Here is a 72,089-nt window from a genome sequence, read left to right on the forward strand (position 1 = left end):
CTTTGATCACATGCCTTATTGTATGCCCTAGCCCCCCGCACTCTTTATACCAGCTTATGCTAACTTTCCATGCTTTTCCATTATGCCATCCATTCATGGCTCTGCTCAACCTAATTTTTCTTTTTATAGACCACAAAATATCATGGTAAATTCAAATTCTGCCAGCTCAGTGAGTTGGAACTCTGGTTATGGTGCCCAAGGTTTGTCTGTTCTTTCAACTTGCTCTATGACATTTAATTCTCATATGAACCTAAAATTTCAATTAATACTAGGTAATATATTGCATGTCCCAATTATTATTAAAAATCTTCTAAGTGTAAGTCAATATGCTATAGATAACCAAGATTTCTTTGAGTTTCACCCTAACTATTGTCTTGTTAAATCCCAAAATTCCTATGAGATCATTCTCAAAGGAGTGCTTGACAAAGATGGTCCCTACAAGTTTCCTAGCATGCTAAGCCAATAAAATTTTGCAACTTCTCTTCCAAATAAAGTGTCCTTTAACACAATAGTTAGTTGTCTTGTTGTAAATACTTCTACAATGAATTCTATTTCCTTTTCAATTTGGCATTTTAGACTTATACATAAAAGTGTCGATGTTTAAATATATGTTCTAAAACCTTGTAATCTTCTATTTCATTATAAAAATATAAAAGTCTTTTATTCTTCATGATGGCTTGGAAAATCTCATAGACTAACCTCTCATACATCTCTTACTAAGTACACTTCACCTTATGGATTAATCTATATTGACTTACGGGGCCCCTGCACCCTTTACATATACTAATGGTTTTCCTTTATTTTTATCTTTGTCGTTATTTAATATTTATTTCGCATGTTTAAGTCTGCTGGTGCATGAAGTGATAAAGATGAACAAAACAAACAAACAAGAGAGAGAAGAGAGAATAATAACAAACTTCCACTACTCTTAAAATGGTTGCACATACATACACACATACACGCACACACTCACTGCAAAAAGGAATGAATAATGCTCACACCACTCACTTGCTTAAATACAAGTGGGGACTTAAAAGGAAATACTAAAATATCCTCTAACAAACTTTGTCAATAAGTTTCTGAAAATGAATCAATTCTAATACCATCCCTTAATTCATATCCATCTTAACCAAAACTAACAAGACCAATTACATCCCTCAAGCGGAGAAATTGATTAGTCTTGATCGCCTTTATTAGAACATCTGCCAACTGCTTCTGGGTGCTACAATGCATAACTTCTAGCACTCCACTCTAAACTCGATTTCTCAGAAAGTGATACTTAATCTTAATATGCTTGCTTCTCCCATGCAACATTGGGTTCTTGACAAGATTGATTGCAATAATCACCAACTTCAGAGGCTTGGTTACTTTGATCTTCAGGTCCTGTAGTAAATTCAGAAGCCACACAGCTTGACATATAGTCACATCACCTGCAATATATTCTGCTTCACAGGTTGACAAAGCAACAACTGGATGCTTCTTGGAACGCCAAGAAATAGGACTTCCCAAAAACTTAAACAAGTACCTAAAAGTACTTCTTTGTCAACTCGGTCTCCACACCAACCAGAATCTGAGTAACTTAGAAGTTCTGAGTTAGTTTCAGCACCAGAAGGGAACAAAACTCCATACTTCAGAGTTCCCTTTATATACCTCATAATTCTGACAACAACTTGGTAATGAGACCACTTCAGTTTACTTATAAACCTACTCACCATTCCAACTAGATAGCAAATATCAGGTCTGGTATTACACAAATACCTCATAGAGCCTACCAACTGCTTGAACGTTATCGCATCTACATCATCACCATCAGAATGCAATTTTTGATTTGTATCTGCAGGTGTGAAATAAACTCTACAATTCATTAGCTCAAATCTCTTCATAAGCTCAAGTTCATATATCAGCTGATATAAACTTATCCCTTTCTTAGAGTACATAATCTCCATCTCTAGAAAATAAATCATATTTCCTAGATCAATCATCTCAAACTCATCCATTAGCTTCTTCTTGAACTTAACTATCTCATGTTCATAACTTCTTGTTAGAAATATATCATCAACATACAGATACACACGAATCATATTGCTTTCAGAATTATGCAGAACATATACACCATACTCAATCTCACATTTTTGAAATCCCTGCTTCTTGAAAAATGAATCAATTTTCAGATTCCAAGCACTAGGGGCTTACTTCAGTCCATACAAAGCTTTGTGTAATCTCTACACCATCCCTTCCTGATTCTTTTTCTTAAATCCAGGAGGTTGTGACACATAAACCTCTTCTTCTAATGGACCATTTAGAAATGCAGATTTCAAGTCTAAATGCATCTGAGGCCAATTCTTATTAGCAGCTATCGCAAATACCAACCTGATTGTTTCATGTCTTGCTACAGGCACAAACACTTCAAAGTAATCTAACCCATGTTTCTACAGAAAACCTCTCATAACTAACATTTCTTTGTGTTTTCCAATTGATCCATCTGGATTCAGCTTCACCTTATAAACCCATCTCACGTTGATGGCTTTCTTGTTCTTTGGAAGTTCTATCAGCTTCCAAGTGTAGCACCTCAAATTTGCACCCCCCATTCATGCATACATTTCATTTTTTAGGTCATTTACCATTACATCTTGCATTGCATCATTGCATTCAGAACTGGCATCAAGAGATTTCCTTAGTGCAAAAGGCCAAGTTGTTCCTTGAGATGAAGGCCATATGGTTATTCTGAAGAGCTTATATGAGCCAAGGTTCATTTTGAAGCAACTTTGCCAAGTGGTAGAGGCTCAAAGTCATCAGTGCATTGCCAGGTCATCTGAGGCCCATAAAAGTCAACTGCAAGTCAACTGAGGGCTAGGAGGTGGAGAAATGGTTTAAGACACTTCATTCATGTCCCAAAGAGGCTTATTCATCATGACAAACATCTACCTTGAAGATTTTGAAGCCAGATCAAAAGTTTCCCAAAATGGAAAGTGACATGTAATTTCAAGTTTCCAAAAATAGCAAGTTTTTGGTTCACATTCAACTTGACTTTCCAACATCAAAGAAGCTTCAAATGAAATTTTGTCCAATATGAAAGTTGAATATCTCTCTCTCCCATTTCCAAAAAGTCCAAGATCATGAGTATCTGATGAATGGTTAAGGAATTATGATCAAATGATTGCCAAGGATGCATGGAACTTCAACAAGCCATAACTTTTGAACCAAACCTTCAAAATGAGTCCCTCTTTTTGCATTGTGCTCCTTATGACTCATATTTTCCAAATCCAACATTGCATTGCATGAAATTTAATCATATAATCATTTGCCCATGCATGTGATTTTTGGAGGGAAAATCATGAATTTAAAATTGGTTGATGCTACAAGTTTTTTAGCCATTCCATCATGTTCATAAGCTCATTTTAAGTGAAAATACACCATGCATGCTACTGTTCACGTTCATAATGGCCATGCATAGGGTGAAATTTCCAATTGTGCATAACACCTCCTTTTTCATTAAAATTTCATTAGCCAAGTTAAGTGTGATTAGCATAGTAATTAACATAGCATATAAAAGGTTAATTGTAACAGAATTTCTCATTCTAACACATTCTAGATCTAGATTTGAGTTTCCTTCCATTTTTTCTCCCAATCCAAATTCAAAAATTCTTCACATAAGCCATTGATTTTATTGAATATTCTGTTTCTCTGATCATCATTTGGTAGAATTCAAGCTTCGATTTGAAGAAATTGGTGAAGAATCAAGCAAATCCATACATGAACGTGAACATGGAGTTTTTGAAGATTAAGCTAGATCCAAGCCTATCCAAGAGTTGATTCATACTTCAAGCTTCATATCCAGGTTGATAGAGGAGATTTGGACATTGCTAGGCACCTGAATCCACTGCTGCCATTGATTGTTCTTCAAGAGGTCAGAATTTCGCATCTCTTAATTCTTTGTTTCATTGCCATAATCTTGTAGTGCGTACTCTCCTGATGATTCTGATATAAAGATCTTGAAAAATGGTGCAATATTCATGGAGATATGTTAGTTTAAAGTTTGTGTGTGAAATATGTCTTTGATCGATTTGCATGATTTATGGAGTGTTAGCTGAAAATGATGTTAGATTTGGAATGTACGTGTGATAAGCTTTCCATTGATATAAATTTCGCACGTTTCTGCAAAAAAAAATCATGTGGAGCTACTGTAGCGCCACCGTCTTCATGAAGAAGACGGTGGTTTCCTCCGTGCGTGAACAGTCCCGCCGCCTTCTGCAAACCCTAGGCCTCGCATCCAAAACGACGTCGTTTTGACGTACCAGGCACTCCCTTCGATTCCCAGCGAGTGCAAAATATTTTCCTATTATTTCCTTAATCCAAAACGCAGTCGTTTTGGAGCGTACCTGGTTCGATCCTGCGTGAATGCATTTCCAAATTTCTTATTTCATTTTCATTTTATTTCATGATTTGCATTTTATTTCATTATATTCTCCAACTTTGAAAAATCATAATAAATTGAAAATGATTCCAAATAATTCCAAATTTTTTCTACATGATCGTATGGATGTCTATTATTTTATGATGTGATTTTCCTGATTTTATCATTTCTGGATTTTGGATGGTGAATTGTTATTTGAACATGTATGCAAATGTGACATGCTTCATTCATTCTATTGTGAAATGCTCAATAATTGTCCAAATGCCATGAAATTTTATGTGCTGATTCCCAACATGTTGCATGATTTTTGAGGCTTGGTTGTGCATTTTTCTCATTTTTCATCTCTATTTTAGACACATGATTGTATGGTGTGACAATGTGTGTCACACAATTTGATGTCCTACTTGTTCATTTTCATTTCTAGGTCAATTGAATTCTGTTGATTCTAATTTTTGGCATGATGATTGTGTTGGACATGTCGTATGCTCATAAAAATTTCCAGGATTGTTTGATTCATTTCTATTTTAATATGGAATTTTGATTCTTGATATCCAATTGTGTGCTTTGAAATTGCATTTTCCATATCTTGCTCATGAGATGACTTTGCCATTTGATTTGAGTTTGGTCCTTTTTAGGACATGTTCATGATTGAATAAATATGCTTCATGTTGAATATTGGTTTCTGTTTTGACTTTTTACTTTGCCTTTGACCCTAGCCTTGGTGCTAGTGGTTTGTACTCACAATTTGAGCTTTGCCTTTCAGGTTCAAGCAATTAGTGCTAATGGTTTATGTTGATCTCATGAATTGAGATGCAAAATTCTTTGTCCACTGACCTTTTTTGTGTTGTAGGTTCCTTGGTATTGAACTCACTTGAGTTGTGGACTTACATTGTGTATATTGGAAACCACTGGTGTTTGTCTGTTGATTGTTTGTCTGAATGTGAATATTGACTTGTTTGATTTTCTTACAGGTACTTTAGTAGCTTTAACTCATTGCTTGAGTTGCTTTGCTTTGCTTGTGGTTGGAATACCACCCAGGTAATCATCCTCTAGCTCCATGTAGTCTGGAAGCCCTGTCGTTTCTTTTGGCAGGCATTTGGCTGAAGTCCTCCTTAAGAGGCAATGACTGTGTTTGTTTATATTTGTGCCATGTACTTCAAGACCTCCTAAGTGAAGAGGCAATTAGCAGATAGAAGGGATGTGTAATCCATCCCCTACTATTCAGTTGAGTCTTTCATATTGCTCGCACTACGTGTTGATGCATTTAAATAAACACCCCAAGATCTTGTATATAGAGTCAGTCATTGTGTAATAGAGTTCCTCATTCTGGACTCCCACATTTTCATTGATTGAAGCTCACCCAGGCCCGGGTTAAGAGCTATGAGGACCAATCCTCATCACCTTTCATCTGCTCACCCTGACGGTCAATGTCAGTGGTTAAGAGCCCTCAGATACCCTTCCAGTTGGCTTGTTTGTCGAGGTTGATATGACCCCTTGACTAAAGCCCGACTTGTTTGTCGAGGTTGATATGACCCCTTGACTAAAGCCTCACCCTTGATGTTTGAGCCCCCTTGTTGGTGTGTTTACTTCATGCTGTATGTGTTTGTGTGGTGTGATTGTATCCCCTAGGTTTGCTAGACTTCGCATAGTCTCGTTTGCATGTCAATTAAGGTAGCACGGTTCCTTCGTCTAGGACTTCCTTTCTTGCGTGAGCTTTCCTAAAACACAAACAAACATTATGCCCTCTTAAGAACACGTTGACTCCTTCTACTACAGGTGAGTAAGTCTCCAAAGGTCGAGCATCCGGTAGATTGCGTAGTAACGTTGTCCACTTAAAAAACACAAAACAAACAGAAATAGTTTAGCCGAACTACGGCAACTCTGATTCTCATGTCCAGATGAGATACGTAGGCACGAGATGCGATGTCTTGTCGAGTTTGACTAACAACTAACTTTGATCCTTTTCTCTCGCCCTCATTGCGATCGAGACCTTCCTTTTCTCTTGCCCTGGTTGCAATCGAGACCCTTCTTCTTTTCGTGTGCGTTTGCCTGGAGTCTGATGTAAGTCCAGCGATTGGCATTCGGTTTCCTGTTTGCGTTTCTTTGTCTGGAGTCTGATGTAAGTCCAGCGATTGGCATTCGGTTTCCTATTTGCGTTTCTTTGTTCGGAGTCGGATGTAAGCCCAATGATTGGCATTCCGTTTCCTCGTTTGCGTTTGGTTGTCCGGAGTCAGATGTAAGACCAGCCATTGGTAGTCTGTTTCCGTTGGCGTGTTTTCGTTTGACGTCTCCGCGTCTTTGCTTTAGCGTTTTGTTTCAGCGTGCGTTAGCCGAGCTACGAGTGCTCTGATTCTTACTCTGGTTAGAGAAGATACGTATGCATAGGATGCGATATCCTAGCGAGCACGTTTCCCATTCCCCCTAACTACGTCGACTCTGATGTTTGTGTCTGACAAACTACGTAGGCCCAGGATGCAACATCCTGCCGAGTCCACCTTCTCCGTCTTCTCTCGCCTGTGTTTTATTCCAGTTTTGTGCAGTTTTTGAGCAGTTATTATAGCAACCTCTTTCTATTCTTCTGAGCGTGGATCCCGTCGAGTACGATGGACGTGAGGGGGTGCTAATACCTTCCCCTTGCGTAACCGACTCCTGATCCTTGCAATCTCTGGTCGTAAGACCATTTCCTTTCCAGGTTTACTTCGAGCGTTTCCTTTCCCTCTTTTGGGATAAATAACGCACGGTGGCGGCTCTGTGTCTTTTCCCGCCGGTTTTTCGTGTAATGCGGCACCAAGTCTTGTTTCTCTTTATGGTATAGAGTTCTTCTTTCATGGCCTTCAGCCAGACTTTCTGCTTGAAATCTTCTTTTGTACTCACGAGTTTAGAGTCTACTAACATGGCACACTGAATAACTTCCCCTTTAGAATCTACTTTAGTATCTTGCAGCATGTCAAACTCTACAAACCTTCTCGGAATGTTTCTGATTCTTTGTGGCCTCTGAACTTGTTCAGAACCTTCTGATTCTTGAACAATATCAGATGTTGGAACCCTAGAAGTACCGACTTCAGAAGCATGACCACCTTTAGAATCTGGAACATTCTCAGAATTTGGACTACCACCAGAATCCGAATCACCATTAGAATCTGAATCACCATCAAAATCCGAATCACCATCAGAATCAGATTCTTCCTTAGAATCAATATCTCCTTATGATTCTGACTCACTCTCATAATCATTTTCAGGCTCTGACTCATCTTCAGAATCAGAATCAATATCTTCAGAAGTTAACTTTACACCAGAGTTAGATTGAGACTTGCTCCAATCCCATACTTCTGACTCTTTCACAACAACATCTTTAGTGACTTCAACCTTATTAGTGAATGGAAAATAAATATTATAAGCACCTGTATTGTGATACCTCACCAGTAACATCACATTGCTTATATCATCTAGCTTCTTTCTAGTAGCATCTGGAACATATTTATAACAGACAAAACCAAATACTCGAAATGACTTACACTTTACTTATCTCTAGTCCACCTCTCAAAAGGAACAATTTCCTCCAGCTTCTTGGTTGGACACCTGTTGAGCACATATGTTGTAGTGACAACAACTTCTCCCCAAAAAGTGTTAGGAAGCTTCTTCTCCTTCAGCGTGCTCCTTGTCATATCAAGCAAAGTTTGGTTTCTCCTTTCAGCAAGACTGTTGTGTTGAGAAGTATATGGAGTGGTCACTTCATGCTCAATTCCATTCTCCTCACAGAACTTCTTGAACTCTATAGAGTTATACTCACCTCCACCATCAGTTCTGAGAATCTTCAGAGTCTGGCCACTATGTTTCTCAACCTTGATTCTGAATTTCTTAAATTCATCAAACACCTCGTGTTTGAACTTTATAAGGGATACCCATTTAATCCTTGTGAACTCATCCATAAATGACACAAAGTATTTATTCCTCCTAGTGAAGGTTCTGGAAATGGTTCACACACATCAGAATGCGCTACTCCCAAGGCATGTTTTGCTCTTGGAGCTACTTCTGATATGTAAATGGAAATCTTGGTTGCTTCCCTCTCATGCACACATTGCATGATTTTTTTGGTTTCTTAATTGTAAGAATTCCACTACCAGTTTCTTTGAATTCAGATCCCCTAAGCTTCTGAAGTTCAAAAATCTTTTGTGCCACAACTCACTTTCCTTCACAACACTTGTTGCACTAAGGCATTCAAAATTTGTAATTTTAACACTCACCTTAAATGTTCTATTCCTTCCCTATTCTGAATCCATAATCAACTTATGATTATAGTCATACAACTTCAAAAGTTTATCTTTCATGGTAACTGAGAACCCCTTTTCAATTAATTGACCTACACTCATCAGATTACTCTTCATGTCAGGAACATACCAAACATTCTGAATTAACGCAGATTTTCCATTATTCATAATCACTCTAAAATTCCCCATTCCTTTAGCATTCAGATACTTATCATCATTACATCTGATCTTGGTCCTCTTCCCAAAGTAAAAATCAACCATCCATTTCTTATTTACAGTAAGATGGTTTGAACAACCAGTGTCCATATACCACCATTATTCTAAAGACACACTATTAGAATTAGAATCCATTAATAGCACATGTTCATCTTCAGAACTTCTGACTATATTCACTTCTTTTGATTTCCTCTCCTTGTTTAACCAACAATCTGCAACGAAGTGGCCAAACATCTTACAACAGTAACATTGAACTTTTCTCTTGTCATACTTCTCCTTTCCCTTCTGACTCGTAGAAGTTGAGGTTTCTTACTTCTGAGACCTACCATGTCTTTTCTTGGCTTCTGACCAAAACTGCTTCTGGTCTTTCTTGACAAAAGAAGCTTTCAGAGCCTACTTTACCTCTCTCTCTCAAAGGTTCTTTCAGCCCGACACAATTCTTGCGCCTTTAGACTACTTTAAAGCTATTTTATTCTCATGGTGCTCAGATCCTTAGAATATTCAATTGCTACAATGATGTAATCAAACTGAGGAGTAAGAGATCTAAGTACCTTCTCAATGATATTTTCTTCATAAAGAGTTTATCCACACAACTTCATTTCATTTGCAATAAGAATTACTCTGAAGATGTAGTCAGGTACCTTCTCATTGTTCTTCATTTTGAGATTCTCATACTGTTTACATAGAGACTCGAGCTTCACCTTCTTCATTGATGCATCACCACCATAGCACCGCACCAGTATGTCCCACACAACTTTCATCGTCGTCGAATCAACGATATTCTCAAACACGTTCACATCTACACACCTATGGAAGTAGAACAAAGCCATCTGATCCTTCTTTCTCATATCCCATTGAGCATTTCTCTGTGCATCTGTTGCATTTTCTGGAAGTGCATCCTTAATGTAACCGTCGTTGATGAGTTCAAGAACATATTGAGCTCCAAACAACACACGCATCTGAATCATCCAACGATTCCAGTTCTTGCCATCGAACACTGGAAGCTTGGTAATCGTATTGTTTCTGTTCACCTTCAACCTTGTGCAATACACTAAGATCTCACTTAAACACGATGTTTCCTAATCCCACAGAATCAAGATATGTGATTATGTTACGATTTTGAACAAAAATTCAACACGAATTCTCTGAAAAGAAATAAATCACACAATGCCTCATTGTTTAACTCTTGTTTCTCGCGGTGTTTCTATGTGAATCTGAACCAGAGCTCTAGATACCAATTGTTGGTGCACAAGGTGATAAAGATGAATGAAACTAACAAGAGAGAGAAGAGAGAATAATAAAAAACTTCCACTACTTTTAAAATGGTTGCACACAAACACACACACACACACACACACACACACACATACACACACACCCACACTACAAAAAGGAATGAATAATGCTCACACCACTCACTTGCTTAAATACAAGTGGGACTTAAAAGGAAATACTAAAATAACCTCTAACAAACTTTGTCAACAAATTTTTCAAAATGAATTAATTCTAATAAGATCAATATTTTTCTTTTATTTAAGCCATATTAGGTTCCCTCTGCCACTGTAGCAGCTTTATGCTACGATCAAACTTCTTTTCTTTATGATATAGTTAATATTATTTTAAGTTTGTGTCACACCCTTACTTTACTTTGTAATTAGATCTACTTGATTCAAGCGAATTAAGTTGTGCAATAGGTGTTAACATTTCTACTTAATTTGTACTTTTTATGTTGAATTAATACTATTTTTTTCTCTAATTGATTCCTTTTAACTATTTAATCATTAAGTTTTGTTATTTGATACAACTCCAACCAGATTTATAAGCAAAAAAGACAGATTTTACACTTATTGAGAAATATAGTTAATTGCATTTAATTTTCTTGATTTCATGTGAAAGAGATAACACAATTACTAGTATACCCTCAATTAAATTATCTTCCACTAACAATATTAAGTAATTAATGCATGGATACTTTTGGAATAAAGACATTAAATGCACATAGATTTGTTGACATTTTCTTATATTTAAGGTCAATAAAATTAGAAGACTTTTGCTTATAAATAATGTCGGAGGGAGTATATTTGATGGCAACATCAGTTGCATTGCTTTTCTTGATGGAATCGCATTCCATAGACGGCTGTGACTTTTGCATAGAAACCTAGTTGATTGTGACATCAACACTGTTGATTGCGAGTTACTTTGCCAGTATGTTTTATCTTATCACTGAAACATTAAATGAAGAAATACGAAATAAATGTAAGTCTTTTTGTCTTAATAAAGTTACAAGTAGTTTGTTCAATGTGTTGAAGAATTATGTTTTGTAACAAACAAATATCCACTCCTTTAGAGGATTATATTAGAGAATAAATCATTTCCTTTGGAAGCTGTACACTTACAACTGCAGTAGGTTTCTTTGATATAAATTATTTTTCAAAATGGGAAAGTCGAGCCATTGATACTGAACCGTTATATGCAAACTAGGCTAAAACATTATAATAAACACATCACTAATTACTATTAGTGCATGAAACACTTTGAGTGAGAGAAGGAATGAGAGAGAGATAATGAAAAGTAATTGATGAATTGTTATTATTGAAAGTTATATGACTGAATTACAATTATGTGTATATATACAACTATGTTGCTTGTATACTAAGTAACTAACATAACAAACCATAACCCTAACTAACTTGGGCTTGGGCTACAACTTGGATTATATCACAACCTAGTCGATCTGAACTATTCCTAATTTCTTTCTCAAAGTTAAGAATCTGTCGATCTTTAGTCCTTTGATGAAAATGTCAGGAAACTATGATTCACTAGAGCAATGCCTCACTTCAAGTTCACCCTGGTTTACCTTCTCCCTTAGGAAATGAACCTAGCCTCAATGTGCTTACTCCTTGCATGTAGAGCTGGATTCTTTGCAAGATTAATGACTCACTTGTTTTCGATCTACATCACTAGAGGTTTCTTCACTTCGACCTCCATCCCTTCCAACATAGACATGATCCAAATTACTTTACAAGCAACATGTGATCCTGCTATATATTCAACCTCACATGATAATAATGACACCACATGTTGATTTCTCGAGCACCATGAGATTAGGGCTCCAAATACTTGAAAGAAGTAACAAGTTGTGCTTCTTCGATCTTCCTTGCCTCCACATTAATCAACATCTGAATAACAATTAATCATAACTTTCTTTGCTTTCCCAATCTCTTCAAAACAGGATTCCATGGTTCATTTATTCTTTTAAGTATCTCATAATTCTTCTTGCAGCCTTCATGTGTTACACCTTTGGTTCCTCCATGTATCTGCTCACTAATCCGATTGAGAAACGTATATCAGGTCTGCTGTTGCACATATACCTCATAGATCCTATAGTTTATTTGAACAAAGTAGCGTCGACCTTGTCTTCCTCTCCATGTTTCTCCAATTTCAAATTTGGTTATGCAAGTGAGGATACAAGATTCGAGTTTTCATTCATGAATCTCTTGATTATTTTTTTGACTTACTTTCTTTAATGTAGCACCATACCTTGCTTTGACATTTGAAATTTCATGTCTATGAAATAAGACAATTTTCCCAGATCCGACATTTCAAATTCCCTCCTCATCAACTCTTTGAAATTTGACAAGTTCTTCATGTTATTTCAAGTTACTAGCAAGTCATCGACATATAAGCAGATGATTGTTATATCTTGTGCCACAACCTGAACATAGACATCATACTCAGATTTTCATTTGATGGATCCCAATTCGACCAAGTATGAGTCAATCTTCTTGTTCCATGCTCTAGGTGCTTGATTGAGACCATAGAGGGCTTTGTGTAACTTGTACACTTTCCTCACTTCCTTCTGTATCAAAAATCCAGGTGGTTATATGACATATGCGGCTTAATCTAGGGGGCCATTCAAAAATTATGATTTCACATCTAAGTGAATTGTCGGCCAACCTTGCTTGCATATCAAGGCTACCACCAATTAGAAAATCTCAAATCTTACTACTTGTGCATATACTTCAAAGTAGTCGAGCCATTCCCTCTAAAGAAATCCTTGAGCTTATAATCTTGCCTCATTTCTTGCAATCGACCTATTAGGATTATGCTTTAGTTTGAACACCTATTTCACTTTGATATATTTTATGTGTGTTAGCAATTTGACTAGATCCCATGTATTGTTTCTTTCGACCGCTTGTAACTCTTCGACTATATATTCCTTCCATTGTTTATCTTTGAAGGCTTCACTATAGTTTATTGGTTCAACACTTGCAAGTAAAGAAAAATGAACCAAAACTCCATTTGGTGTGACTTCATCAACAACAACCACTTTACAGTCTTGAAGCCTTGCTGGGAGTACTCTGGTTCTTTGAGGTCTTTGGCTCGTGCTATCCACACCCTCTTCAACTTCGAATGTGTCTGCAATATCAACAACTGCTTCGACTTCGACTTCATCAGTTTCTTCTTCGACACCATATCTCATTAAAGGCTTGTTAATTGCATCACCAGAATTCCGATCCTAGTCAAAATTTTCATCAATCACGATATATCGACTCATTATGATCTTCTTATTGATTGGATTAAATAGTATGTATGCTCTAGTTTTATGATATCCAATCAAAATCACATGTTCACTTTTATCATCAATCTTCATTCTTCTTGCATCAGGAACATGCTTGTAGAAAATAGAGACAAACACCTTCAGATGACTCATGATGGTCGTTTGCCATTCCACACTTCTTTAGGAACCTTGTTTTTCAGCTTCTTGGTAGGGCACATGTTCAAAATATAAACAACAATTATGACAACTTCACCCCATAAGGATTTTTGCAAATTCTTCTGCTTAAGCATGCATCTTGCCATATCTAATATGGTCTTGTTCCTTCTTTCTACTATTACATTATGTTGAGGCGTGTAAGGAGAAGTTACCTCATGAGATACCATGTTCTGCATAAAACTATTCAAACATCTTGGACATGTACTTGTCACCTCCATTTGTTCCCAGAACTTTGATCGTCTTTTCACTATGGTTTTTGACAAGTATATTGAATCTCTTAAAGATTTAAAATATTTTGTCTTTACGCTTGATCACATAGATCCAAAGATTTTAACTATACTCATTGAAAAATGAGACAGAATACATGTTTCTTCTAATGGTATGATCTTCAAACGGGTCACATACATCTGGATGTACTACTTCTAGTATGCAAGAGGACCTCATTGTCATAGTCGAAATGAATGAATTTATGGATTGCTTCCATACTAAGAAATCTTCATAGAGTTTGTAGGGCATCTCAAGACTTGGTATACCAGTTACCATATCTTGAGTAATCAGTTCATCGAGTGACCTAAAATTCAAGTGGCCAAACCTCAAATGCCATAACCAACTACTTTTATGGTTGACAACTTTTTTGAGGTAATGTACCTCATTCGAACTGATTATGGTATTAAATATCCTGTTCTTTGGCAAAGGATATTTTAAGACCAAACTATATTGGGTGTCGAACAGTTCCAAGGCTCCGCCTTTCATAACCACTGAGAAACCTTTTTTGACAAGCTGTCAAACACTTAGCAGGTTGCACTTCATTCCAAGTACATAAAGTACATCTTTGATCATAGCTTTTGTGCCATTGCTCTTTTGAATAACTATGTTACCAGTACCTTCTGCTTGCAATTAGTTATTATCGGCAAGTTTGACCTTGGTCTTCTTTGACTCTTCGAAATTTTCCAACCATACTTTCCTACCAGTCATGTGATTCGAGCAACCTGTGTCGAGGAACCAGATTTTATAGTCGGCATGATCATCTACATCCGCAACCAAAACCACCATATCTTCAGAATCATCTGAATCTTGGCGTGCAAGGTTTGATCTTTCCTCCTTGCCTTATGTCGCTCCCCTGTCTTTCCTATACCAATAATTCTTGCCAAATGACTCCATTTTTCATAGTTTTAGCATTACACACCTTTTTTTAATCTTCTTTGTCTTTATGATAAGAGTTTACTTCTCCTCTTTTGGAGGATTCATAAGCCCTATCGTCGACCTTATGCTTTTGAGGTTTCAACCAAGACTTCTTACTCTGAGTTTTGTCTCCTTTGCTCTAGAACTAGTTGGAACCACCATGTTTCTTCCATGTTTGAGCCTGTAGTTCTTGTATCAAATCTTGAACACCTTTTCTTTCGAAAATCCTCATTCATGTGCTTCCAACGAACTAATCAAATATTCTAGTTTCATGGTTTCAAGATTGTTGGATTCTTGAATGGCTAGGATAACTATCGCGCTGTAAAAATTACTCGAGCGTATCACACACTCGAAATACAACATATTCGCCACTGAATTTTATTTATTCTAAGAGAAAGGGAAAATATCAATTAAACCCAAGGGAAAGAGAAAAAGGGTAACGAATTCGGTTATGCAAGGGGAAGGTATTAGCATCCCTAACATCCGTTGTACTCAACGGAAACCATTTTGATTGTTCTTTGCACGGATGAGTGTTGTTATCTAAAGGTTACTTGTGATTGATTTTAATTAAATGGAAAAATAAGTTTATTAATTAATGTGCTCGCCAAGGATTCAAACTCTCATGCCTACGTGTTCTCATAGTGCAATGAGAAAATTAGAGTTCCGTAATTCATGGAAGAAAACTACGTATTTGTTGGTTGTTTTCAGGGAACAATGTTCTAATCGTATCCTTGAAGTGCTTTGACGTTAGCTGATTTTGATCCTCGTTCGGATGCTCTAAGTTTTTAGCCTAACTGCCAAGGAATATATTATAACAGTTCTTTTATGAAAAAAAGTTGATTGTTGTTTGGACAAAGAATTGAAAAGGTGGTGTCTGAATCAAGGACAGGAAAATACAAGTGGTGTCATAACCAAGAGCAGGAATAAAAGTGGTGTTTAAACTAAAGAAGTGGTGTTTAAACCAAAGAAATGGTGTTTAAACCAAGAGAGTGGTGTTTGAACCAAAAGAGTGGTGTTTAAACCAAAGAAGTAGTGTTTAAACCAAGAAAGTGGTGCTTAAACCAAATGAGTGGTGTTTATACCAAAGAAGTGGTGTTTAAATCAAAGAAGTGGTGTTTAAACCTAGATAGTGGTGTTTAAACAAAAGGAATGATGTTTAAACCAAAGAATTGGTGTTTAAACCAAGGAAGTCGTGTTTAAACAAAAGGAATTATGTTTAAACCAAAGAAGTGGTGTTTAAACCAAAGAAGTGGTGTTTAAATCAAAAGAGTGGTGTTTAAACCAAGAGAGTGGTGTTTAAACCAAAGAGAAATAAAAGTGGTGTTTAAACCAAAACATGGTGATTAAACCATGAAGGAGGTGATTAACCAAGATAAGGTGATTATCCTCAAGAGTTGTATGAGTATTTAAAGGGTGTTGTGTCTGGTCCAAAAAGTGAGGTATTGTTAATGAGGATTGTTGAAGTGGAATGAATAAAAGTTGAAAGTTGTGTGATTTTAATTGCGCTAAAGTCTATGAACGCAAGCAAATACTTTGAATGACTAGGGCCTACGTCCCGTATTCAAAGGTATTAAGAACAAGGGTAGGGATGCTCCTTCTCATTATTCTCCGTTTCTTAAGGCTCATGGCGCACAATTTGCATCATAATTAATAGGTGTTTGAAGTTAAAAAGAGTTTTTATTTTGAAAGGGATAAAATAATGTGCTTGAAGGAAAGGAATGAACCTCAACATGATAAAGTCTTGATGTCCTCCTATCTCCAAGATGTTGAATGTGTAGTCTTGAATTTGACTTGATGAATCAAGTGTAAGTGCAAACATAAAGATCTAATTTAATCAAGTGATCAAGAGACTTATGATCACTTAATTCAATGTGAATCCTAAGAGAGCATCCAAGTTGATTATAGGTCATGCCATTAAAAGAATTAGGAAAGCAATCATGAATTGTGAATTAATAGATAAAAAAGAAGATCAAGATTAATGTTATGAATAAAATAAAATAACTAAGATTAAAGGTCATGATCAAAACTCATATTCTAATTAGCATTCTAAATGCTACCATAATCAAGATTAATTTCTAAAATTCAATTCAATAACCATTCAACAATTGACATCTGTTAGACTAATTGAGTAAAATAAAACTTTAGCATTAATTAACTAATAACATGTGGCAAATGAATTATATTAAATTAAGTAAAAATATTCTGGACTAATCACAAATAGATATATGAATTTTTTTTCAAAATAACTAATTTTTTCAAAAAAAATAATCGAAAATAACCAAATTTTCAAAAAAAAAAAACAAAATAACCAAGTTTGGTAGAGGATGCGCCAGATGAATTGGCACACCCCCATACCAATAAGAGTAGGCGCCAGTAGCATTGGCGCACATGCATTGGGCCTCATGAGGAGGTGTCAATGCTTGTGGTGCCTGCATTGGCCCTCATCAGGAGGCGCCAATGCCTCTGGCACCTGAGTGCATTTTGCATGGTGGGCGTATGCGCCAATTCATCTGGCGCATACACCCCCTCCTATTATTTTTTCAATTTTTTTATATTTATTTTGTTTTTTAAATTTTTTTATTTTTAACATTTAATATTTATTATTTAATACATAAGAAATAATAATGAAAAAAAATAAATTCATTAAATATGTAATAATTGGTTACATTTGATAGACAAAAAACTAATGACCCGCCCGATTATAACGTCCCCCGGTTCCACATCCTGGTACGTTAGTTTGTCTCCGAGGTCTCCCACGATTTTCTTGAGGTGTTTGTGGTCTTTGGGTACTGACCTGATCGAGCGATGGTTGGTTGGAAGGTCCGGCGCATGTTCCGGCGGTATTTGACAGATGTGTCATCATTTGCTCCCAATATCCAGAGGGGCTCTGACCAACGACGCTTCCGTAATGGAGTTTGGTGCCCATGTCATCGTAGTTAGGGCGTTGGGGTTGGGTGAATTAGGGACGGTATAGTTGCCCAAATTGGGCCATTGAGTCGTTTTGAAAATGAAGCAATGGTTCCTGGGGCGTACTTGAAGGAGAAGAGCGATCCAAAATGCAGCGGAATTTAAAATTTCTCCTTTAGTGATCCTTACGAATGGGCATGATCAGTGATAAAATTGTTACCTCTTGTGGTGATTGTAACCTTTGATGCAGATCTACGGAGCAATCACGAACATTAAATGATGACAATGCCTCTACTCAGTCCACAAGAACGGATTCCTTCAATCTCAGTGCTAGTTGCTACGAATGAAGGCTTTGAGAGAGAGAGAGAGAGAAATAAAATTGCAACTGCACAAATGCTTCCATACTAGGGTTCTATTTATAGAACCACTTGTGTGGGCTGCAAGCTAAAAAATAGCCCACTCAAGTGTATGTGGCCCATATCTTATAATATGCCAAAATCACTTAAGTGCGTGGTACCTTACCATATTTCGTATTCTACTTAAGTACACCGTACCTTACAATGTTCTACAATTCACTTAAGTGCACCGTACATTACGGTATTCCTTAGTTACTCTATCTCTCATCAATTTGTCCTTTTGTGTGTGACCCTGTAGGTTTTCGCGGCATTGGCAATTATATTAAATCACGTATTTAACATAATAAACAGTGAGTGGTATCTAGTAACACATCACTGCTACCTAAGATACGAAAATGTCATGTGATCTGACAAATCCTTTTGTGATAATACTTATGTGTACAATTACCCTTTTGCCCTTATGTCTATATTAAACACAAGGCATAAACCGTGTCATCCTTGTCCAGTTCAATATTGGGCCCATAGACATTTATCCTGTTACGCAGGATGGGAAAATTCCATCTAGGTCACTCATGTCCCTTAGCATGCTTCGCGGAGTACCCATCAACTGTCTTTATGGTCATCCAGTTATGGACAATGTTTGATCAGCAATAAGGCACTCGACTCTACATCTAGGGTCCATAGTGGTTTCAGGTCGAAGGGTGGTATACACCATTATCACCATGAGAATAACTTATGACACTTTACATAACATTCTATATAGTATTCTCATAGCGGGTCAATCCAGTATAAATATTACTCTTAATATTCATACCTATGTTTAAGACTTGATAACTCCTTATCCATGATCCATGAGATGTGATCATCAGTCTATATACATAATAGCCTTAATGCTTTAATATTATCCCGCTTCATAATAAAGCTCGACTATGGATACTTTAAGAATAATGTCCTTATGTTTAATGTGATCTCATGATTAAGTCACACTTGATACATTAAACGGACTATCTATTCTAGGGACTTTATTAGACAAACATAATAAAGAAAAAGCCTTTTATTATTAATAAATAATTCGATAAAAGTACCAAAAATATTGGCCTCTAGGGCTTACACCAACAATACTATAGTTAAATAGTGGTTGGGTGTTCATTGGTGGGGGGCTACGATGAAGTGACCCATATGAATTATATGGGTTGTAGACGGTTGTGGATGCGAGATTTGATTCTTGGTTTTGTGTTTGGGTGGGTGGTATGAACGGGGTGCGACGTTGGATGGTTGGTTGTTGGGTGGTTGGCATGAACGGGTTGCGATGTTGGGTGTTTGGTTGTTGTGTGTATGTGGTCGATTGATGTTGTGTGGTTAGTTATTGGGTTTAGGCGGGTTCACATTGGTGTTAGGTGGTGAATTTATGTGGGGCATACGATGATGAAGCAAGTTGGCGTGGATCCATCAAATACCGTGGCTCAGATACAAATTGTTGAGTTGTTACAGACCTAAACCACGCCATATATTGTTGAGTGGGTCTTGCACATTGGATGATTGGTTCGTTCAAGATGTGTTTTCGTCGATTCCTCCATTGACGACACATGTCTTTTGCAAAGTCTCTTAAGTCAGAATAATCCCACTGTGCATCGACCCTTTTTTTATGCCAATTCCCCAAACACGTGGGAGATTCAGGAGTCTGTTGTAGCATTCTAAACTGTAGTTTGACCCGATCACTTTGGTGCATTTCCACCATAGTGAATCGAATAATCGATGTCTTCGCTGTCCAAACTACAACATCGTCATGGTTCACATCATGATTCAGACCCACATATGGCCTCCAAACAAACTGTAAAACAAAACCAAATGGTTAGATGGAAAATAATTTGAGAAGTAATTTTAACTTAAAATATAGTTCGGTAGGATTATTACATCATCATGTCCAATGTGGTCCAATAGATTTCGATAGACTACAATAGCGTGTTTCGGACACCTATTGTAGTTCATTCCCCTTACTGACCACCTAAGATAATAAAAAGAAGTGAAAAATATTATTTACTATTAATTATAATAATAAATATAATTAACTAAATGGTGAATGGTAAAGTGTTAAACTGACTTGGTTGCAAACGGGAACACGAATGGGCGCTCATTTATCGGGGCGAGCGACGGCATTCTCGACCACCCCCAAGCTTGAAGCAAATAAGCACATGAAAAAAAGTACATGTATTCTATTTTGAAGTTCTACACATTGCACTATGTAGATGGGCCAACACAGCTGAACCCCAACTATAAGTGTTTACCTTATTAATGTTGTGTAATAAAGGTAAATACATTATATTCACAGAATTACCTGTACTTTCTGGAAACAAAAAGTTACCAAATAAAATCATAATGTAACACCGAGCTTTTATTATTTTCTCATACTCGGTTGAATCGTCAGACAATACTATACTGGCATAATATTATTTTAGGTATTTTAAATTTATACATTGCCCCCTTGCTTGACCGGATGTGTCTCCCTCAGTTTCGTCGTCTAACAAAGGGGTACCCAATAATTCATTGCATATATTGTTGTCTTGGTTAACTCGCCCATTCACTGCCTTTCCGTCTATACGGAGAGCCAACAACATGTACACATCCTTAAATGTGACGGTACACTCACCAATCGGAAGGTGAAATGTGTGGGTCTCGGGTCTCCACCTCTCCAACAAAGCCAGAATGAACTTGTAGTCCACCGAGTATGAAAAAATGTTTAGTAGATTTCCAAATCCACATCCTCTAATATATGATTCTATTAAAGGATCGTGGGGTACATATTCATGTACACGACATCTAAACCGCTTCGGATCCTAATAACAAAAAAGTAAGAAAATACAAATAGAAGAAGAAATACAAACTCAACAAACACACATCTATAAGAAGTATTCCAAAAATAGAAACTAAAAAGAGAGAGATTGCAAAGGTATAACACAAAGAAGATATCTATTAGAAGTAATCCAAAAATAGAAACTAAAAAGAGAGAGACAACAAAGGTATAACACAAAAAAGATATCTATTAGAAGTAATCCAAAAATAGAAACTCAAAAGAGAGACATAACAAAAGTATAACACAAAAAAGATATCTATAAGTAGTAATCCAAAAATAGAAACTAAAAGAGAGAGATAACATACAAATGCTGAGATATTCTCGATTATGCCTCTGTGTTCATCGCCCATAGTCAACAAAGACATGATTTAAATTTGCAAAGCTTGAGTTTGGTAGATTAAAGAAGTGTAGTAGAAGAAAATACTTGAGTATTGATGAAGATGATTTGATATTGTTGATATGAGAGACTATTTATAGATGAATGAGTGAGTAGGTTTGGAACCTAAAAAGAGTGTGATTGGTTGCATGGAAAGGCAAGAGGAGACAAGAGAATGACAAAATTCAGAATGGAAGAGAAATTTAGCATGTGAGGAATCTTCTTGGCGCATGTGAAGAAAGCACATGCAAGGGAAGATGAGCCCTTCCTCTTGGCGCCTACATGTGATTTCTCACATGCAAGGAAGAGGTGCCCTTCCTCTTGGCGCCTTAGTGTAGGGAAATTGAAAGGGGCGCCCTTCCTAGTGGCGCCTAAGTGTTGTTTTGTGAAGAGGCGCCCAACCCTTTGGCGCCTCAGTTACTTTATGGCGCTTAGGGAATGGGCGCATAGGTTGGAATCTTAGGGCACAGAGCTCAGAGATTCTTTGATTCCCTGGTGCATGTGTATTATTTTCAATCTTTTCTCTGCGTGCTGGATTCCTTCTACTGCATGCATGGTCAAGTATGTAAAGACAATGACCAAGTTATCAATGCAACGACCAACTTACCAATGACCAAGCTATTTATGATGTGCAGATGAACAACTTAGCAATGCATTCAATTCCAATTCCATTCAAACTATCTACATATTTAACATTTCAACATAATATATTCCACACAACATTACATGATCAATTCCCATGTTGAAGGTGAAATATTTGATCATCAGTTGTTCGGTTTTTGTTTTCGAAACACAGAGGTGACTCGGTTTACAATAAATCGACGATCAAATTTTTCACATCTGAAACAAAGAATAGAAAAGAAATTGCAGTACAATAATATGGGTCAGATCATCTATAAAAATCCTGTTTGGTTTGTAGAAAACCAGGTCAAATTTTATCAGAAGAAGATTCGAGATGATGATGATGTTCAACATATGTTTGGAAGTCACGAACAATCCGGTTACAACGATATAGAGTTGTATATATTACCACATCAACAACTGGAGTCTCAGTATATTGATCAGTCACAAGTGTTTTGTGAGACTGTTGACGAACAAGCTGAGGTGAATGTTCCAGACGACGAAGAAAAGGAACCTGAGATCATGGTTGATTCGATGGTGAACGCTGAAGAGGAAGAGGAGCCAATACCAGTAAGTCATGTATATTGCCCACCCAAACACATGACAAGGTTAAATTTGGGTTCAAATGAACCTTCGACAGATGTATGGTACAATCCTTACGTGCAAATGCAAGGATCTCTGAAACAAGGAGACACATTTCGCACAAAAGAGGAATGTGTAAAAGCCATTAAGAAATTCCACATGCAACTATCAGCTGATTTCAGAGTTGACAAAACTGACGCATCGAGGTTTAAAGTTTATTATCCGAATGAGCAATGCCTTTTTAGGTTGTCAGCTTCGTACCAAAAGAGGAGCGAGTCTTGGGAGATTGGATCAATGGGTCCAGATCACACATGCATGCTGACAAACCCAATGCAGGATCATCGTAAACAAAGCTCTCAGCTAATATGTGATGAAATATTATTTGTCATTGGCGACAATCCGTCGTTAAAGGTGAGTACAATAATCTCGCATATTAGGGCAGAGTACGAGTACACTCCATCATATAAGAAGGCATGGATAGCTAGAACAAAAGATGTTGAAAAAGTGTTTGGAAATTGGGAGGAGTCTTACAAACAACTTCTAAAATACCTGTTGGCTCTTAAACACTATGCTCTCGGGACAATTGTCAAGATGGAAACATTGCCCGCATATACACCAGATGGTACGTCTGCTGTTGGAAATAGAATATTTCACCGTCTATTATAGGCGTACCAACCGCACATCATAGGTTTTTCTTTCTGTAAACCAATTATACAAACTAATGGTACATGGTTGTATGGAAAATACAAAGGAACGTTACTGATGGCAGTGGCACAAGATGGGAACAATAATATTTTTCCAATCGCCTTTGCCCTAGTTGAAGGGGAGACTGCTGAGGGATGGAGTTTTTTCCTAAGAAATCTCCGATTGCACGTTGCACATCAGCCTAACTTGTGTTTGATGACACCCCTCAATCATTAGTGCGTATAATAACATTAACAATGGCTGGCAAAATCCTCCTTCGACGCATGTGTTTTGTATTAGACATATTGCTCAGAATTTCATGCGGGAAATCAAAGATAAGATGTTGCATAAGAAGGTTGTAAATGCAGGTTATGCATTATCAGAATCTTCTTTCAAACATTACCGCGAGGAAATAAGATTGGCGAACGAAGATGCGGTACGGTGGATCGATAGTATTCCGTTGGAGAAGTGGACTAGGGCATACGACAACGGTCAGCGTTGGGGCCACATGACAACAAATCTTGTGGAATCAATGAATTATGTCTTCAAAGGCATTTGTAACCTACCAATAACCGCTTTGGTGCAGGCTATATATTTCGAGCTAGGAGCGCTGTTTGAAACCAGACGCTCAAAATGGAGTTCAGTGTTGCAATCTGGACAGTTGTTCAGTGATGCTTCAATGAAATTCATCAAACATGAAGCTGCCAAAGAAAACACACGCGTGGTTACGGTATTAGACCGAACTAAAGGTTGGTTTAGTTTTGTTGAGTCCATGGATCACAATGAGGGCATGTCGATGGGACAGTATAGAGTCGAACTAGATAGAGGTTGGTGCGACTGCGGAAGGTTCCAAGCCTTTCGTACCCCCTGCTCCCATGTCATTGCAGCGTGCTCAAAGGTTCGAAGGGATCCATCCTACTTGCTATCTGAAGTTTACAAAGTCGCCAGCCTTTCAAATGTTTATAAAATTAGTTTTTCGATAGTGGCAAAAGAGGATTATTAGCCAGAATATCAAGGGGACATCGTCTGGCACAACAAAAACTATGCAATTACAACCATCAAAACGATTTTAAACATGTAATGCATCATCCTACGAGCGTCTTGGTCGGTCTTAATATCCACCCATTCGCGCACTTCTCCGTGTTGGTTGAACGTGGACACAAGCCATTGTATTCTTCTAATCCGTTCACCCTCTCCAATTTCTCCCTCTAACCAACTGTACAACGTCCGATTAAGACGTTTAAACGTATCTGTGTTCCAAAGTCGAACTTGTATCGGAGCCGCAATAGCAAAAAATATTACATCAGCATTTCGTTTTTGAATGTATGCAGACATTGTTGAAACAGAGAGAATTGAAATTGATGGTTGAACTAGACAACTTATGGTATTAGGAGATGAATTTGAGTGAAAATAATTGTATACAAGGCGTTGTATTTATAGAAATGGAACATCTATTGGACAAACCACGTGGGCGCCAGATGGATTGACGCCCACATGACCATCACATGCAGGCGCCAGATGAATTGGCGCCCACCATGCAAAATGCACTCAGGCGCCAGAGGCATTGACGCCTCCTCATGAGGGCCAATGCAGGCGCCACAAGCATTGACGTCTCCTCATGAGGCCCAATGCATGTGTGCCAATGCTACTGGCGCCTACTCTTATTTGTATGAGGGTGCGCCAATTCATCTGGCGCATCCTCTATCAAACTTGGTTATTTTGGTTTTTTTATAAAAAAAATTGGTTACTTTTTATTTTTTATTTGAAAAAATTGGTTATTTTGAAAAATAATTCTAAACATGTGACTTATTTAATAAAAAAAGTTGTCTATCGCTATCATATATATGATTCTATATGAGCAGTACACATAGATTAAAAATTAGAAAGAAAAAAGCATATAAGTCTTGTTATTTTGCTTGTTTTATGTATGTGTCTTATTATTTTAGATGTCCTAGAGTTAGTATTAACAAACTTGCTCGTAATAAGTCTTGTCTGCGATATGGCCAAGAAAGAACTCTGGTATTAAAAAATAACATGCTCTATGTGGCTTTTACTATATCATGCAACACTTGATTTTCAAAGTCTGCATTGGAGTCAGTTTAGTTATGTAAACAAGTAATCAAGCACAAATCTAAAGTAGAACTAAAACCATTGCTTGAGTCAATTGATTTCATTAAATCCTATCTGCGATATGGCCATTGAAAACTTGGAGAGAATTGAAGTGAACATGGACCACAATTAATGCTAATTTTGTAATTTTATTGGTTCATTAATGAAATGGACTTGAACTCAGCTTATGTTTCCTATGCATTTCGCGGTTTCGATATAATTACAGTTTGCTCTACGGTTTGACTATAACTCAGATTCGGTACAAGTTTTAACTTAAATTAGAACTACAACAAACATATCCCCTCAATGAATAGAAATAAATGAGAAATTACCGATAAAAATGAAGAAAAATATGGAACTCGCTATTGCATGCAAGGTGTTCATTAAAAGTCTTCAACCAAATTTATCTACTTGTTTTTGCTTTGCTACTTGAGATGTTGAATTGTTGTGAGGTGAATTCTTGGAGGTTAAGTTGTTGTTTGTTGTTTTGAAAATTCAAGGAGAGAGATTTTTGTGTTCTATGTCCAAGTTGGATTTTGGGTTTAAAAAAGTGATTATTCTAATAAGCTATTTTATACTCTATGTATAATAAACTCTACACCAATGCAATGCCTACTTCAATTCTATGCTAAACTATGTTAGAAATTATGTTGATTTTTATGCTACTTGAATTTTTATGCTACTTGGAATTGGATTTTTTCGGTTTGTTTAGGATATGGATAACTATAAGGCTGTTTTAGATCATGAATGATTTGATATCAAAATTCACTAATTCTCTCTATGATGCATGATTAAATTAGAAGAAGAGAGAAGAAAGAAAGAACCACATTTATCGCATTCATCACAAGCAAGACAAAGAAAGATCAAGAACAATAAATATGCAACAAATCAGGAAGGAGTTCAAGACTTACCAACAGAGGAGAGGATTCCTCCGGTTATTGTTGGAAAGAATCGTCGATGAATTTCTGAAGAGAAATCCGAAAAACTTCAAAGTAAACTTTTTTAATCTAATTAATCGCTTGATAATTATGGTTGAATATAGATGATGAATGTAGAAGATGAATATTGAATTTAGAATAATAGTGAACATGCTTGAATCTTGATGAACTTTGAATTGTTGGAAATCTACCAAAATCTATGGAGAATTTCAATCAATCTTGACGAACAAGATTGTTATCACCCACATAATAGCAATGAAAAGAAAAGAACAATGGATAAAGAAAGAGTGTATAGAACGATGAAGGAGAAGAAGAATTAAATTCTACAAAGTTTCTCTCTGCCCACAAACTGTGGAAAACCTGTTATTCACTTTGCAACTGCAAAATACTGTGAATACAATGTTATGCATACTCTATTCACTTCATTACAAGAATAAGGGTTGCTCCTTCTATTTATAAATTTAAGTTAACTTGGACCTCAAGTCAAAACCCAAAACTATAAAAGCCCAAAATAGCTAACACTGCAAAAATAGGCCTAAGTCAAAATCTTGTGTGAAGTAACATGTTTCGTCGACACACTAGCACAACTTAACACTCTAGGTGGTTCGACACTTCCTTGCTCTGTTGAGCAACCTCCTTCGAAACAAGGAATTACAATTCAACACACCACCTAATTCATTGTGTCTAAGCTATCTACATTCATCATAACTCTTAGTCTTCTGAACACTTCGACATGCAAAACTTCTTTTATGCATCATCAAACCTCTACCACTCTTGTAGAATTCGATGCCAAGAAAATATGAAATGTCACCCAAATCTGACATTTCAAATTCCTTGTTAAGATCACCTTTGAAGTCTTTGATCTCCTTCTTGCAACTACCTGTTATCAACATGTCATCGACATAGAGGCATAGTATAAGTAATTCATTCTTGCTCCTTCTTACATACACTCTATGTTCAGATTTACACTTCACAAATTCCTTATCCCTTAGAAATCCATCTATCTTCTTGTTCCAAGATCTTAGAGCTTGTTTAAGTTCGTACATGGCTTTATACAGCCTGTACACTTTTCTTTCTTCGCCATGTTTCACAAACCCAACTGGTTGTGCAACATAAACGTCTTCTTCTAAGGGGCCATTAAGGAATGCACATTTCACATCCATATGACACATCTCTCAGTTATTCATGTTTGCTAGACCAATAACCAACCTGATTGTTTCGATCCTAACAACAGGTGAAAAACATCATCAAAATTGATTCCTTCTTTATGAAGAAATCCTTTCGCCACAAGCCTCGCCTTGTGTCGAGTTACTTATCCTTTGGGATTCAACTTCACCTTGTATACCCACTTCACATTGATTGCCTTCTTGTCTTGAGGCAATTCGACAAGTGACCAAGTGTTGTTGACTTCGATTGACTTCAACTCTTCGTCCATTACTTTCATCCACTTCGAATCTTTCAATGCCTCAGCTGCATTGACAGGTTCGACATCTGCGTAGAAAGCATAATGTACCAGCTTACCTTCTTCATCAACCACACCATCTGAGGTAATCACACATTCTTGCAACCTTACAGGCATGTGTCTTGTTCTTTGAGGTCTGATTTTACTTGCTTCACCTCTGACTTCTTCCTGTCAAACTTCTCTTTCGAATTCACTAGCTAGTTCATCACAAAAGATTCTCATTGAATCTTTCTTGACATTCTCAGTCCAATCCCACTCCTTAAGCTCATCTATGATCACGTCCCTGATGATGACCACTTGCTTATTCACTGGGTCGAACAACTTGTATCCTTCAGTCGAATGATATTCTATCAGGATCATCTGACTGGACTTGTCATTAAGTTTTCTTCTCAACTGATCTGGCACATGCCTATGTGCTATAGATACAAACACCCTCAGATGACTCAATCTAGGCTTAACACCAGACCAACATTCTTCTGGCGTGATTCCTTCCAGCTTCTTCGTCGGACATCTGTTCAGGATATATGTCGCAGTCAACACAGCTTCTCCCCATAATTCTTTGGGTAAATGCTTTCCTTTCAACATACTTCTAACCATATTCATAATGGTTCTATTCTTCCTCTCCGCGACTCCATTCTGTTGTGGAGTGTAGGGTGGCACCACCTCATGTGCAATCCCTTCTTTCATACATAATGCATCGAAGTCTTTCGACACATATTCTCCACCACCATCAGTTCTCAAAATCTTGATCTTTCGACCGCTCTGTCTTTCGACCATAGATTTAAACTTGGAAAATACCTCGATCACTTCACTTTTCTTCTGGATCAGGTAAGACCATTGTTTTCGACTGAAATCATCTATGAATGTAACAAAGTATTTGTAACCTCCAATTGAATCCACCTGGAGAGGACCACATACATCAGAGTATATGACTTCAAGAATTGCCTTCGACCTGCTTCCTGCATCTTTACTGAAGTTGTTCCTATGTTGCTTCGCCTACACGCATTCTTCACACATTTCGTTTGGAATGTCAATTTCTGGTAATCCTAAAACCATATTTCTTCTCTTCAAATCTCTGATGTCTTTGAAATTGAGATGACCAAGTCTGTAATGCCATATCCATTCATCTCTATTGGCTGCTGTTACAAGGCACTTATGCTCCATAACATTTAGTTCCATCTTGAAGGTTCTATTCCGAGACATTGGAGCCTTCAAGGTCAACCTTCCATTTGAGTCGAGAACTCTCATCATCTTATCTTTGATCGACACCTTGTAGTTCTTTTCGACTAACTGCCATATGCTGAGCAAATTGCTCTTCATGCCTGGTATGTACGACACATTTGAAATTACTGACCTCTTGCCATCTTTCCTCATAATCAGAACATCACCAACACCTTCAGCTGCTAGAGTGTTGTCATTTGCAAATTTCACCATGTTCTTCATTGAGGGCTTTATGTTGACAAACCAATCTTTTCTTCTAGACATGTGTGATGAGCATCCTGAGTCCAAGTACCACTGGTCCTTGAATCTCTCTTCTTCTCTTGTTGTAACCATCATCAACATCTCTTCTTCTTCATGTTTCGCCAGCTTTGCATAAGTTTCTTGATTCTTCTACTTTTATGGACAATCACTAGAATAGTAATCATACCTTTGACAATTGTAACACTGAATGTGACTCTTGTTTAGCTTTTGAACACCATATCTTCCTCTACCTGCAATACCACCTCTTTGGTTGCCTTGGTTCCAGGGTTTTCTCTGATTCGACCAATTTCCTTCTTGCTGATTTCGACCAACCAAATTGTTGTAACCTCCTTTTCCTTTGTTGCCATTCCAACTACCTTTGCCTTTCCTTTCTTTTGTTGATTGAGCCTGCAAATCCATATCACTCTTCGAATTTTCTGCAGCTCTTTCAACCATTCTTTGTTCATGAGATTAAAGTGTCCCTTGAAGATCTTCCTTTGTCAGTTTTGACAAATCTTTTGACTCTTCTATGGCTACTACCACGTGGTTGAACTTTAGAGCCAACGACCTCAAGATATTTCCAACAACAGATCTTGATGTTAACACTTCTCCACATACCTTAATTTGATTCATCAGTTTCGTATCCTTGGTGAATAAATCAGTTATGCTTTCATTGTCTTCCATCTGAAGCAATTCATACGTTCTTTTGTGAGTTTGCAACTCACTTATTTCACCTTCTTCGCGCCTCCAAACGTTTTCTCCAAAATTTCCCATGCTTCTTTCGCTGACTCTACATCACTAACCTTTTCAAAGTTATCTGCATCAACATATTGATGGATTATAAAGAGAGTTTTATAATCTTTCTTCTTTAATTTTTTATGTGCAGCCTTTTCTTGATCTGTCGTGACTTCTGCAAGCGTTGCTACTCCTTCCTTCACAAGATCCCAAAGATCTTGATAACAAAACACAACCTTTATCTGCTTGCACCAATTCTCATAATTGTTATTTTTGAGAATCGGAAGATTTGCTAGAAAATGCCCGTTTGGATGATTCGTTGCCATGGTGATTTTCTTCCCACGAGTCGATTAAACCAGAGCTCTTGATACCAGATGTTGGAAATCCACCAAAATCTATGGAGAGTTTCAATCAATCTTGATGAACAAGATTGTTATCACCCACATAATAGTAATGAAAAGAAAAGAACAATGGAGAAAGAAAGAGTGTATAAAACGATGAAGGAGAAGAAGAATTAAATTCTGTAGAGTTTCTCTCTGCCCACAAACTGTGGAAAACTTATTATTCACTTTGCAACTGCAAAATACTGTGAATACAATGTTATGAATACTCTATTCACTTCATTACAAGAATAAGGGTTACTCCCTTTATTTATAGATTTAGGTTAACTTTGACCTCAAGTCAAAGCCCAAAACTATAAAATCCCAAAATAGCTAACACTATAAAAATAGGCCTAAGTCGAAATCATGTGTGAAGTAACATGCTTCGACACTTCGACACACTAACACAACTTAACACTCTAGGTGGTTCGACACTTCCTTGCTCTGTCGAGCAACCTGCTTCGATACAAGGAATTATAATTCAACATGAATGAGGATTGTTTTTTTATAATGCATGAATTGTTGAAACTTGATTGATGATTTGTTAAAATTGGATTGTAGCTAAGTTCCACCAATTTTAGAACTTCAATGTGAAGTTGTAGATGGTAATGGTGAGGGAGTGAAGAAAATATAGAATCATGAGAGAACTTGATAAAAAAATGGTGGGAGAATAATGGTTAAAGGGGTTAATATGAGTTATGTTAGCTCTTCTAGTTAGGTTAGTTAACACCAAAATTGTGAGAAATGACATATTTATATAGCTTTTGTAAATGAATGAGCACCACTGGATTGTGATTAAAGTAACAAGTTTATCAATGGTTGAAAAATTTAACTTAGAAGTGTTTGGTTACTTATCAGACCATTGGTACTTTGTGCTAACTTAATTTGGTTACTTATTCAAGAAAGCTAAAGATGTTCTTAAAGCTATAAAAAAGAGATTAGATAACAAAAACCCTAACACCTAACTTTATGCTGTCATGGTGAGTATAATTACCTTATTATGATTAGATACAGAGAAGATTGGATACACATATTTTTCATTATACCCGAAATAGAGAAGATTGAATACATGACTTTTACAAAATCTCACATAAGCAAACATAAAATAAACCTAAATTTACTGTTATTATGCAAATTTCCAGCTCATTGCATTTCTCTAACTCCTTGCATTTGTCCATAAAAAGAATATAAATGGAGTTATTAAAACATAATCTAAAAGATTAGAACTCTTAAAACAGAAACAAAACTCTAACCTTCAATTAACTCAAATAACTCTTAAAATAAAAATAAAAAAAACTAAATATACAAATTCCATTCAAAAGATTAGAAAACAAATTTTAAAAAATCAAGAATAAAGAAGAATTTAATGTTTTAGTAAGCAAAACATGAACAGAGAAGAACATATCAAAACACAAACCATATCGAGGGTGAGAGATGGCCTAGACTTGTCGTGTTTGAATGTGGAAGCTTGTTGTTTATGACGTAAGCTTGTGGTTGATAGGATAAGAATACAAATGGTTGACACTTAGTAAGGATGAAGAAGGAAAGGACGGTGATGACGGCGAGGGAGAAACACTGAGTTGGTTAGGGATTAGGGTTTCACTTTTGGGGATGAACTGATGAAGGAGGGTGACTGATGGGTTAGGGTTAGGAGGAGAATTATGATTGTGTGTTAATGTTAGGTTGGAATAATTGGGTTTGGGTAGCTACTGGATTTAGGTTAGGCATAAGTAATAAGAATATAGAATCGGTTGAGTTCAAATTTTGCTAGGCCTAATAAACTGAACCGAACCCGACCATAGACACCCCTTTGAACATGTTTGAACCATCTGCCCAACCTGTGAACTCGAAATAAACTGACCCGAAAATAAATAATATAACCAGTTCGATCAGTTATTTTCGAGGACGTAACCTTGTCCATCCCTAATCGGAATGTTAAAATATATCTCTATTAATTTGACAGGTTCTTCCTTTTTTTATCTTTTTCATATGCTACTTCAATTTTATAATGAGTGACTCATTTAAAATAATAAATTGTTCCAAAATAAATGATTTATTTTAATTTACAAGGTAAATTACTCAATTTGTCCCAAAATAATTATCATACTTGAACTTTCACACAAATTAAGAAAATATAATAAATAAAAGAGAAAAAATATTAATTTTACTAAATTATCCTTATTATTTATTGATTTATTTGAATTAATATTAATATAAAATTAAAAATATTAATTAGAAGATGCAATTGAAAGATAAAAATTAAAATTACATTGATAAATTAAAGTGATAAATATTTTGAATTAAATAATTTTTCTAAATCCCACTATCATTTTAAAATGAAAGAATAATTTTTTTTTAAGTGTGACATCTAATTATTACTTCCTCCTCTCATAATAAATGTTTTATTTGAATTATGTGTTGTTTTTAAGAAAATGATTAAATATATTAATTTTAATAATAAAATTAATATCATTTACTAAAATATTATTATTTATTATAATTAGTGAAGTGATTGAAAAAAGGAAAAATTAATAAATATTAAAAAAATATTATATTAATATATTTTAAATAAACATTTATTTTGATATATAAAAGAATTAAAAAAAGGTTTTATGAAAGGGAGGGAGTAATATCTGAAAAATTTAAGGATTAAGATTATCACTAACATTTCTCACTTGCAACTCCCCCCACCATCGGCATTGTTTCCTCACTTGCTGACGTGGCAGATCATGTTCCGGATCGGTGGGGACTTGACTGCGACGGAGGATGGATCGGATCCGGTGGTTTGTCTTGATGTTGTTGAAGAGGATGTTGCTAGATCCAGATCTGTGTTCTGCGATCAGTGCCGAGTTGTTGGTGAGTTGACTCGCCTGTAGTTTGCCGATATATATTAAACTTTTCTTAAATTTTTCTATATATATTAAACTTTTCTTTCAATCACTAACATTTAACCAAAATCAATACATTTAACCAAAAACAGTTTTATAAAATCACCACTACAAACAAGTGTGTGAGTAGCAATAACCGGAGAAACCTTAACCAGAAAAGAAAAGATGAACAGCATAACCATTCTATCATTGAAACCCTGTATTCCTCCTAACAAACTTCTTTTCCCCAAAACTTTCTCCACAAAATCAACAACAATACTTCGTGCAAATCTTCAGCCACCCAATTCCACCAACACAACATCCCAACAACAACAACAACAACAGCTCAATCTATCCGTTCTTCGCTTCACATTAGGAATACCTGGGTTTGATGAATCTTACTTGCCTAGATGGATTGGTTACGCTTTTGGTTCTCTTCTCATCTTAAATCACTTCCTTGGTTCTGATTCTTCCACCATTACACCACCTCAGCTTGTAAGATTTCATTTTATATAGATATAGATATAGAAATAAATAAATATATTTTCCTTTTTATTATTCAGTTTTATTAATTTAATTGGTTGAATATGCTTTGGTTATGCAAATGTAAATACAAAAATATTTGTGCTATAAATTACCTGATATTTTTATTTCTTACAAGGTCTCATCTTAGTAGTTTTTGTGGGAGACTAATTTGGATATTACTTTAAAGTTTAATTTTGAGATGAAAATAAAACTGTTTTTAAACTTTATTTGTTTCTGTGAGGTGATTTTCAATTGATGTGTTTTTTTTAATATGTAGAGAACAGAGGTTTTGGGTCTGTCTTTGGCTTCCTTCTCAATTCTGCTGCCTTACCTTGGTAAATTTCTCAAGGTAACTAACTTTATCCATGTATATAATTTCTTTCAGCATGAAGAATTTGAATAAAGTCAATTAAATTTGGTAGATATGGGCTATATAATTCAACCTAAGGTGTAAACTTTATTTGACCATGTTTGGATGTTGTGCAGTAGAATAGAATGTACTTTGCCTTTAGAATTTGAAGCTTTGCATCTACAATTGATTTTTAAATTCATTCAAAATCAACATGTTTAGAGATAAGTTCAAATAAGTTTTTTATAAGTCAATCTAAGCATAACCTAATCTTTTGCTTTTACTATAAGGAGCTCAAATTTGAAGTCTTTCACATATGATGCTGATCCTCAAACATGTCTGGAAAATTGTTAGGGTGCTCAACAAGTGGATCAAACAACTCTACCAGATGGAACACAACAAATATTTGTCATGTCAGCCGATATAGCGGATGGTCTGAAGGAAGACCTAGCTTGGACGTCATATATTTTGCTGCGTAATACAAATGCCATAGCTGCGGTACGTCACATAGATTATCATTATGTTCATCCCTTGGCTCAATTAGGTGCTACCATTTATTCTCTCAATCAACTAAGCACTTTTTTTCTGCTCTTATGTTTTTAGTCATTTACCTTATTCTCTCGAGCAATTCCAATGTGTTCAGCTCATTTTGATTCAAGGAGAAATATGTGCAAGGGGCTACTGGAACGAAATCGATGATTCATCAAAAGAAATTCTTCTTGGACAGTTTAGAAACAAAATTGAAAATGCTGGCCTCAACAATTTGAAGGAGACCCTATATTTTCCACAAGATGCAGGTATCAAATTGTATGAAGTTTTGTTTCTTTTCCCTTGAAAGATATTTGACAAGTTCTTGAAAGTTATGTTGCATTTTTATAGAATTAAACGAATGCACTCCTTATTAGCATAATTTGCGCTTCACTTCGAACATTGTCTTGTACCTTAGTTCAAATAATCTGGAATTTTGATGGATGTTTCAGATTCTGAATTTCAGGATCTTCTACCTAAAGGGGCTCGCTCTCTTCTGGTGCAGCCAATATTACAAGTTTCTATGGAGAGTGCTACTGATTCGCAAAAACCGGCGGGATTTATTCTGCTGGTCTCGACCACGAGATATGCATTTAGCATTAAAGACAGAGCCTGGATTGCAGCTGTTGCCAACAAGCTTAGAGGTAATCTATGAAGCACAGACTCCGCCTGACACCAACACTTCGATATCATATCGTAAAAAACATAGGATACCGACACTGTTACGTATAATATTTAAGTTTTATTTTTCCATTTTTCTTTTAAGAGTTAAAAATATTCTAATTTAAATGAATGTTCTTAATATTTTTCATTGACTTGGACATGCAGACAGGAGTAGAAATGAAAATATTAAAAAGAGTGTTGGGTAGCACTTATAGTAGAGAAGAGGGTGAAAAATAGATTTAGGTAGTTTGAGCATATAGAGAGAAGAGTAGATCAAATGGAGAGAAGTCATATAACTAGAGGAAAAGGAAGATCTTGAAAGATTATATGAAAAATTATTTAGAAAGATCTCGAGATTAACAATCTGGATAGAAGTATGGTCCTAGATAGAACATTATGACGAAAGTTGATCATGTAACCGACTCCACTTACTGGGATAAGGCTTTGTTGTTGTATTATTCGTTGATAACATTGTTTCAATACATGTTTAACCCTTTTAGATATGTGTGAGATTTGTTCAAGAAATTTATAAGGTGTGTTGAAGCAAAGAAAAATATATTTTTTATAAAGCACTTGTCTGAATTGACTGATGCGTGTTGTATAAGTGTTTTACGAGTGTCGGATACCGATTCAAACAGCGTGGAATCAAAGAAAAAACCATTTTTGTAAAAACACTTATATGATTTTTCCGACAGATGTTATACATATGTCAGACACTGACACGTATGAGACACGACACACCTACTCATAGAGTTGTCCCTGTGTCGTAGGAGAGATAATAGCACTATCAAGCTGTAGACTAATACACACTTCAATTTTTTATTAGCCAAGTCTGAATTCCGTTGGAGGCCTCTTTATTCCTCCTATCTAGATATGCATTTTCCATGCAGGTTTATGATTTTGTGAATGGTTTTTCATTCTGATGTTTCCATATTTGAAATTCTGTTGTAAATGTTCAAATAATTTTATCACTGTAATCATGGAATTTGGTTGCACACGTTGTATTATCAACCTCTGCCATGTATGTTTACAGGCTGATGTGGACTTCCCTCAAGTTTAAGTCAAACTTTAATTCAATTTTATACAGGTAACTTGAAGTGAAGAGGTAGTATACTTGCTGCAAGGATGGTAATGTGGTAACATAAGGACGGACCAGGTTGTGCATATTATGCTTGCTACAAATGTGTATATCACAAATGAAATACACATTTGTGATATCATCCTTGAAAGTGTAATTATACAGCAAGTTGACCTGATGATCAGAAAGATACTCTTGCAAAATCATGTACAATGAAACTGTCCATATTTAGTATCCGGCCTTTGATCAAATAGAATTACCTCCCATGGAAAAAATTAGGAAAGACCAGGTTGTGGATATTCCATCATCTCTCAGAACTTTGATCCAGTGCTTTGTGGCTCCAATAAGTGTAAAAGTTATCTTTTGAGGTATACCAAGATTAAACATTTGTTCAGTACATTTGTATATTTTAATCAAAACTTTATAACTATAAATTTGGGAAAATTGAATATGTACATGATAAACAAAGTCGTTGAATGAAATGCTAATGTCAAAAAGTGAATGATAAACTAAGTCATTGAATGAAAGGCTAATGTAAAAATATTGAAAGATATGTGCATAATATATACAAAGGTAGAACCTGAAATGTGAATAATGGCATACACTACACTTAATGGCACCTATTAGGCTTTTCTGCTATATACAAACTTCATACTGGCCCAAACAAAACAAAATATTTTATTTACATTATCTAGTGAAGTCTCAATGAACATCAGATGGAACTGGCAATCCCTTTCCAAAGCAACTGCTACTACTACCAGTAATGTTAATCAGAGTTTCATCTTTGCAATTCACAATTGATTTAGGTTTCAAGTCAGAGTTTTGGCATTTTAGACAAATGAAATGGGTAGGAACAGGTTGTGTATCATGAATGTCGGAACATATAGTATGCCGCCACACTCCACATTTATCACAAGCCAACATTCTCTCCCCATCATCATCCTTGGCACCACAGCTGCATTCTACAGTCCACCTCTCAATTCCACGTTCCATTCGGTACTTGCTCAATCCATTCTTCCCAATGCATCTTCCCCGGACACAAACCGTTTCTGTTGATCCTAGCAAGAGCTTGACCTGAGTGGAATCATCTAGACTGCAATAGCCAACTAGCTCATCGACTACAGATCTTCTGAACATGAGATATACATCTTGAAAAACATTTGCTGCTTCGATTTTAAGGTCAGATACTGTTGCATTTATGGGTAGGATAACAAGTTCTGGTGGAATTGTGGGGTTTTCAGATTCGTCCGCGAGTTCCACTTGACATGAGAGGCGTATTTTATACAAATTGGCCGTTGGCAACATATCAGGGCTATAATCTTTTACTAACTGCTTACAGTTAAGAAGTTTCTGGACTGAGCTCATTACAGGAGCCCTTGTTTCCTTGGGAAAATAGCTCTGCATCATCTGAGAGTTAAGCAAATATCCATACAAATATCTCAAGTCATATAGAAGGTTTTCTTTAGATGGACACTTTGAGCCTGAAGAATAATTGTTTGATGTCTTTCCGTCACAAGAAGTGTTTGCAGCCTCAAGTCTGCATCAAATAGAAGCTAACAAATTACAGAAGCACAGAATAAAAATCAACCATATGACAGTCTTCCAAATAGTATTACTCAATGGCATAAAATACTTTAAGAAAAACATCAATGAACAGAATAAAGTCTAACCTGCATTCAAAAGCTGCAGATAATAAACCGATCTATAAGAACAGAATAAAATCTAACCTGCACTCAAAAGCTCCAGTCTCGGGATTGCACCGGGTATTTACAACCATTGAACCCAAGACCACTTTTCCACCCAGTTCTCCAAGGCAGTAATCAAGCAGTTCAGCAGAGGCCACCTTATAGACAGAACCCCTAAGAGCACGCCAGCTCACCCAATTGGACCGAGACACAGCACGCAGCACTCTGAGAATAGCTTCCTCAACACGTACCGTGTCACTCTCCCCCCAGGAACATGAAACTCCTGTGGCATTAAAGCAGCGTTTCTTGCCAGTGATGCTCTCAACCGTTAATGAAGTCTTGATAGAATCACGAATAAAACCCATCAAAAGGCAGAAGAGGTCTCTTATATTTACAAGCTGATGTTCCGACAAAGACTGATAGTGTGAGATGATTCCCTGCATACAAGAGTGGGGCTTCTGGCCCTGAGAGAGGAATATCGACAAAGGCAAGTCGGAAACGCTTTCAACAGCAGTCCTATATGCTTCCTGTGTGAGACCATAGCTACCAGAGCCAAATTGATAGCCCCATTCGCCATACCAGGGATGTCCCCTTGTGATGGAATGGATCAGACGGTACTCGAGTCCATATTTCTTTGAAACATCCATCACACTAACTTTTCTGCCCATAATGAACAGTAAGACACATCAGAGTTAACTAAAAGCTACATCCATATTAAAAAAAAGTATGTTTCCAAATATACCGACCCATGTCAAGAAGGTTTAAGGATTTCCAGATGCCCAAAACATTTAAAATGTATGCATACTGTATGAGATCTGATTATTAAAACATCCTAGCTCTCAACCTAAACAGAATACGTTAATTCATAAGTGCCGCTATGTTACTTTAAAATATGCAATAATCAGTTTTTTCAAAAAAGTTTATTATATTTTTCCTACACACTGCCAAATACATGACAAAAGTTTTATGGATAAGTACATGGTAGTAATTGAAAGAATTGATCCAAAACCAACAACTTAATCATAAACAATCACCTGACTCCAAGTGTCTTGCAGAGCCGATCCCAGAAGTCCATGATATGGGAGCCAGAAAGAAATCTAGAGCCTCCTTCTCTGCCATTAACACGAAGAAGGTGCCCATAACCATTGGCATGAACCACACCGTGTAAAAGATGAGTAGTGCTCTCCAATTGTTGGTACACCCAATCTTCAACATCATCTGTGCTTGTCACATGGTTGCAAGACTTGCACCTAAAGATTGATAGCATTATGCAAACCATTAGATGACTGCACTAGTATGCTATAACCATATCAAGTTACGACTATGAGCTAATACATTTCGAGTCACGACAACTGTTATAATTATACTACATAAATCATCTCAATGACCAGATAGTGTGCTATAGTTTCAAAATATAACTGCACGATTGTAATTACTCAAATAAATCATCTCAATTCCATTCTTATGAAGAATAATCATCTAATTTATCGTTTATGCATTGATGTATTTTTTTTATATATAAACATTTGTAATATATGATCTTTTCCCCAACTAATTGAAATTCCTGAATCTGCCTCTACTCTCTTATACATGAAACAAAAGAATAAGCTTATCGGTGGGTACATGGGATGGTACTAACTTGGATTCTGACAAATGCAAGATATCTCCACAGCACATGCATGGCTTGTGATACCCACCAATAGAGCTCCCATCAGCCTTTATGATAAAATGGTACCGTTTCCCGCACACCGGGTGTCCACTCCAACCTAATGCATCACCATATATTTCAAATTTTCACTTCACTGAATAACAAATTGAAAATTAAAAAGTAATTAAGAACTAATAATGATTGCAAAAACATTCGTCATGCAATCTAATGATGTTCCTCTTCCTGGATCGTGTTTGTGGTTCATAGGAATTAAGTAAGAAATACGTTCAATGTGAAGTGCACATTGTCCACTGATCCAAGCTTGGACCACAAGTAATAGGTGTCTTATTACAGCCCCTAAAGTGGGGCTCATTGAACCTACTTCAAATGGGTCCGTCGACCCTATTTTATTTTCTAGCTGTTATATATGAATAAAAAAAATTAGTACACTCTTATGCTTAATTATTCCTATCTTTAAAAAAAATCATTTTAAATTAATTATTCATGTAATGAATTAGATACATTAATTATTCAATAAATTTAAAAAATCAATTTTATTCAAACGAACTTAGTACTCTCTTATCCTATTTATTAAAAACATTGTTTTTTCAATATATTAAATAAATAATATATCTGAACAAAATATAGATCAAATAAATTTTTTCTTATCTATAAATAAGACTATTACTACTATTTTTTATTTGTGTTATAGAAATAATGCAATAATTATAGTACTAATTAATAGTGTAAAGTATGCATTAATTTTTTTTATTAGAATCTTAATGTTAAATTAAGTTATGATTCTAAGTTCGTTTCATTTTAAGAAACTCGGTTTTCATTTTTATTTCCTCCAACGCTATCGGAGAAAAAAAAGCGATCGGAAGACATGGATCAAACACACCAATGTATAACGTGAACAGAATCGGCAAACTACAGGCGAGTCAACTCACCAACAACTCGGCACTGATCGCAGAACACAGATCTGGATCTAGCAACATCCTCTTCAACAACATCAAGACAAACCACCGGATCCGATCCATCCTCCGTCGCAGTCAAGTCCCCACCGATCCGGAACATGATCTGCCACGTCAGCAAGTGAGGAAACAATGCCGATGGTGGGGGGAGTTGCGCGTGGTTCGTCAGGAAGGAACGTACATTCGTCCGGAAGGATGCGCCGGAGAAGTTGCCTTCCGACGGTGGAAAGTTTTGGAAATCGGCGTTTAATGTCTTCTTCATCCGTTTCAACGGCTTTTCGCCGGTAACACCATGGTGAATGGGAAAATGAGCGCTTAGTGGAGTTATCGTGATGAGTGAAAAGTAAATGGAAGGTTCTACTATATTCGGTGTTAGAAGTTGGAGATCTGACGGTGGAGAATGGATGAGAGATAGAGAGATGGTTTTGATTGGAAAGTGTGATTTGATAGACGGGGTTTAATTAATTTTAGATTAAAATTTTAAGTACGGTGAGCGATGCAGATGATATTTTAAGTACGGGGAGCGATGCAGATGATATTACTCCCTCTCTCGCACAACTTTTTTTAATAAATTTAATTGATATATATTGACAAGGGTAAAGATTTTTTATTTTGTCAATCATAATCATTAATTTATTTAAAATATTTGACTTTTATTTTAATCACTTAAAAAATAATATAAATGGATGATTGTGATTCAATGATAATGTAAAATATTGTGCATAACAATTAATCTTTTTTTTAATTCTTTTATATCTCAAAATAAATGTTTATTTAAAATATTAATATAATGTTTTTTTAATATTTATTAATTTTTCCTTTTTTCAAATACTTTATTAATTATAATAAATAATAATATTTTAATAAATAATATTAATTTTATTATTAAAATTAATATATCTAATCATTTTCTTAAAAACAACGCATAACTCAAATAAAACATTTATTATGAGAGGGAGGGAGTAATAATTAGATGTCACAATTAAAAAAATTATTCTTTCATTTTAAAATAATAGTCGGATTTAGAAAAACTATTTAATTCAAAATATTTATCACTTTAATTTATCAATGTAATTTTAATTTTTATCTTTCAATTGTATTTTCTAATTAATATTTTTAATTTTACATTAATATTAATTCAAATAAACCAATAAATGATAAGGATAATTTAGTAAAATTAATATTTTTTTCTCTTTTATTTATTATATTTTCTTAATTTGTGTGAAAGTTCAAGTATGATAATTATTTTGGGACAAATTGAGTAATTTACCTTGTAAATTAAAATAAATCATTTATTTTGGAACATTTTATTATTTTAAATGAGACACTCGTTATGAAATTGAAGTAGCATATGAAAAAGATAAAAAAGGAAGACCCTGTCAAATTAATAGAGATATATTTTAACATTGCGATTAGGGATGGACAAGGTTACGTCCTCGAAAATAACTGATCAAATTGGTTATATTATTTATTTTCGGGTCGGTTTATTTCGAGTTCACAGGTTTGGCGGATGGTTCAAACATGTTCAAAGGGGTTTCTATGGTCGGGTTCGGTTCAGTTTATTAGGCCCAGCAAAATCTGAACTCAACCGATTCTATATTCTTATTATTTATGCCTAACCCAAATCCAGTAGCTACCCAAACCCAATTATTCCAACCAAACATTAACACACAATCATAATTATCCTCCTAACCCTAACCCATCAGTCACCCTCCTTCATCGGTTCATCCCCAAAAATGAAACCCTAATCCCTAACCAACTCAATATTTCTCCCTCGCCGTCATAACCGCCCTTTCCTTCTTCTTCCTTACTAAGTGTCAACCATTTGTATCCTTATCTTCTCAACCACGAGCTTACGTCATAAACAACAAGCTTCCACATTTAAACACGACAAGTCTAGGCCATCTCTCACCCTCGATATGGTTTGTATTTTGATATGTTCTTCTCTGGTCATGTTTTGCTTACTAAAACATTAAATTCTTCTTTATTCTTGATTTTTTTAAATTTTGTTTTCTAATCTTTTGAATGGAATTTGTATATTCAGTTTTTTTTATTTCAAGAGTTCTTTGAGTTAATTGAAGGTTAGAGTTTTGTTTCTGTTTTAAGAGTTCTAATCTTTTAGATTATGTTTTAATAACTCCATTTGTATTCTTTTTATGGACAAATGCAAAGAGTTGGAGAAATGCAATGAGCTGGAAATTTGTACAATAACAGTAAATTTAGGTTTATTTTATGTTTGCTTATGTGAGATTTTGTAAAAGTCGTGTATTCAATCTTCTCTATTCCGGGTATAATGAAAAATATGTGTATCCAATCTTCTTTGTATCTAATCATAATAAGGTAATTATACTCACCATGACAGCATAAAGTTAGGTGTTAGGGTTCTTGTTATCTAGTCTCTTTTTTTATTGCTTTAACAACATCTTTAGCTTTCTTGAATAAGTAACCAAATTAAGTTAGCACAAAGTACCAATGGTCTGATAAGTAACCAAACACTTCTAAGTTAAATTTTTCAACCATTGATAAACTTGTTACTTGAATCATAATCCAATGGTGCTCATTCATTTACAAAAGCTATATAAATATGTCATTTCTCACAATTTTGGTGTTAACTAACCTAACTAGAAGAGCTAACATAACTCACATTAACCCCTTTAACCATTCATCTCCCACCATTTTTCTCTCAAGTTCTCTCATAATTCTCTATTTTCTTCACTCCCTCACCATCATCGTCTAGAACTTCACATTGAAGTTCTAAAACTGGTGGAACTTAGCTACAATCCAATTTTAACAAATCATCAATCAAGTTTCAACAATTCATGCATTATAAAAAACAATCCTCATTCATGTTGAATTGTAATTCCTTGTATCGAAGCAGGTTGCTCGACAGAGCAAGGAAGTGTCGAACCACCTAGAGTGTTAAGTTGTGTTAGTGTCGAAGTGTCGAAACATCTTACTTCACACAGAATTTCGACTTAGGCCTATTTTAGTAGTGTTAGCTATTTTGGATTTTTATAGTTTTGGGTTTTGACTTGAGCTCCCAGTTAACCTAAATCTATAAATAGAGGGAGTAACCTTTATTCTTGTAATGAAGTGAATAGAGTATTCATAACATTGTATTCACGGTATTTTGCAGTTGTAAAGTGAATAACAAGTTTTCCACGGTTTGTGGGCAGAGAGAAACTCTGTAGAATTTAATTCTTCTTCTCCTTCATCATTCTACACACTCTTTCTTTCTCCATTGTTCTTTTCTTTTCATTGCTATTATGTGGGTGATAACAATCTTGTTCATCAAGATTGATTGAAATTCTCCATAGATTTTGGTGGATTTCCAACATCTGGTATCAAGAGCTCCGGTTTATCGATTCGTGGGAAGAAAATCACCATGGCAACGAATCATCCAAACATGCATTTTCCAGAAAATCTTCTGATTCTCAAAAACAACAATTATGAGAATTGGTGCAAGCAGATAAAGGTCGTGTTCTGTTATCAAGATCTTTGGGATCTTGTGAAGGAAGGAGTAGCAACGCTTGCAGAAGTCGCGACAGATCAAGAAAATGTTGCACATATAGAATTGAAGAAGAAAGATTATAAATCTCTCTTTATAATCCATCAATGTGTTGATGCAGATAACTTTGAAAAGGTTAGTGATGTAGAGTCAGCGAAAGAAGCATGGGAAATTCTGGAGAAATCGTTTGGAGGCGCGAAGAAGGTGAAATAGGTGAGTTACAAACTCACAAAAGAACGTATGAATTGCTTCAGATGGAAGACAATGAAAGCATAACTGATTTCTTCACCAAGGTTACGAAACTGGTGAATCAAATCAAGGTATGTGGATAAGTGTTAACATGAAGATCTGTTGTTGGAAATATCTTGAGGTCGTTGGCTCCAAAGTTCGACCACGTGGTAGTAGCCATAGAAGAGTCGAAAGATTTGTCAAAACTGACAAAGGAAGATCTTCAAGGGACACTTGAATCTCATGAACAAAGAATGGATGAAAGAGCTGCAGGAAAGTCGAAGAGTGATATGGCTTTGTAGGCTCAATCAACAAAAGAAAGGAAAGGCAGAGGTAGCTGGAATGGAAACAAAGGAAGAGAAGGTTACAACAATTTGACTGGTCGAAATCAGCAAGAAGGAAATTGGTCGAATTAGAGAAAACCCTGGAACCAAGGCAACCAAAGAGGTGGTATTGCAGGCAGAGGAAGATACGGTGTTCAAAAGCCAGACAAAAGTCACATTTAGTGTTACAATTGTCAAGGGTATGGTTATTATTCTAGTGATTGTCCAGAAAAGCAGAAGAATCAAGAAACTTATGTAAAGCTGGCGAAACATGAAGAAGAAGAGATGTTGCTGATGGTTACAACAAGAGAAGAAGAAAAGATTGGTTTGTCAACATAAAGCCCTCAATGAAGAACATGGTGAAATTTGCAAATGGCAACACTCTAGAAGCTGAAGGTGTTGGTGATGTTCTGATTATGAGGAAAGATGGCAAGAGGTCAGTAATTTCAAATGTGTCGTACATACCAGGCATGAAGAGCAATTTGCTCAGCATAGGGCAGTTAGTCGAAAAGAACTACAAGGTGTCGATCAAAGATAAGATGATGAGAGTTCTCGACTCAAATGGAAGGTTGACCTTTAAGGCTCCAATGTCTCGGAATAGAACCTTCAAGATTGAACTAAATGTGATGGAGCATAAGTGCCTTGTAAAATCAGCCAATAGAGATGAATGTATATGGCATTACAGACTTGTCCATCTCAATTTCAAAGACATCAGAGATTTGAAGAGAAGAAATATGGTTTCAGGATTACCAGAAATCGACATTCCAAACAAAATATGTGAAGAATGCGTGCAGGCGAAGCAGCATAGGAACAACTTCAGTAAGGATGCAGGAAGCAGGTCGAAGGAAATTCTTGAAGTCATATACTCTGATGTATGTGGTCCTCTCCAGGTGGATTCGATTGGAGGTAACAAATACTTTGTTACATTCATAGATGATTTCAGTCGAAAACGGTGGTCTCACCTGATCTAGAAGAAAAGTGAAGTGATTGAGGTATTTTCCAAGTTTAAATCTATGGTCGAAAGATAGGGCGGTCGAAACATCAAGATTTTGAGAATTGATGATGGTGGAGAATATGTGTCGAAAGACTTCGATGCATTATGTATGAAAGAAGGGATTGCGCATGAGGTGGTGCCACCCTACACTCCACAACAGAATGGAGTCGCGGAGAGGAAGAATAGAACCATTATGAATATGGTTAGAAGTATGTTGAAAGGAAAGCATCTACCCAAAGAATTATAGGGAGAAGTTGTGTCGACTGTGACATATATCCTGAACAGATGTTCGACGAAGAAGGTGGAAGGAATCACGCCAAAAGAATGTTGGTATGGTGTCAAGCCTAGCTTGAGTCATCTGAGGGTGTTTGGATCTATAGCACATAGAAATGTGCCAGATTAATTGAGAGTAAAACTTGATGACAAATCCAGTTAGATGATCCTGATAGGATATCATTCGACTGAAGGATACAAGTTGTTTGACCTAGTGAATAAGCAAGTAGTGATCAACAGGGACGTGATCATAGACGAGCTTAAGGAGTGGGATTGGACTGAGAATGTCAAGAAAAATTCAGTGAGAATATTTTATGATGAACCAGCTAGTGAAGTCGAAAGAGAAGTTCGACAGGAAGAAGTAAGAGGTGAAGCAAGTACAAGCAGACCTCAAAGAACAAGACACATGCCTGCAAGGTTGCAAGAATGTGTGATTATCTCAGATGATGTGGTCAATGAAGAAGGTAAGTTGGTACATTATGCTTTCTACGTAGATTTCGAACCTATCAATGCAACTGAGGCATTGAAAGATTCGAAATGGATGAAAGCAATGGACGAAGAGCTAAAGTCAATCGAAGTCAACAACACTTGGTCACTTGTCGAATTTCCTCAAGACAAGAAGACAATCGATGTGAAGTGGGTATGCAAGGTGAAGTTGAATCCTAGAGGAGAAGTAACTCAATACAAGGCGAGGCTTGTGGCGAAAGGATTTCTTCAGAAAGAAGGAATTGACTTTGATGAAGTTTTTTCACCTGTTGTTAGGATCGAAACAATCAGGTTGGTTGTTGGTCTAGCAAACATGAACAACTAGGAGATGTGTCAGATGGATGTGAAATGTGCATTCATTAATGGCCCTTTAGAAGAAGAAGTTCATGTTGCACAACCAGTTGGGATTGTGAAACATGGCGAAGAAAGAAAAATGTACAGGCTGCATAAAGCCCTGTACGGACTTAAACAAGCTCCAAGAGCTTGGAACAAGAAGATAGATGGATTTCTAAGGGATGAGGAATTTGTGAAATGCAAATTTGAACATAGAGTGTATGTAAGAAGAAGCAAGAATGAATTGCTTATACTATGCCTCTATGTCGATGACCTGTTGATAATAGGTAGTTACAAGAAGGAGATCGAAGACTTCAAAGGTGATCTCAACAAGGAATTCGAAATGTCAGATTTGGGTGACATTTTATATTTTCTTGGCATAGAATTCTACAAGAGTGGTAGATGTTTGATGATGCATCAAAGAAGTTATGCAGGTCAAAGTGCTCAGAAGACTAAGAGTTATGATGGATGTAGATAACTTAGACATAATGAATTAGGTGGTGTGTTGAATTATAATTCCTTGTGTCGAAGTAGGTTGCTAGACAGAGAAAGGAAGTGTCTAACCACATAAAGTGCTAAGTTGTGTTAGTGTGTCGAAGTGTCGAAGCATGTTACTTCACACAGGATTTCAACTTAGGCCTATTTTTGTAGTGTTAGCTATTTTGGGCTTTTATAGTTGTGGGCTTTGACTCGAGGTCCAAGTTAACCTAAATCTATAAATAGAGGGAGTAACCCTTATTCTTGTAATGAAGTGAATAGAGTATTCATAACATTGTATTCATAGTATTTTGCAGTTGCAAAGTGAATAAGAAGTTTTCCACAGTTTGTGAGCAGAGAGATATTTTGCAGAATTTAATTCTTCTTCTCCTTCATCGTTACACTCTTTCTTTATCCGTTATTCTTTTCTTTTCATTGTTATTGTGTGGGTGATATCAATCTTGTTCATCAAGATTGATTGAAATTCTCAATAGATTTTGGTGGATTTCCAACAATTCAAAGTTCATCAAGATTCAAGCTTGTCCATTATTATTCTAAATTCAATATTCATCTTCTACATTCATCATCTATATTCAATCATAATTATCAAGCGATTAATTGGATTAAAGGAGCTTACTTTGAAGTTTTTCGGGTTTCTCTTCAGAAATTCGTCGACGATTCTTTGCAACAATAACCAGAGGAATCCTCTTCTCTGTTGGTAAGTCTTGAACTCCTTCCCGATTTGTTGCATATTTATCGTTCTTGATCTTTCTTTGTCTTGCTTATGATGAATGCGATAAATGTGGTTCTTTCTTTCTTCTCTCTTCTTCTAATTTAATCATGCATCATAGAGAGAATTAGTGAATTTTGATATCAAATCATTCATGATCTAAATCAGTCTTATAGTTATCCATATCCTAAACAAACCGAAAAAAATCCAATTCCAAGTAGCATAAAAATCAACATAATTTCTAACATAGTTTAGCATAGAATTGAAGTAGGCATTGCATTGGTGTAGAGTTTATTATACATAGAGCATAAAATAGCTTATTAGAATAATCACTTTTTTAAGCCCAAAATCCAACTTGGACATAGAACACAAAAATCTCTCTCCTTGAAGTTTCAAAACAACAAACAACAACTTAACCTCCAAGAATTCACCTCACAACAATTCAACATCTCAAGTAGCAAAACAAAAGCAAGTAGATAAATTTGGTTGAAGACTTTTACCGAACACCTTGCATGCAATAGCGAGTTCCATATTTTTCTTCACTTTTATTGGTAATTTCTCATTTATTTCTATTCATTGAGGGGATATGTTTGTTGTAGTTCTAATTTAAGTCAAAACTTGTACCGAATATGAGTTATAGTCAAACCGTAGAGCAAACCGTAATTATGTCGAAACCGCGAAATGCATAGGAAACATAAGCCAAGTTCAAGTCCATTTCATTAATAAGCCAAGTTCAAGTCCATTTCATTAATGAACCAATAAAATAACAAAATTAGCATTAATTGTGGTCCATGTTCACTTCAATTCCCCCCAAGTTTCCAATGGTCATATCGCAGATAGGATTTAATGAAATCAATTGACTCAAGTAGTGGTTTTAGTTCTACTTTAGATTTGTGCTTGATTACTTGTTTACATGACTAAACTGACTCCAATGCAGACTTTGAAAATCAAGTGTTGCATGATATACTAAAAGCCACATAGAGCATGTTATTTTTTAATACCAGAGTTCTTTCTTGGCCATATCGCAGACAAGACTTATTACGAGCAAGTTTGTTAATACTAACTCTAGGACATCTAAAATAATAAGACACATACATAAAACAAGCAAAATAACAAGACTTATATGCTTTTTAAATTTTTAATCCGTGTACTGCTCATATAGAATCATACATATGATAGCAATATACAACTTTTTTTATTAAATAAGTCACATGTCTAGATTTTTTTTTCAAAATAACCATTTTTAAAAAAAAAAATCGAAAATAACCAAGTTTGGTAGAGGATGCGTCAGATGAATTGACGCACCCCCATACAAATAAGAGTAGGTGCGAGTAGCATTGACGCACATGCATTGGGCCTCATGAGGAGGCGCCAATGCTTGTGGCGCCTGCATTGGCCCTCATGAGGAGGCGCCAATGTCTCTGGCGCCTGAGTGCATTTTGCAAGGTGGGCGCCAATTCATCTGGCGCCTGCATGTGATGGTCATGTGGGCGCCAATCCATCTGGCGCCCACGTGATTTGTCCAATAGATGTTCCGTTTATATAAATACCACGCCTTGTATACAATTATTTTCACTCAAATTCATCTCCTAATACCATAAGTTGTCTAGTTCAACCATCAATTTCAATTCTCTCTGTTTCAACAATGTATGCATACATTCAGAAACGAAATGTTGATGTAATATTTTCTGCTGTTGCGGCTCCGATACAGGTTCGACTTTGATACACAGATACGTTTGAACGTCTTAATCGGACGTTAGTTGGTTAGAGAGAGAAATTGGAGAGGGTGAATGGATTAGAAGAATACAATGGCTTGTGTCCATGTTCAACCAACACGGAGAAATGCACGAATGAGTGGATATTAAGACTGACCAAGACGCTCATAGGGTGATGCATTACATGTTCAAAATTGTTTTGAAGGTTGTAATTGCATAGTTTTTGTATTCTAGTTGTTTTAATTGTTTGTGTTATTTTTTATGTAATGGTATTTTCGTCACAGACATCTACTATGAAATAAATTTAGTTTTTCATATATTGCAACAGAGGTACTATGAAATAAATTTAGTTTTTCATATATAGCAACAGAGGTACATCTAAATTTATCTGGTTGTGCTCGTTCCAACACTAGGACAGTTATTACGATTGTGACCTGGTTGACGGCATGAACTACATAGTATAACCATTTTGTTCGCCGTATCCATTTCGGTTCAAATCTGGGTGCTGTTAGGGTGACCCTTTTTCTTCCTTTGCATAACTTTGTTGTGCTAGACGATGTCCCCTTGATATTTTGGCCAATAATCCTCTTTTGCCACTACCGAAAACTAATTTTATAAACATTTGAAAGGCTGGCGACTTTGTAAACTTCAAATAGCAAGTAGGATGGATCCCTTCGAACCTTTAAGCACGCCGCAATGACATAGGAGCAGGGGGTACGAAAGGCTTGGTACCTTCCGCAGTTGCACCGACCTCTATCTAGTTCGACTATGTACTGTCCCATCGGCATGCCCTCATTGTGATCCATGGACTCGGCAACACTAAACCAACCTTTAGTTCGGTCAAATACCGTAACCACGTGTGTGTTTGCTTTGGCAGCTTCATGTCTGATGAATTTTATTGAAGCATCACTGAACAACTGTCCAGATTGTAACACTGAACTCCATTTTGAGCGTCTGGTTTCAAACAACGCTCCTAGCCTGAAATATGTAGCCTGCACCAAAGCGGTTATTGGTAGGTTACGGATGCCTTTAAAGACAGAGTTCATTGATTCCACAAGATTTGTTGTCATGTGGCCCCAACGCTGACCGTTGTCGTATGCCCTAGTCCACTTCTCCAATGGAATACTATCGATCCACCGTACCGCATCTCCATTCGACAATCTTATTTCCTCGCCCAGAATAAAAACCTATGATACACGGTTGATACACCCAGAATAGACGGTGAAATATTCTATTTCCAACAGCACATGTACCATTTGGTGTATATGCGGGCAATATATCCATCTTGACAATTGTCTCGGGAGCACAGTGTTTAAGAGCCAACAGGTATTTTGGAAGTTGTTTGTAAGACTCCTCCCAATTGCCAAACACTTTTTCAATAGCTTTTGTTCTAGTTATCCATGTCTTCCTATATGATGGAGTGTATTCGTACTCTGCCCTAATATGCGAGATTATTGTACTCACCTTTAACGACGGATTATCGCCAATGACAGATAATATTTCATCGCATATTGGCTGAGAGCTTAGTTTACGATGATCCTGCATTGGGTTTGTCAGCATGCATGTGTGATCTGGACCCATTGATCCAATCTTCCAAGACTCGCTCTTCTTCCGGTACGAAGCTGACAACCTAAAAAGGCAATGCTCATTTGGACAATAAACTTTAAACCTCGATGCGTCAGTTTTGTCAACTCTAAAATCAGCTGATAATTGCATGTGGAATTTCTTAATGGCTTTTACACATTCCTCTTTTGTGCGAAATATGTCTCCTTGTTTCAGAGATCCTTGCATTTGCACATAAGGATTATACCATACATCTGCTGAAGGTTCATCTGAACCCAAATTTAACCTTGTCATGTGTTGGGGTGGGTAATATACATGACTTGCTGGTATTAGCTCCTCTTCCTCTTCAACGCTCACCATCGAATCAACCATGATCTCAGGTTCCTCTTCTTCGTCGTCTGGAACATTCACCTCAGCTTGTTCGTCATCAATCTCATAAAACACTTGTGAGTGATCAATGTACTGAGACTCCTATTATTGATATGATAATATATACAACTCTATATCGTTGTAACCAGATTGTTCGTGACTGCCAAACATATGCTGAACATCATCATCATCTCGAATCTTCTTCTGATAAAATTTGACCTGGTTTTCTGCAAACCAAACCGGATTTTTATAGATGATCTGACCCACATTATTGCACTGCAATTTCTTTTCTATTATTTGTTTCAGATGTGAAAAATTTGATCGTCGATTTATTGTAAACCGAGTCACCTCTGTGTTTCGAAAACAAAAACCGAATAACTTATGATCAAATATTTCACCTTCGACATGGGCATTGATCATGTAATGTTGTGTGGAAGACATTATGTTGAAATATTAAATATGTAGATAGTTTAAATGGAATTGGAATTGAATGCATTGCTAAGTTGTTCATCTGCACAACATAAATAGCTTGGTCATTGGTAAGTTGGTCATTGCATTGATAACTTGGTCATTGTCTGTACAGACTTGACCATGCATGCAGTAGAAGGAATCTAGCACGTAGAGAAAAGATTGAAAAGAATACACATGCGCCATGGAATCAAAGAATCTCTGAGCTCTGTGCCATAAGATTCCAACCTAGGCGCCCATTCCCTAGGCGCCATAAAGTAACTGAGGTGCCAAAGGGTTGGGCGCCTCTTCACAAAACTACACTTAGGCGCCACTAGGAAGGGATCCCCTTCCAATTTCCCTACACTAAGGCGCCAAGAGGAAGGGAGCCTCTTCTTTGCATGTGAGAAATCACATATAGGCGCCAAGAGGAAGGGCTCCTCTTCCCTTGCATGTGCTTTCTTCACATGCGCCAAGAAGATTCCTCACATGCTAAATTTCTCTTCCATTCTGAATTTTGTCATTCTCTTGTCTCCTCTTGCCTTTCCATGCAACCAATCACACTCTTTTTAGGTTCCAAACCTACTCACTCATTCATCTATAAATAGTCTCGCATATCAACAATATCAAATCATCTTCATCAATACTCAAGTATTTTCTTCTACCACACTTCTTTAATCTACCAAACTCAAGCTTTGCAAATTCAAATCATGTCTTTGTTGACTATGGGTGATGAACACAGAGGCACAATCGAGAATATCTCGGCATTTGTATGTTATCTCTCTCTTTTAGTTTCTATTTTTGGATTACTACTTATAGATATCTTTTTTTGTGTTATACTTTTGTTATGTCTCTCTTTTGAGTTTCTATTTTTGGATTACTTCTAATAGATATCTTTTTTGTGTTATACCTTTGTTGTCTCTCTCTTTTTAGTTTCTATTTTTGGATTACTTCTAATAGATATCTTTTTTGTGTTATACCTTTGTAATCTCTCTCTTTTTAGTTTATATTTTTGGAATACTTCTTATAGACGTGTGTTTGTTGAGTTTGTATTTCTTCTTCTAATTGTATTTTCTTACTTTTTTGTTATTAGGATCCAATGCGGTTTAGATGCCGTGTACATGAATATGTATCCCACGATCCTTTAATAGAACCATATATTAGAGGATATGGATTTGGAAATCTACTAAACATTGTTTCGTACTCAGTGGACTACAAGTTCATTCTGGTTTTGTTGGAGAGGTGGAGACCTGAGACCCACACATTTCACCTTCTAATTGGTGAGTGTACCGTCACACTTGAGGACGTGTACATGTTGTTGGGTCTCCGTATAGACGGAAAGGCAGTGAATGGGCGAGTTAACCAAGACAACAATATATGCAATGAATTATTGGGTGCCCCTTTGTTAGACGACGAAACTGAGGGAGACATATCCGGTCAAGCAAGGGGGCAAGGTATAAATTTAAAATACCTAAAACAATATTATGCTAGTATAGTATTGTCCAATGATTCAACCGAGTATGAGAAGATAATAAAAGCTCGGTGTTACATTATGATTTTATTTGGTAACTTTTTGTTTCTATAAAGTACAGGTAATTATGTGAATATAATGTATTTACCTTTATTACGCAACATTAATAAGGTAAACACTTATAATTGGGGTTTAACTGTGTTGGTCCATCTATATAGTGCAATGTGTAGAACTTCAAAAAAGAATACTTGTACTTTTTTTTCATGTGCTTATTTGCTTCAATTAAATGAGCGCCCATCCGTGTTCCCGTTTGGAACCAAGTAAGTCTAACACTTTACCATTCACCATTTAGTTAATTATATTTATTATTATAATTAACCGTAAATAATATTTTTCACTTCTTTTTATTATCTTAGGTGGTCAGTAAGGGGAATGAACTACAATAGGTGTCTGAAACACGCAATTGTAGTCTATCGAAATCTATTGGACATGATGATGTAATAATCCTACCGAACTATATTTTAATTTAAAATTACTTCTCAAATTATTTTCCATCTAACCATTTGGTTTTGATTTACAGTTTGTTTGGAGGCCATATTTGGGTCTGAATCATGATGTGAACCATGACGATGTTGCAGTTTGGACAACGAAGACATCGATTATTCGATTCACTACGGTGGAAATGCACCAAAGTGATCGGGTCAAACTGCAGTTCGGAATGCTACAACAGACTCCAGAATCTCCCACGTGTTTGGGGAATTGGCATAAAAAAAGGGTCGATGCACAGTGGGATTATTCTGACTGGAGAGACTTTGCAAAAGACATGTGTCGTCAATGGAGGAATCGACGACAACACATCTTGAACGAACCAGTCATCCAAGGTGCAAGACCCACTCAATAATATATGGCATGGTTTAGGTCTGTAACAACTCAGCAATTTGTATCTGAGTCGCGATATTTGATGGATCCACGCCAACTTGCTTCGTCATCGTATGCCCCACATAAATGCACCACCCAACACCAATGTGAACCCACCTAAACCCAACAACCAACCACACAACATCAACCGACCACATACACACAACAACCAAACACCCAACATCGCAACCCGTTCATGCCAACCATCCAACGTCGTACCCTGTTCATACCACCCACCCAAACACAAAACCAAGAATCAAATCTCGCATCCACAACCGTCTACAACCCAGATAATTCATATGGGTCACTTCATCGTAGCCCCCCACCAATGAACACCTAACCACTGTTTAACTATAGTACTCCCCAGGAACCATTGCTTCGTTTTCAAAATGACTAAATGGCTCAATTTGGGCAACTATACCGTCCTCAATTCACCCAACCCCAACGCCCTAACTACGATGACATGGGCACCGAACTCCATTATGGAAGCGCCGTTGGCCAGAGGCCTTCTGGATATTGGGAGCAAATAATGACACATCTGTCAAATACCGTCGGAACTTCCGTCGGACCTTCCAACCAACCATCGCTCGATCAGGTCAGCACCCAAAGACTACAAACACCTCAATAAAATCGTGGGAGACCTCGGAGACAAACTATTGCACCGGGATATGGAACCGAGGGACGTTATAATCGGGCGGGTCATTAGTTTTTTGTCTGTCCAATGTAACCAATTATTACATATTTAATGAATTTATTTATTTTCATTATTATTTCTTATGTATTAAATAATAAATTTTAAATTAAAAAAAATATATATATATATATATATATAAAAATTGAAAAAATAATAGGAGGGGGTGTATGCGCCAGATGAATTGGCGTATACACCCACCATGCAAAATGCACTCGGGCGCCAGAGGCATTGGCGCCTCCTCATGAGGGCCAATGCAGGCTCCATAAGCATTGGCACCTCCTCATGAGGCCCAATGCATGTGCGTCAATGCTACTGGCACCTACTCTTATTGGTATGGGGGTGCGCCAATTCATCTGACGCATCCTCTACCAAACTTGGTTATTTTGGTATTTTTTTTGAAAAATTGGTTATTTTCGATTTTTTTTTGAAAAAATTGGTTATTTTGAAAAAAAAATCACATCTCTATTTGTGATTAGTCCAAAATCTTTTTACTTAATTTAATATAATTCATTTGCCACATGTTATTAGTTAATTAATGCTAAAGTTTTATTTTACTCAATTAGTCTAACAGATGTCAATCGTTGAATGGTTATTGAATTGAATTTTAGAAATTAATCTTGATTATGGTAGCATTTAGAAAGCTAATTAGAATATGAGTTTTGATCATGACCTTTAATCTTAGTTATTTTCTTTTATTCATAGCATTAATCTTGATCTTCTTTTTTATCTATTAATTCACAATTCATGATTGCTTTCCTAATTCTTTTAATGGCATGACCTATAATCAACTTGGATGCTCTCTTAGGATTCACATTCAATTAAGTGATCATAAGTCTCTTGATCACTTGATTGAATTAGATCTTTATGTTTGCACTTACACTTGATTCATCAAGTCAAATTCAAGACTACACATTCAACATCCTGGAGATAGGAGGACATCAAGAATTTATCATGTTGAGGTTCATTCCTTTCCTTCAAGCACATTATTTTATCCCTTTCAAAACAAAAACTCTTTTTAACTTCAAACACCTATTAATTATGATGCGAATTGTGCGCCACGAGCCTTAAGAAATGGAGAATAATGAGAAGGAGCATTCCTACCCTTGTTCTTAATACCTTTGAATACGGGACGTAGGCCTTAGTCATTCCAAGTATTCGCTTGCGTTCATAGACTTTAGCGCAATTAAAATCACACAACTTTCAACTTTTATTCATTCCACTTCAACAATCCTCATTAACAATTGAAGCTAGCGGAAATATACCCGAACGTATCGCACGCTCGAACATACAACAGAGTCACCATCGAACTTTATTTATCCTCAAAGGGAAGGAAAAACATTGACAAAACTCGGGGAAAAAAGATATACTGGGCAAGAAAGTCGGTTATGCAAGGTGAAGGTATTAGCACCCCAAACATCCATGGTACTCCATGGGAACCGTTTTGATTGTTCTCGCTTGAATAGGTGATAACCAAAGATTACTCGCAAAGAATGGGAAAGGAAGGGAAATAGATAAAGTGCTCGGTGAGGATTAGGGCCCTCATGCCTACGTATCCTCATAGTGCAATAAGGAACTCAGAGCTCCGTAGTTCAGAGAACTAATGGTGGGAGATGAAAAGAAGAGTGATAGAAAGTATGGTCTGAACCAAAGGATAATATGATTTGAACTCCAATAAGGGGTGAAAATGTGAACCCAAGAGTAAAACTGGTATGAACCGACACGTGAGGGCTTACAACATCGTATTGGAATAACCGAAAAGAAAGGGTTGCCTAAATGCGGCTGCAAAGTACGTAGGGAGATGTTTGTCTAAGCTACAAGGTCTGACAAGACAAACACATCGGCTCTTGGTTCACAAAAAGAGTACAAGATGGAGCACAAAGGTATATTGTATTTGGCTCAAAGAATAGGTATATCACATGAAGTAAGAGAAGGTAAATTATGAAGGTATCATGGAAATGAATGGAGTGAAGTGACCAAAGTCATAGAATAGAGTATCTGGTGATAAGTGACTGGATAAGTATTGTTTGAAATCGAAAGGCAAAGTATCTTGGAATCCATAGGAGAAATAGAATATGTACCATAGAGAGAAAGGTGGCATGAACCACAAGTGAGGGGTCTAAGACATCATATCACTATATGGTTCGCTGAAAAAGAAGGAATTAAGTGTTCGATTGCATAGCGCGAACAACTCTTGGTGCAAAGCGGACTATTCATTAAGCGTCCTAAAAGGGTATATATGGAATTCCAAAGAAAGTATATTTCGATGTCAAAGGTATAATATCTCACTAGGTGGACGGTTTATGATCGGAGGTAGACAATGAATAGTGAAAGATATGGATGGTGCCCTAAGGCGAAGGAGGAATAATTAGAAGTATGCTCGCCAAGGATTCGCATCCTCGTGCCTACGTATTCTCATTATGTAATGAGAAAATCAGAGCAATCGTAGTTCGGAACTACGAAAAGAGAGAAAGGGAGATATACAGTAATGAAGATTATAACTTGCACTAACAGAACGGTATCGAGGGAGCTCACCAAGATAATTGACTTCGAACTCAAGAGTAAAACTGGTATGAACCAACACGTGAGGGCTTACAACATCGCATTGGAATAACCAAAAAAGAATGAATTAAGTGTTCGACTGCATAGCACGAACAACTCTTGGCTCACAAGGCGGACTGTTCATTAAACGTCCTAAAAGGATGAGTATGAGACCCACAAGAAAGTATTGTTGGGTGCAAGGGATAATGTATCACTTGCTAGGGGACAAACAATTTGAGATCAAAGAGAGGAATTATCTTGAATCCATGAAGGAATAAACTTGGAACCGAAGAGTAAAGGTAAACCAATAAGTGAGGGGCCCAAGGAATCATATCACTGTAGTGGAATAACCAAAAACAAATGAATTAAGTGTTTGTTACATAGTACAAACAACTCCTGGTTCACAAGACGAACTGTTCATTAAGCGTCCTAAAAGGATGTGAATGGAATCTAAGGAACAATGATATTTGATCTCAAAAGGATGGTATTGGTTGAATGAATGAAGAATGATTGATTAATAAATAGGGTAGCTCGCGAAGAAACTGGGTTCTCCTGCCTACGTACCCTCATTGTGCAAATGAGGAAATCAGAGCTTTCGTAGTTCAGCCCACTGGGCTGAAAAGAAATTGATCGGAGGCAAGAGGAAATGGATGACTGAGATTGAAGTGATTAGAATGATTAATGAAGTAATAGAGTGAAGAGGTCATACTAAAGTCTATGAATAAGGGCGAACGCTTTGAATATTTGGGGCATACGCCCCATACGCAAAGTCGCTCTAGACAAGGGTAGGAGAGACTCCCTCTCATCATTCCTCATTACTTAAGACTTGAAGCGCATGATACTTCTCTTGACCGACAAGTTGCTGGTGAAGAACCTTTGTTGTTGACCCTTGTGTTGACGTTGAACTTGTATGAAGAAGACTTGGTAGTTTAATCGATTCGTATTATACTAAAGTCTATGAATAAGGGCGAACGCTTTGAATACTTTGGGCATACGCCCCATACGAAAAGCCGCTCTAGACAAGGGTAGAAGATACTCCCTCTCATCATTCCTCATTACTTAAGGCTCATTTCGTACAATTTGAATCGTATTTACCAAGTGTTGACCTTTGATTTGTCTTGTATAATCCGCTGCTTGGTGTGACGGAGGATGCCTTGATTGGAGATCTTGTCTTGAGGCCTTGAGCTCCACAACTTGAAAGAAAAGTCCTACTAAGTGACCAAGGGTCTTTTGGTCACTCAATTAGACTGTGGGATTATACCAATTCAAAGGATTTAATTAATCAAAATTGTTTTTGATCAATTTAATCAGGGGTTTTGTTTTAGTTTTGAAGGGAACTAATTTTGGATCTAATTAAAGTTAGTAATTGTTAGAACTAACCTAAGGGATCATGCATTAGAAATTGGTTGAATATTCTAAGTTAGATTAGAAATCCTAAGGGAGCATGCCAAAGTACGGATTAAAAGTCTATGTCAAAATGCTAAGGGAGCATGTAATTTTAATACCAAAATAACAAAATTAGCCTAAAAGGGTGAAATAGTCATTATTCATAATTATAAGATATTGAATTAAAATTCTAATTATAAAATCCTAATTGTAATTGATTCTAAATTCTAAACTATTTTCTAAATTCAAGAAAATTCTAAAATATCCACAAATCTTAAAAAGATTCATCTAATTAACCTAAAATTCAATTAAATCTACATACTAAAAGTCTAAAACAAGTATCAAATCCTAATTAATCTCTAATTTTCTAAATCCACTTAGCTTAAAATTCCGATTAACTAATCAAGAGTTAAGATCTACTCATAAACTAAGGGCTTGTTTGAATCTCTTTTCAATTTTAATTTTTAAAATTTGTTTTACAAATCTATTTTGCAAATTTGTTTTTGAAAAAAGAAAATAAAAAGAACTCATTTGGTAATTCAAATTTTGAAAACTGTTTTAAAAATTAAAAAGTGAAAAAATATGTTTGATAGTATAACTCGTAAAAACTATTTTTTTTTAAATAGAACAATATAGTTTATTTGATAATCTATATTTTAAAAATCTATTTTACTAAATAAAAATAATTGTGATATATTTTTTGAAAATATAAAAATTCAGATAATATACATTTAAGTTCATTAAAATATTTTTAATAATTAATGATAAAATATACAATTCATCTAATGTATAAAATTATATTTTGAGTGTTTGTTTGAATATATATATATATATATATATATATATATATATATATATATATATATATATATATATATACAAATTCACTTAATGTATAAAAATATATCATTCACTTAATGAGGATTAATTAGATAGAGAATAATTGAGAGTGGGAATTTTAATTTTCATTATCAATAAATTGAGAGTGAAATATTATAATTAAAAAATATTGCAAATAATTATTATAATGCGATTAATGAAACTATGTTTATTTTTCCAGCTCATCTCAATTGAAAATTAAAAAATAAAACTGAAAATTGAAAATCAAAACATATTTTGATAGTTTCAGTTTTTTAGATTTTAAAACACTGAATTTTAAAAGTGTTTTTAGAAATAGTTTTGAGAAACAAATATATCAAACAAGTTTTTTATTTTTTTTATTTTTAAAAATTATAAAACTGTTTTTTAAAACCGTTTCAAACAGGCCCTAAATCTTTAATATCCTAATTGCTAATCCAACACCTCAATTGCTAAACTAACCTAAAAGGCCAGAATTAAAGCCCAATCATCACTGGAGTCGGGCCTAAGGGAATAGAAAGGAGGAAAACTTTACCCCGTACCCCTACAATTGTACCGACACCCCTACATTTAAATTTTTTTGACCAAAATACCCTCATATAAATAGGGTATATTTTCCATTTCTAAATTTTTTTACCATTTTCGTTCAAGACTTCCGGAGAAGAGAAATTTTGGCTTTTTGGCATTGTAAACCGGAACACTCAGAGTAAGTCTTCCGGTTCATGGAATGTATACCGGAACACTTCTCTAAAGAGTTCCGGTTTGTTGCCCAAAGGGGGCACTGAACCGGAAGTCTTTTAGAAAGTCTTCCGGTTTGGATTGTTGTATACCGGAAGTCTTTCTTAAAGACTTCCGGTTTGGATCATCTAAACCGGAAGTCTTTAAGAAAGTGTTCCAGCAGTCAACTTGTTTTTGTTACTAACCAGAACTCTTCTTTGAAGTGTTCCGGTACGTATTTTATTTTATTTTATTTTATTTAAAAAAAATCTAATTATTTTTTTTAACCTTTTTTTTTGCAGTGGTTCGAAGACGAGGTGCAGATGGTAGGATTCCAGTCCGCACGTTAGACCGGGGTGCATCTTCATCTGCAGCTGAGCCGACTGGATATCCAGGAGGGCCATACGATACGTCTCTTTTGGTGAAGTACGAGCATCATGTTGCTCGACATTTATGGTTCGGTGAGGTAAGTAAACAGGTTATATTTGAAAATGAATAATAGTTGAATATTTTATATTTTGTTTTCTAATATGTGTTTTAATTGTTTTTAGGAAAGAGGTCCAAAGAAAGAGTTGAAGGTTGCTGGACATGGACTGAAGTTGACTTCTAGGATTCCATTGGCTCTTCCACCACAGATGGAGAGTTGGGTATCTAGATCCGGTTTATCTTCACTGCAGAAAACCAGTCTGAACAAGATAGACACAAATCTTGTCTCTGCATTTGTGGAAAGATGGCATCTAGAGACATCTTCATTTCACATGCCGTTTGGTGAAATGAGCATTACTTTAGATGATGTCGCATGTCTACTTCACTTGCTCATCAGGGGTATCTTCTGGAGTCCTCAGGATGTGACTGAAGAGGTAGCTGTTGAACTTGCTGTTGATTACCTAAGAGTGTCACAGGGTCAGGCATAGTCACATGTTCGTAGCTGCAGGGGGTCGTATTACAAGTTGGAGTGGTTATACGATTTATTCGTACATCATAGAGCTGCTTCCAACTGGGCATATGTGACTAGAGCATATCTATTGATGTTGGTGGGTTCCACCATATTTGCTGATAAGACCTTTACACTTGTAGAGGCACGATACCTCCTCCTGTTTACGGACTTGGATGGATGTTCAGGATATAGTTGGGGAGCAGCTGCACTAGTTACCCTCTACAGATATCTTGGAGATGCGTACAGTTGCAAACAGCTCGGTGGATATCCTACTCTCCTACAGGTATATAATTTAATTTTGTTTATTAAGTGTTAGATACATTTTATAAAATATGTTAACATAATTTATTTTATTTATTATGTTTGTATTTTGTAACAGTGTTGGATTCACGAGTGTTTTCCAACTGTTGGAAAAAGAGGGGAGAATTGGAAACCTACTGATAACTGTGGTCTTCCCCGAGCGATGAGATGGTCGTATAGGTAGGGAGTACTGAAGGTCGATGATTTACGACCTATTTTGGATGAGCTGACACCTGCCGACGTCTTATGGCGTCCATTTGAGGATCATAGAGCATGGCGTGTATTTGATGAGATATGTCTTTACAGGGCTGTTTGAAGTGGGGTGAAACAGTTGTTCCATACTTGCCTGATAGATGTTTACGTCAGTTCGGGTATAGGCAGTATGTTCCATCCCTACCTCTGGATTGTATGATGGTGACGAATATTGATGTTGATTGGATCAGTTACCATCAGAGTGTTATCGCTGTGATCGGTTCATCTACTGTGGCCACCACTCCATCTGATGTAGAAGACGATTATCTTGAGTGGTATTATCGTGTTTTCCATCCACGGTTGGTCCCTCCCCATCGTTACGATCGTCTTTTGCAGGTCATTCACCACATGTTGTTTGCATTTGGCACCAACGTTTTTGTTAATGTGAAATCTACATAGCAAATTAATCGAGCTGGGAAACACAACTTCAATTGCTTTCATCAAAGCATGTCTTTCTTCATAAACAACTCTTTTAATTCTCCAATACCCAGCAAAAATTCTCTGTTTGCTCAGACTCCATATACGCAAATCCAACAGCAAAAGTCAACTCGGTCGATGTCATGCCAACAATTTCAAACAAAGGTTGTCTATATTTGTTTGTCTTGTAGGTGCTATCCATAACTAACACAATCGGAAAAATATTCAACAACTTAACTGAATCAGGATGTGCCCAAAATATCTCTCTCACCACTTCCGAGTCATCCTTTTTTCTACTCCAATAGACATAGCCTGCATCCTCAATAAGCTTAAACAGATGTTGTATCTCACTCCTAGGACCTCTTATCTCTTTTTGTATCACACTTTTATGCTTGTATACTTGCATAATCCGAGTGACATTCTCATGATATCGGTCTTGCAAGGAAAGCAATATGTGTCTAGGTGCTACATGTCTCTTTGCCAAATCAGCGTCATGTTCCTTCTCATCTGTGGTCAACCTACCAATAAACGAATGACCTTCTAATCTATCAGGTAAACCATGATTATGTAACCCACATTTTACATCAATCTTCCAACCAGATCCATCTTTCGCCGGAGTCGACCTGATTTTAAATGGGAATCCACATTTCTGGACGCACTTTGGGTACCACTATCACTAATCTTGTGTTTCCCACCTTTATCACAACCAAATATTATTTTGTTACTTCTCCCTCTCTTCCCCGTTTCAGTATCTGAACGATTGATAATAACAGTTACTTTATTATCGATTCCAACCTCTTTAATCCATCTGATAACCTCTTCTCGTGTACAAAATCTTTCCGTCGTTATAAACGCATCAGTAGTATCTACACATATTTAGGGAAGATTTTCCATTCCTGCAAAAAAAATAAAAATAATAATAATAATAATAAAAAATAATAAAAAAAAAGCGAACCGGAACACTTCATGAAAGAGTTCCGGAACACAATTAATACAAATCGAAACACTTCTCCAAAGAGTTCCGGTATGTATAAATTTGTTCACCGGAACTCTTTCATGAAGTGTTCCGGTTTTGTAAATTTTTTGTGATTGAACCGGAACTCTTTCATGAAGTCTTCAGGTTCATTGTTTTGTGTGTTCCGGAAGTCATTCTTGAAGTCTTCCGGTTTGGGAAAAATGCATATCAGAAGTCTTTTTGCAGGAGTTCTGGTGCGAGGGGTGTGAAAGTGTAATTTCTGAAATTTTCAACTGAATGGTAAAAATGAAATGGTAAATTGGTTAAAACCAATTAAGGGTAGAATGAGAATTTTTAAAATTTTGTAGGGGTATGAGGCTAACTGTAGGGGTACAAGGTAAAATTTTCTAAAAAAGGGGTTGTGACGCACTGGATCGGCCCGCTCACGATTAAAAAATGGTGGGTTGGATTGAGATTTTGAATCCGCTTACCTGTTCAATCTGCTCAGCTAAAATAAAAAAACCCGCAAGCTAAAGACGTAATAGGGCAGATTGACCTGCCAAACCCGCTTAGTATTTTTAAAAAAAGAAATGTTAAATACAGAAAACAAAAACAACCCAAAATTATTTGGGTTCATCGACATCTCATGGTTGGCTGTCATTTTCTTCTGTCTGGACTATTATTTGTCAAAATTACACAGGCTTGAACATATAACTGAGTTAATAACTGCTTTTTCTCTTTTCAGTGCTTGTTGGTTGGTAGTAGAGTCATTGTGTATTACTTGAAATGAGGGAATAGTTTCGCCAAAGGCACATGCAAGATCCTTCACATAACAATTACATAAATGTTGAAGGGTGTTGTGGAGTTCTCATTACTCTTCATTGCACAATTTTCGAGAAGCTTCACAGAATGTCATCCATCCAAATAGTACTCCAAGTCAAACACGTTTAACCATGGAGTTCTTATTTGTTAGACTATAGAAAATGCATCTTGTTGGTATATGTAGTACCGATCAATCCTTATAAGCCTTCCTTCAATCATGTAGTTCCATGCCTACACAACCTCAGGATCCACTCATTCCAATGTGAATTCGAGCGACCATTTCCTACCCTTTTCGGTCTCAGGTGTTACATGTCCACCAACTTCTGCTTGGTTCGTCCATGAACCATATCATACTAGGAGAGGTCTGCTACGATACCATTTGTAATGCCTTATACTACTTTTAGGATTGCCGACTGATCCCATAAACTAACACATGTCTTTTAGTATATTTTTTCCTCACTCATACACTTTCAGAGAAATTTACCAGAAGGTCACACATCCAAATACTACTCCAAGTCAAACACACTTATCTATGGAGTTCTTAGTTGTTAGGCTACCGAAAAGAAGATGCATCTTGTTGGTATAAGTAGTATCAACCAATCCTTATAAATCTTCCTTCAACCATGTAGTCCCATATCTTCATAGCCTTAGGATCCTCTCATTCCAATGTGAATTCGGCCGACCGTTCCCCATCCCCTTCAGCCTCGGGTATTACAATAACTCCCCGTCCTGTTCGATCTCGAGTGTTACATGGGCGACCTATTCTGGCACCCTTAATTTGAATGTATTGAAGTAAAATAAAATTTTGTCACTTCTAGTATGTGAAGCTAGTAGAAATATACCTGAATGCATCGCACGCTCGAACATACAACAGAGTTTCCATAGAACTTTATTTATTCCCGAAGGAAAGGGAAAACATCGATAAAACCCGGGGAAAAAAGATAACTTGGTAAGGAAGTCGGTTATGCAAGGGGAAGGTATTAACATCCTTAACATCCATTGTGCTCAACGAGAACCGTTTTGATTGTTCTTGCTTGAATGAGTGTTATATATAAGGATTACTCAAAAAAGAATGAAGGGGAAAAGGAAAGAATAGATAGAGTGCTCGGTGAGGATTAGGACCCTCATGCCTACGTATCCATATAGTGCAATAAGGAATTTAGAGCTCTGTAGTTCATAGAACTAGTGGTGGGAGATGAAAAGAAGTTGTGATAACAAGTATGGTCTAAACCAAAGGATTATGTTGTTTTACTCCAACAAGGGATGAAATCTGAACCCAAGAGTAAATCTGACATTAACCAATATGTGGGTAGTCGGAGCGTTCACCACTATATGGTATAGCAGAAAATAAAGAGAATTAGGTGTTTGGTTTCATAACACAAACAACTCTTGGTTCATAAGCTGACACAAGATGAAGCTCAAATGAATAATGTATTTGGCTCAAAGATATAGGTATATCACATGGAGTGAATGGTTTAATGATTGAAGGTAGATGATGGTTTATGAAAGATATGGATGAAGCCCTAAGGCGAAAGGAATAATTATGACTGTGCTCGCCAAGGATTTGAAGCACTCGTAGTTTGTGGAACCACGAAAACAAAGGAAGAGATTGAAAGTGCTTAAAAGTATGACTTGCACCAACATAATGGTAGCATGGGAACCCATAAAGGAGAATGAACTTTGAACCTAAGAGTAAACAGGCATATGGGCCAAAAAATAAGGAATAAAGTGTTTGGTTTCATAGCCAAACATCTCTTGGTTCACAAGGTGGACTGTCGTTAAATCATCCTAAAAGGGTATGTACGGGGGCCAAAGGAAAGTGTTGTTGGCTACAAGGAACAATATATCACTGTAGGGAATAAACGATTTGAAATCAAAGAAGAATGGTATGTCGGATCTATGAAGGAGTAAACTCTGAACCAAAGAGTAAAATGGCGTTTAACCAATATGTGGGTAGCCAGAGCGTTCACCATTATATATGATATGGCCGAAAACAAATAGAATTAAGTGTTTGGTTTCATTACCAAACAACTATAAGGTGGACTGCTGCTATATCGTCCTAAAAGGATGTGCAAGGAATCCAAGGGAAAGTGATATTTGATCTCAAAAAGATGGTATTGATCGATGAAGAATAATAACTGAGGTAGGAATAAATAAGGTAGCTCGTGAAGAATCTGAATTCTCGTGCCTACATATTCTCATTGTGCAATGAGAAAGTCAGAGCTTTTGTAGTTCAACCTACTAGGGCTGACAGCAAGAGACCGAGGCAAGAGGAAATGACATGATGGTAGAAGATGAAGAAGACATGGCAGCCATTGGATATGAACCATACTAAAGTCTATGAGTAAATGTGAATACAATGAACAATTGGATCATTCGTCTCGTACCCAAAGATATTTAGAGTGAGTTAATAGAATTCTCCACTCTCATTCATTCTTTACTACTTAAGGCTTGTGTCATGTGATTCTCATCATAACTTTCAAGTTGTTGAATAAGAATCCTTGTCGCTCCTTGTGATGATGAAGGCCTTATCAGTCATTCGATTCGAATTGCATTAAATTCTATGAATAAAGGCGAATATGTTGAGCAACTGGGTCATTCGTCCCGTACCTAAGGATACCCTAGACAAGGATAGGAATTCTCCATTCTCATCATTCTTTGTTTCTTAAGGATCATGGCATACAACTTGAATCATGATTGATAAGTTGTTAATGGATACCTATGCTTGCTACACTATTGCTTTGAAGGGAGACTTGACAATCATGTGATTTGAATTGTGCTAAAGTCTAGGAATAGAGGTGAATACGATGAGCAACTGGGTCATTCATCCCGTGCCCATAGATATTCAGAATGAGTTAATGGAATTATCCACTCTTATTCATTCCCTATTTCTTAAGGCTCATGTGATACAATTTTAATCTTGATGGACAAGCTCTTGAAGAAACACCTTTGATATGCCTTGTATAACTCACTGCTTGATTTGTCTGGGATGCATTGCATGAAAGTTTGGACTTGAGGCCTTGAGATCCACAGCTTTACAGAATAGTCTTATCAAGTGATCAAGGGACTTTTTATCACTTGAATAGACTGTGGGATTATACATGGATCAAAGGATTTAGTTAATCAAAATTTCTTTTGATCAACTTAAATCAAAGGGCCTGACTCAAATTGAAAGTTATGGTTAATCATGTACAACCAATCTAAAGGTTAATAATATGTACAAGTTCTAACTAAGGGATCGTACAAAGATAAGATCAAATTAATCATCAATTACCAAATATCATATGATTATTAATGATTAAAATATCAATTATCCTAAATCAATTCTTAATCCTAAGGGAACATGAAATTTGATAATAAATCCTAGGGTTAGAATTATCAAATCTCATGGAAAATAATTAGAGAATTAAAACTAGGATTAAATCTAATTAAAAATTAATCATCTTAATTATTTCTAATTAAAACAATTAATTCTAATTAACATTTAAATCCTAATTTCTAATTAATTCTAACATGTTAATTCTAATTAACCCCTAATTAGCATAACTAACAACAATTAATCAATCCAAAACAACTAATTAAATAAAAAACGATTAACAAGAATGTTTAAAAAAACAAAAAAAGAAATTGGGCCTGAAAGGGGGTGTAAAGTCCATGAATTAAGGTGCTAATAGAATCCAGGTCCGTGGGCCCTGAAAAGCCCAATGCATTCGTTTATGGCAGAGGGGGTGCAAAACCAGATATAGGGTGATGATCAACAAATACTACTGGGTCCAAACGTGCCAAGGCCCGTTTTTGACATAATCAGCATGTGGCAAAAAAGTGGGATTATACTTGAATTTAAATAGAAATATGTGCCACTCGCCACTTCACCATCTCAGGCACCTTCAGCATAAAACCAACGTGGGCCACCGCACCGGAAATCGCCTTCGGCGGCAGTGGCCACCAGAAATATCAAACAAATGCATCACTATAACAGTTTCAATCTCCTCTTTTCGAATCTTTGCCCAATTCCCTCAGAATCCATGCATAGCCTCTTAACCGAATCCACACATGTATGAACCCTAAATCTAAAAAGGGAAATTAAACTTTAAACTCTCATAATCAAAGCCCTAGAGGTTTAGGATTTGATTCCCCTAATCCTTCTCCACATCACGGTAACCTAGTTGAAGCAAAAGGTTGAAGAAAATGGAAGCTACTCACCAGAGCCGGTGCCGGAAACCATGTACAATCTGAATATTCCTCCTCTTGCTACGTATCCTTCTTCTTCTTTCTCTATAAGCTTGAGAGTGTCTTGAATTTTGGTGAGGTTCTGATAGGGGATAGCTTGAGTACTTTGAAGCTTGAGTACTTTGAGAGCAATGAATTCATGTATTGAATGAAGGTTAAGAATAGATTATATAGAGATGAGGTTTGGGATGATCCAACTCCAGGGTTAGCTTTGGAGTCAGTTAGAAAAAGGCTAGGAGTTAGTTAGGTTTGACTCAGTGAGCCACTCACTGAGTCAGTTAGTTACGAATTGTAAAAGTTATTATGTCAGTTATTTTGTTCAAATCGGGTGGTGTATGTAGCCATTGATTATTTCATAAAATGGGTGGAGGTTGTTTCTTATGCAAATGTCACCAAACAAGTGGTTGCTTGCTTCATAAAGAAGTAAATCATCTGTCGTTACGGGATTCTCAACAAGATCATTACTAACAATGGATCGAATCTTAATAATAATATAATGAAAGATTTATGTAAAAACTTCAAGATCGAACACCATAAATTGTCACCATACCGTACAAAGATGAATGACGTTATCGAGGCAGCAAACAAGAACATTAAGAAGATTGTTCAGACGATGGTGAAAACATAAAAAGACTGGCACAAAATACTACTATTTTCTTTACATGGCTACCGTACTTCAGTGCACACTTCAATCGGGGAAACCCCATTCTCTCTTGTGTATGACATGGACGTCATGCTTCCCATCAAGTTAGAGATTTCCTCCCTGATGATCTTAATAGATGTCAAGCTTGAAGAAGCTGAATGGGTTCAAACGGGGCTTGATCAACTCAACCTCATTGAAGAGAAGCGCATGACAACCATTTGCCACAATCAACTGTACTATAAGCGTCTGAAGAGAGCATTTGACAAGAAGGTTCGTCCTCAAAATCTCCAAGTAGGAGACCTGATGTTGAACAAGATTCTTCAATTCATACAGATTCATGAGGCAAGTGGACACCCAACTACGAAGGACCATATGTTGTGGAGAAGGTTTTCTCTGGAGGAGCTTTGATTCTCTCGATTATGGACGGTGAAGAACTTGCATCCCTAGTGAACATAGACGTAGTCAAAAAATACTTCACCTAAAAATAGACCCGCTAGGTCGAAAACCCTAAGGGGCGACTTAGGAAAAAATGGGCATCCCGGTCGATCACAGAAAGAAAAGGTCCAGAAAAAAGTTAGGGATAAAATCGAAGAAATGAAAGACCTACTAAGTTGAAAACCATCAGGGGCAACTTAGGCAAAAAAGGGTATCCCGGTAAACTGACAACCCGAAAGACGGTCTAGGAAAAAGTTAGGGATTTAAAAGACAAGAGGTTGCGGTTTGTTGAGAATATGTGAATCCATCGCAACAACAATGGAAACCCCGGATAGGAAGAATCGATACAATCACTCTCCTTGGAAGCAAAGTACCATGATCTTCAAGGATATATGGATTATAGCAGAGTTAGAAATTAATGGAAATCCGAGCTTTCTCATTGCCATTGCATTTTTACCTTTTCACAAATACCTCTTTTTAGGAATTGCTTTGTTATGTAATCACCCATTTACAAGTCACTTTCTCATCAATATTTTACCAAAAGTGCTCCTCATTTTTACTTTTTTTGCTTGTTTGTAAAATATGAATTTATTTTTAATAAACAATGCATTAAAATTTTTGGGGATAATAATAAAACATTGAAAGAAAACACGAAATTACTTTGATTTTGAAATGTCTGAAGGGTAACCATAATTTCCAAATAACGCATGCGGTGCACAAGGTCACAAAATCACAAAGATCACCTTGACCTAACAAATCACAATATTGTCATTCAATGCAAGTTCACTATTCCTGTTGCATGAGGAATGGTCAAGTTTTCTTTCCAGCCGAAGTGCTGGTGTCATTCAATTTGTTTCCAGCCACAGTGCTAAGGTCATTGAGTTTTCTTTATATCCATCGTATTGATGTCTTCCCAATTTAATCATTCGCTTTCCAGTCGTCGTGTAGATGTTTGTCCAGTTTATTATTTCTTCCCCAATTGTCGTGTTGATGTTTTTCCAGTTCATTCATTTGATTTCCAACCGCCATGATGGTGTTTGTCCAATTTATTCTTTTGTTCCTCAATCGTTGTGTTGATGTTTATCCAGTTCATTCATTTGCTTTCCATCTGCCGTGCTGATGGTTGTCCAGTTACCTTTCCAGCCGTCATGCTGATGATATTCATTTGCTTTCCATCCCTCGTGCTGATATTGATCATACTTTTTTCTCCAACCTTAGAGTTGATGATGATTAGTTGTTACCCCAGTCACAAAACTAAAGTTGATAGTATTGTTTTTGTCTCCAACCGCAGATTTGATGGTGCGTACCTTTTATCCCAGTCATAGTACCGATGTTAACCTTTTTACCCCGATCGCAATACTGATGTTAATCATTTCCACCCCAGTCGCAGAACTGATCTTGATAAATTTTTTCTCCAACCTCAGAGTTGATGATGATCAATTGTTACCCCAGTCGCATAACTGATATTGATCGTTTCTATCCCCAGTCGTAGAACTGATGTTTATGACTTTTTTCTCCAACTGCAGAGTTATTGATAATCATTATTCTCCCCAGTCCCAGAACTTATGTTGATCATATTGTTTGTCTCCAATCGCAGAGTTGATGGTGCATACCTTTTATCCCCAGTCACAATACTAATGTTAACATTTTATCCATAGTCACAATACTAATGTTAATCATTTTTCCCAGTCGCAGAACTGATGTTGATCATATTGATGAAGAATTCTTTTTACCCCAGTCGCAGTACTAATAGTGATCATATTTCTATTCCTAGCAGACGATGTTGGTCATATTTTTGTATCCAACCTCAGAGTTGATGTCATACTTGGATTTCCAAACGCTGATTTAATCAAGTCGTCACCCTAGTCACCATACTGATGTTGATCACTATTGTTCCCAGTCACCATTCTGATGTCATACAATTTAATCTCCCACCCGCAGTATTGATGACTAGTCTTTCTTCTAATCCACACAATATCTTTATTCCCCAGCTAAGTGTCACTTTCCTTTTAGAAACCCAAGGGAATGTCTCAACCACCAATACTTGCCAAAGCTTGTTAGTGTAGGCAATACAAAAAATCAAATCCTAAACACTTATACCTAACTTTTCCCTTCAGAGAGCAAATTTATCGAGTCTTTTGTATTTAATCCTCTTCTATCTCGAATGTCTAAAAGCCATTACTATTCATACCTTCAGGTCCAAGAAGATTAAATAGGGGTAACTATCATACCCCAAAATTTGTCCTACCTTCTTTCCACTTACCATCTGATCTTTGATCCTTAATTCATCTATATACTCATATTTACAATTGCATTTTTTAAACAAACATAATTGATTCAAAGGTTATTGTTCATAGCCCAAGTGTTTGACAAGTTTCTTTTTATGGTATTCTTGAGAACCAAACCTATGGTATCTAATGCTACAATTGACTGG

The 72,089-nt window shown here is 36.3% G+C and overlaps 2 protein-coding genes across 5 annotated transcripts; one reads left to right on the top strand and one right to left on the bottom strand.

Moving 5' to 3' along the window:
* Positions 1-32,936: 32,936 nt before the first annotated feature.
* On the top strand, positions 32,937-36,842 carry LOC127131295 (protein COFACTOR ASSEMBLY OF COMPLEX C SUBUNIT B CCB2, chloroplastic). Of its 3 annotated transcripts, none has more exons than XM_051060233.1 (6): positions 32,937-33,175; positions 33,989-34,060; positions 34,415-34,558; positions 34,704-34,857; positions 35,041-35,232; positions 35,417-35,855. In XM_051060233.1, exons 1-6 carry the CDS (start codon positions 33,086-33,088, stop codon positions 35,455-35,457), a joined length of 693 nt encoding a protein of 230 aa, XP_050916190.1. In that variant the 5' UTR covers positions 32,937-33,085; the 3' UTR covers positions 35,458-35,855. The 3 variants fall into 3 exon arrangements, with proteins under 3 accessions (XP_050916190.1, XP_050916181.1, XP_050916185.1); XM_051060224.1 differs by lacking the exon at positions 32,937-33,175 and adding an exon at positions 33,207-33,681; XM_051060228.1 differs by lacking the exons at positions 32,937-33,175; positions 35,417-35,855 and adding exons at positions 33,209-33,681; positions 36,339-36,842.
* On the bottom strand, positions 36,840-41,158 carry LOC127131284 (PHD finger protein At1g33420). Of its 2 annotated transcripts, XM_051060217.1 has the most exons (5): positions 40,613-41,158; positions 39,654-39,780; positions 39,049-39,264; positions 38,057-38,674; positions 36,840-37,866 (listed from the first exon to the last, which is right to left on the bottom strand). In XM_051060217.1, the coding sequence occupies exons 1-5, from the start codon at positions 40,896-40,898 to the stop codon at positions 37,032-37,034; spliced, it is 2,082 nt and encodes a 693-aa protein (XP_050916174.1). In that variant the 5' UTR covers positions 40,899-41,158; the 3' UTR covers positions 36,840-37,031. The 2 variants fall into 2 exon arrangements, with proteins under 2 accessions (XP_050916174.1, XP_050916176.1); XM_051060219.1 differs by lacking the exon at positions 40,613-41,158 and having other exon boundaries at positions 39,638-39,775.
* Positions 41,159-72,089: the final 30,931 nt, after the last annotated feature.

The sequence above is a fragment of the Lathyrus oleraceus genome, chromosome 1, assembly GCF_024323335.1.
Source record: "Lathyrus oleraceus cultivar Zhongwan6 chromosome 1, CAAS_Psat_ZW6_1.0, whole genome shotgun sequence".
Lineage (NCBI taxonomy): Eukaryota > Viridiplantae > Streptophyta > Magnoliopsida > Fabales > Fabaceae > Lathyrus > Lathyrus oleraceus.

Excerpts from the sequence above, each read along its gene's own strand:
- LOC127131284 (XM_051060217.1), bottom strand. The coding sequence starts at position 40,898 with ATGAAGAAGACATTAAACGCCGATTTCCAAAACTTTCCACCGTCGGAA. Across the intron at positions 38,675-39,048 it reads TGCAAGACACTTGGAGTCAG|AAAAGTTAGTGTGATGGATG; the intron begins GTGATTGTTTAT and ends CATTATGGGCAG. Across the intron at positions 37,867-38,056 it reads ACTGGAGCTTTTGAGTGCAG|ACTTGAGGCTGCAAACACTT; the intron begins GTTAGATTTTAT and ends TATTTGATGCAG.
- LOC127131295 (XM_051060224.1), top strand. The coding sequence starts at position 33,373 with ATGAACAGCATAACCATTCTATCATTGAAACCCTGTATTCCTCCTAAC. Across the intron at positions 34,858-35,040 it reads ATATTTTCCACAAGATGCAG|ATTCTGAATTTCAGGATCTT; the intron begins GTATCAAATTGT and ends TGGATGTTTCAG. Across the intron at positions 35,233-35,416 it reads TGTTGCCAACAAGCTTAGAG|ACAGGAGTAGAAATGAAAAT; the intron begins GTAATCTATGAA and ends TTGGACATGCAG.